The 57548-nt window shown below is 36.5% G+C and overlaps 5 protein-coding genes across 6 annotated transcripts; 3 read left to right on the top strand and 2 right to left on the bottom strand.

Moving 5' to 3' along the window:
- Positions 1-4441: 4441 nt before the first annotated feature.
- LOC119991520 (transcription factor MYB119-like) lies at positions 4442-6607 on the top strand. Its single transcript, XM_038837865.1, has 3 exons — positions 4442-4872; positions 4991-5117; positions 5732-6607. The coding sequence occupies exons 1-3, from the start codon at positions 4442-4444 to the stop codon at positions 6605-6607; spliced, it is 1434 nt and encodes a 477-aa protein (XP_038693793.1).
- A 10424-nt stretch (positions 6608-17031) lies between these two features.
- Positions 17032-18462, bottom strand: LOC119991519. Its single transcript, XM_038837863.1, has 4 exons — positions 18336-18462; positions 17917-18008; positions 17699-17814; positions 17032-17608 (listed from the first exon to the last, which is right to left on the bottom strand). The coding sequence occupies exons 1-4, from the start codon at positions 18460-18462 to the stop codon at positions 17032-17034; spliced, it is 912 nt and encodes a 303-aa protein (XP_038693791.1).
- A 2736-nt stretch (positions 18463-21198) lies between these two features.
- Positions 21199-28229, top strand: LOC119990614 (sodium-dependent phosphate transport protein 1, chloroplastic). 2 transcript variants are annotated; one of them, XM_038836613.1, is made up of 11 exons: positions 21199-21673; positions 23219-23326; positions 23898-24053; positions 24258-24473; positions 24748-24957; positions 25237-25374; positions 25498-25599; positions 25704-25769; positions 26310-26394; positions 26955-27147; positions 27889-28229. In XM_038836613.1, exons 1-10 carry the CDS (start codon positions 21272-21274, stop codon positions 27050-27052), a joined length of 1581 nt encoding a protein of 526 aa, XP_038692541.1. In that variant the 5' UTR covers positions 21199-21271; the 3' UTR covers positions 27053-27147; positions 27889-28229. The 2 variants fall into 2 exon arrangements, with proteins under 2 accessions (XP_038692541.1, XP_038692542.1); XM_038836614.1 differs by having other exon boundaries at positions 21537-21673; positions 23205-23326.
- A 19646-nt stretch (positions 28230-47875) lies between these two features.
- LOC119990492 (protein DAMAGED DNA-BINDING 2) lies at positions 47876-52706 on the top strand. Its single transcript, XM_038836435.1, has 11 exons — positions 47876-48211; positions 48315-48405; positions 48842-48969; positions 49672-49794; positions 49906-49994; positions 50101-50221; positions 50347-50438; positions 50758-50887; positions 51128-51376; positions 51461-51657; positions 52189-52706. The coding sequence occupies exons 1-11, from the start codon at positions 47972-47974 to the stop codon at positions 52415-52417; spliced, it is 1689 nt and encodes a 562-aa protein (XP_038692363.1). The 5' UTR covers positions 47876-47971; the 3' UTR covers positions 52418-52706.
- A 411-nt stretch (positions 52707-53117) lies between these two features.
- LOC119992251 (peptidyl-prolyl cis-trans isomerase CYP19-4-like) lies at positions 53118-56271 on the bottom strand. The gene is made up of 7 exons (XM_038838942.1): positions 56112-56271; positions 54945-55017; positions 54677-54724; positions 54554-54577; positions 53983-54165; positions 53701-53776; positions 53118-53467 (listed from the first exon to the last, which is right to left on the bottom strand). Exons 1-7 carry the CDS (start codon positions 56175-56177, stop codon positions 53329-53331), a joined length of 609 nt encoding a protein of 202 aa, XP_038694870.1. The 5' UTR covers positions 56178-56271; the 3' UTR covers positions 53118-53328.
- Positions 56272-57548: the final 1277 nt, after the last annotated feature.

Genomic DNA, 57548 nt, shown 5'->3' with positions numbered 1-57548 from the left:
AGAGTCCTTTCAATCTCCAATCAATAGCACAAATTCCGGATTAATAGAACGTCTTCCCAAGCTCATACAAGAAGAAAACAAAAATTCTGCAGAAAAATAAAAACCAATTAACACAATTGAAAACCTAATTTGACACAAAAAACAATTGCCTCAATCCCCGGCAACGGCGCCAAAAACTTGATATGGATTTAATTGCAAGCACACAAATCGCACAAGTAATATAAAGATGAGTAAATTATCGTTTCCACTAGGGATGTGTTGGCAAAAGAAATCAATGTCAAACAAGCTACAATTATGTAAATTGGAGAAAATGATTAGCGATTGGTTTTTGATTTTTACTAAACTAATTAAAAAGAACAAAAACAAATCAAACACAAATATGAAATCAAGGATGGAAAGCACTAGGGTACTTAACTTCACCTCACCTATCCAATTCAATTCCCTTGATTCCTTAATCCCTAATTCATCTCTCAATAATGACAATCGATTTCCCAACCTATTCAATGTTCTATTCCTAGATACATCAAACGTATTTTCAATATAAATCCCTGTTATTCCTAACAATTGGATTAATATATCAAAAACCCATTACGAACTATGGAAATCATTTAGCGATTGCATAAGTCACAAACTTATATTCCTATGGTTCATGCACCCTATGTCATCTATGGCTTGAGGCAAACCCTAGATATCTCCTTCCGGTCTCAATCTAGGCAGCAAATCAATTGAATGATGGCCAAACACTCAAAAGCATTAATCACACCCATAGACAATCAAGAGAGAAAGAGAAATCAAGAAATAAGGAAATCAAGTTTATTGAATCTTCAAGGTTTGATTACATTAAGACCCTAGTAGGAAATCTAGCCGCTCATGGAAGCAAAATACATCATTAAACAAAGGAAATCAACCATAGAAACTAGAATAGAAAAGGAGAGAGGAAACCCCCTTGTAGATCCTCTTCTTCTCCAAGCTCCAAGGTAGCCTCCAAGCTCTCCAATGGAGGTAGCACGAAATCCAGCTCCCCAGCCTCCAAGCTCTCCTCCAAAACCCTATCTTATGTCCTTTTATACTTCTCCAAACTCTTATGTCGTTTCCAAAACAAGTTGGGGTCGTTTTGGCTTAGAAACACGTGAATTCGGGTCTTTTTCATGAAACTGCGCAGTGCTGTGAATAGTACTCCGATCGATCGGGAATAGTCCGATCGATCGGAAATACAATCTGTCTCGATGATATTTTTAGGTGTTTTGGCAGGTCAGATCGATCGGGAATATGGCCGATCGATCGGAAATCAGTACTAGGCTCCAAATCTTCATTTTGCACTCTTTTCCTCCCTTTCTTGCCTTGACTCCTATAATATGCAAATATAGCTTTCTTAGGCAATATTAACTCTTAATCAACTCAAAATGCAATGAACTTATGTGTAAAGGATGCACAAATGTATGTATATATTTGACACATCAGCATGTTAGTTTCTTGCAACACCACGAACGATGTACCTGTTGATTGGTTGCTTGTTGTTGACTTTGAGTCGATTAAGCATACTTTTAATCTCCTCCAATACCTTCCGAAAATCATTCACCCCTTGTCTAATGATTATTATACGGTTTCTTCCTCTTTCATTGTTAGCCATCTTGAGAGGTGAACTCTTGCTCTGACACCAATTAAAGCGGTGCGAAAGTATGGATTGATTTGCTAGTTCATGACTAAGCCAACATAACTTAGAATCCACCAAGAAAGCTTCAAATCCACCAAGAAAATTGAGAGAAATCTCAAAATATAATTAATTCATCAATCATCTTCTCTGCCAAAATAGCCACAACCCTATAAATACTAAAACTATAAAACTCTAATAGATATGAAATTATTAAAAAGAACTAATAATAAAATTAGAAATCCTAATTTGATTAAAATTTCTATTAACAACTAAAAATAAAACTCTTATTAACACAATAATAAAAATTCTTAATAATTAAGTAAATAATAAGAAACGTGTCCTACATAATTCTATGCTCGCCGTGAGTCTTGTCGGTGTAGTGATAAGTAGAATAACAATATAACTAGTCATTCTATGAGTATTTAAATGTCCAATAAATTTTTTGGTGGAGTCTAGATGACCGAAAATCACTTTTTGAGTATCGGCTTAGAATTTTCCCATCTTGAAATGGAAGAAAAATTCCGTGCAACACTATTATTACAAAGCCTAAATAAATGGTTTGTGACAGAAAATAAAGTGGTTTTCAATTCTAATTAGTCTTTACTTAGGCACACAATACTGTCTACTTTGATTTATTTTGTTTTATGCTTCTAAAAAAATATTTCAAATTTCTAATCGAGGCAAGAGCACATTTGGTGTTAAAAATGATAATTGGGCGTTTAGCCAAACGTTCAAATGGAGGAGGCCAACGATTTTCTCCACATTAAATTCATGTGGGCCTTGGAACCCAAAGCCTACCATATCATAATGGGGGAGGCGTATGACCAGACCTCAAAAATCACTCCCATAAAAACCATTTATCCTTGGATGAACTCATCATACTTGACCATATGAAACAACTAACAAATCGGATTCATTCATTTAGTAGATTTATGGCTTTATGCACAAAATTGGGTTGTCAATTTTTTAGTTATTTATTTGTTAAATCAAATCTAGATTGATATGACCATATCTATCAATTAATCTAAGTATTCATACCATATATATTTGGGGTCAGTTACAAGAATTTATAGTCAAAATCAGTTGAAATTCACCATAGTTTATTTGACCCTCTCATGGATGCACTAAATCCATGTAGCTTGACTGAATTTATCGGTCTAAGTTGAAATTTGTTTCCTTAACTACATTTTAATATACACAAAGACTTCATGTGCAACCATTAAAACAAAAAATAGAGGTTATGCATGTTTTAGAGTTGCTTCATAATGTGACTAGTGTTTTACGTGAAACTATCAGTCACCATATATATCTATGTAACATTGTAACTTGATAATATCGAAAATACCCTCCACTAGAATTTTGATATGTGACGATATACTGAGCTAACACGTCAATCGAGAAGCCTACTTGGCCACCGATCAAGATAGGGTCGAGGATTTCAACCGAGAAGAAGGCATCCGAACGGTCCATATAAGGCATGATGATCAAAGAGAGCATTTCAGCAAGACCAAGATGCCTAATCGATAATGATCAAGCATTATGCTTGAAGACCCTTGAAAATCCAGTCATTAAGAATATCAATTCTATTTAGGAAGTGAATCATGATAAGATTCACTTTCCTAAAAATTTGTCTGAGATCAAGAAGAATAGATCAATTCTTACTAAAGTTAGGACTCTCTCAACTCGTATAAAAGGGGATCTTTCGCTATAGGTAAATGATCCTAAACCATGCACTTCAATTGCTACTAGAGAGAACTCCAAGCACCGAAAACTCTCAGTTTATAGTTTACTGACTTGAGCGTCGGAGATATCCCAGAGCACATCATTGGGACTCCTTTTACTTCACGAGTTCTACTGTACTATAGGCCATCCTATGCAATATCGAGAACGCCATCTACGCCAATCCTACCATCTTATACATTACCCAGATCGAAGATTGTTTTGCACCTCATCCTAGCCATAAAAGGATGTTTCGTGTTCCTCCCTTTTGAAGTAACGAGCTTGCAACAAAGGCCAATCTTTGACCAGTCAACTGAGGTAAATAACTTAAATTTAGCATATAAATAAAGACAATGCTAGAGACCCCCAAAATTTGACCCCAAAAGTCCCCAAAATCTATGTTGCATTAAAATAGTCATTGATTAAAAACACATATGTAGGGCCCACTTCATATCCAACACTCTATATTAAATGGGGGTCTCAAGCATTATCCTAGAAATAACTAAGAAATAGGGAGAGCAATTGAACATCAAGCCACCAAAGAAATTAAATTTAGGGCTAGAAAATCTCCTCAATTTCATCACCATAATAATTGGTATTAATACTTCATAACTCAAATCTCCACCCACGTTTTCTATGAATTTAACCATCCCTTCTTAATTTTAAAAATGTACCAAGTCATCAAAATACCCTCCATCCAATAAAATATGAAATTAAAAACCCCACTTTTTTTATTTATTTTGATTTTTGGCATTTATGAGGAAATGATTAATTAAATGTAGATATAATAACGAACGCACCTATCTCTCCACCTCTCTTTCTACTTTTGTCCAAGAGAGGAAGCTCGGGAGTTACACCAAGTTTACATCCTGAGCCGTTGGATGAATCAACGGTTTTTAAGCCATGTGGCTCATTTACAAGGCAAATATAAGCTTTCTCTTCAGCTCTTGTTATGGAGTTTCCTTACAAGTACAAGAGAACTAAAGAAAACCCCCACAAACAAAAAAACCCCACAAATCAAACTTATTATTTCTTCCCTTTTAATTAGCCCCTCTGAAGCTCTCTTTCATGGAAGGAGGAGGAGGAGTTAATGGTGGTGGTGATGGTATTGGGTATCAAAATTACCAAACAAACCCTCCTATATGTCGACCCTCATGCCCACCTTTCTCAGCCATAGACAGGTTCTTGCGGGGTCAAAGCAGTCATTTCTCAACTCAGAAGAACTACAAAGAATCTGCTGTTTTTCTTAATGGGTTCTCTTCTTCTTTTTCTAGTACTGGTGGTGGTGGTGGGATTCTTTGGGATTGTTTTCAAGAAACAAATTTTCTTAATGGGTTTTATGGGGATAGAGAGAGTCTTGACTGGCCGCAAGAGAGAAACCCTAAAGAAGAAGTGAGAGTTGGATTGAAGAGTGGTTCAAATAAATGGGTAGGAAAGAGAGGTAAGAAAGGTTGTAATGAACCTCTGATCAAAGGACAATGGACAGATGAAGAAGACAGGTATATATGTGTATATATAAGTATATATGTGTGAAGTTTTTTGTTTCTTCAATTTTTTTAGTGAAGTTTCACAATATTGAAGTGTTTTTTTTGGGTATTTTTTTTGTGGTTTGTGAAGGAAACTAATTAGGTTGGTGAAGCAATATGGAGTGAGAAAATGGGCACAGATTGCTGAAATATTTGTTGGTAGAGCTGGCAAACAGTGTCGAGAGAGATGGCACAATCATTTGCGCCCAGATATCAAGGTTTTTGTTTTTAATTTTTGCTAATGTGATTTTTTTTTTTAATTTTTTGTATCATTTCATAGTTCGTTAGATAAAGGAATTTTCCATTTACTTTTGGAGCATTATATGGATTATATCTTAATTTCCATATATGTATATGTATGAAAGTATGGATATGAAGATCAACAAATATCTTAGGGCTAGATTCTCAGTTCTTAATCTTTTTTGTTGGTTAATTATTTAAGGAATGTGAGACCCTAAGTTTCAGTACTATCTAAGTTGACTTGCAATGCTTTATCTAATTTCTAGATATGATGGATTTACCTGGATTCAGATTCCATGCCTCTTCTATATCAACAATGTCAATAAAATATGAAAATTAAGATCTTGTGCAAGGATCATATATATCCATATATATCAAGGAAATCTTCTTGTTTGCTATCTTAGATCTTTCAATAATTACTTAGCCAAAAACCTGGACTTCATGATATGCATATTTTTCAGTATCAGGAAAGCAAGTCTGGTTCTAGACATTTTTTCTTGAACATTTACGTGCTAAGCTATGGCTTTCATTACATATCTTTTGCCTTATTGTGATGTTGTTTTCTCCATTGATGTGGATTGTATGTGTTCAGAAAGATAGCTGGAGTGAAGAGGAAGAGAGAGTACTAGTTGAAGCTCATGCCCAAGTTGGCAACAGATGGGCTGAGATTGCAAAGAGAATTCCAGGAAGAACTGAAAATGCAATCAAGAATCACTGGAATGCCACTAAGAGAAGACAGAATTCCAGAAGAAAGAACAAGCAATCGTCACAACCTGATAACCAAAACAGCAACAACAAGCCTCAATCATCAATTCTCCAAGACTACATCAGAAGCAAGAACCTCAGCAATAATGCTTCCACCACCACCACCACCACCACCACCACTACCACCACCGCCTCCACCACTCCGGCCAGCTCTTCCGCTATATCCGAGGACCCGTCAAGCCAATTCAACTACCTCCTCCCTGAACTATCCGAACCAACCACTGATGACTCTCCTCCACCATTGATTTCCCAAACATGTGATGATGAACTCTACTTCATGCAAAACTTCTTTGCTAATAACAACCGGCTGCAGCCACCCACTCATCATGATGATCATGATGCTCTTGATTTCTATCAAATCAACGGTGGTGATTACAATCTCAGCGATACTATACCTACTATTCCAAACCCAAATGTGAGTGCCAATGTGGTTCAACAAGAAGACGAGACTCCAAGAACCCATTTGTACTCGGACCTCTATCTCTCTTACTTATTGAATGGTGAAACTTCTTCATTGACTGCTTCACTTGATTGTGGTGGCTACATTAATAATGCTGCTGATCATGACATGAACATTGATTTGGTGATGGATGAAACAGCTGCTGCTGCTTCAACTGGAACGATAGAGATGGACTTGATAGAGATGGTGTCTTATTCTTCCCGGTTCTCTCAGGGAAGTAGTACTAACTCCAGTATCTTCTGATGCTGCCTAGCTAGCAAGGTTAAGTTACATTGGTAAAGTAGTAATGGGGTATCAAATCATTGGCCTAGTACTTTGATTTTATCGAAGTGGGTTTTTTAGAGACAAGTGGCATTTGTGTTTCTGTTTTCTTTTAGTTGGACTTTAATCATTTTCATTCCGGTGCCGTTTTCGTTTCTGTTTCTGTCTTTTGTCCCTTTGCTTGCCTCAGCAACTTCTGATTGGCAGTGGGTGAGAATTTGTATGTATGTCTGTGTGTGTTGTGTGCACATATATATATATAGATATTTGAACATTTACAACAATTGACTGTCCTATGTTTTTCATGATTGGGAATCTATTGCCTCCAAACATAGTTCCATGCATAAAACCATATCATGAAGGAATTTCATTGTTATTTATTTTCACGATCCATGTATATTTTATGTTGATTTTGCTTTATGATATGTCAGATCTTGGGGTTGACCATTTTGATAAGTGTTTACTAGTTAAACTACTTGTGAACTGGAACATATTTTTTCAAACCAAAAAAAAAAAGTAAATAGATTGTTTAGATTATTTCTAAGTTGCAAAGCAAAAATTTTATTGCGCTCAACTAGAAGAATTCGTTTGCAAATGAATAATTGTAAATGATATCGTATTAGAATTTAGAAGTTAAAACTACCTGTCCCACAGTGCGATTGTCATGGTGTGGGGACTCGCATTATAAGAGAGCCTCTACATCTAATTTGAATTTTGAAATGATCATCTTAGTCATATCATTTTTTTAAAAATATTTTGGCCGTTACGGAAAAATGGAATTCAATGGGGTTATAAAAGATATTTAAAGTAATTCATAAAAGGAGAAGATTCTTAATTAATTTAGGCAAATCTACCCTTCCCAGCTATCCCGCACAAACTAATAGAATTATTAATACATTACTCGATAATTATCTCCACCATTTGATGAAAAAGGTATCCTGAAAGATTACCTATATCCTATTTGTCTTAATTTGCAAAAAAATTGTTATTCATGTTCTGTGGCAATGTCCCACGACTGGGATGTCATTTGCTATAGTGCACCTGTATTGCTGTATTGCTGAAATTGACAATCTTATATTCATGTTTCCCAACATTCTGACAACCATGATCCAACTATTATCGGGTACAGATTTTGTTATTCTTGCTTGCACTTTATGGGGGTTGTGGCATAGGAGAAACTCTTTCATTCACAAAGGAGAGTTTACCCATCCAATGCAATTATTTGTCATGGCCAAGCAATCGGCATTGGCTGACATTCACACTAAAGTTATACCTTCTAATCAAGGGCATCTTTATCAATCGCTAATTGAAAGTGTTTCTAGTTCCAGTAGGTGGACACTCCCAAAAAATGGGCTATATCAAAGTAAATTGGGATGCAGGAATCAATATTCAGAATTCCATTATATGTTTTGATTGCCTAATCAAGGATGACCATGCCAGGTTTCTTGCTGCTTCGGCGAAGTCACAGTCCATTGATCTTCATTCAACTGATGCAGGGGCTGAGGCATTATTAGAGGTATATAGAGGTTGAGTTTGAAGGAGAGTTTGCTGTTATAGTGTGAGCTGTTTTGGGAGGATTAGGGTTCTTACAAAGTTGATGGAATGTAATACAAAAGGTCATTCAACTATTGATTATCATGCCTCTACAATGGATATTAAAAAATCGCAAAGAAACAGGTAAGCATGCTCTCTAGCAATATGATCACACCAACCTAGGTGAAGGGCTTGTGAAGCATAATACCCTTTCATACTCTTGGCACGGTAAAGAAGATGGGTCAGGTTCAGGGATTCCCCTAACCCCTTTTTTAGGCTCATTGTTCTGTTTAGTTTAAGAAGCACATGAGAGAACTAGGGCTAAAGGGCCATATAAAATGGACTTCCATTACTGGTATGGTGATAGAATGGACTTCATGGCTCGTGAGGTTTAGTGGGCCAACATTGTGTGAGCTCCTTTTTTTTTTATGTAAAATCAATCAGGTTTGGTGGGCCTAATGAACGAAGAGGATGAAGGTCATTCACGCTCAAACAGTCATAGGCATAATGCCCGAGTAAACACCTAAGAAAGGAAAACCCGAAATAAGATCTTGATTACTGGAACCCTCAAGGATACTTCCCGAAAGGTTCATGATGGAGGCATCGCTAAGAAGATCGAGGAGATGATGGACCACAAGATTGTGGCATGAAAGGGATAGGCTTTCATGAACGCAGAATGAGATAGTTCTTTAGCATCTCTATCAACCGAGACTATAACGCCCGGACCCAGAATGCGTTACTTTTGATACCATCTTAATCAAACCACTAATTAATTTAATCATTAAACCACCAAAAATTTCGACAGCACTTTCCCGTATTACGGAAGATGCCAACCTAGAGTACACGTGCAGCAATATCACAAATATGTTCACAACCTAGGTAGGGCCTCAGGCCATCTAACAATTCATATCATAAATAAGTTCTCAAGTCTAAGCAGGGCCTCAAGCCACCTAACAAATCATATCATCAATAAATTCTCAAATCTAAGCAGGGCCTCAAGCCACCTAAGAACCACATATAAATTCTCCACAAATAATAACATATATAATCAAGCAACCAACACAAGGAGCAATCCTGCATGCAAAATCAATCGTCAAGACACGAAGTCCACAACCCGATCCAGGAGTCCCAATCACACGAAGCACCCTCCCAACCTTCCAACCAACCATCGAATTGCGGTATCACAAAACACGCCTCAACCAAGAAAACAAGTTCGACAAAATACTAATAACAAAATCAAATTCTAAAACCATCTAGTCCTATTACTCTCCAGGGGCCTATCCATGTCACGCACACTCCTCCTGATCCGCAGCCCTGGTACCGAAACTAAACTCACCTGCGATGAGGGAATAAGGAAAAGAAAGGGTGAGCGAAAGACCCAGTTGGGAATAATAACGAATGAGTAATCAATAATAAAGCTGAAATATTATAGAAAGGCACAAATGTAACAATATGATAACTAACATCATGTACACCCAAAACATAAGTAGATAACAACACCATATGGGATCGGGATCCTAACTTGGCCCACCGACATCCCTATACTCATCGGGACCCTGAACAACCCAACAGCATCACCATATGGTGCCTCAAGTACATGTGAAATCCTGACTTGGCCCACCAGCATTGGACATTCCACATTTCACATCAATCAAACCTAGGAGATGCACGGGTCCATACCCAACATCTACCGTGCAACTACAATGCATGTCCAACATGGTTATGCAATGAAGCATACATACAACCTACATATATATACTACTAAATGATACATGTTCAAAAATAATTCATGCTCAATAAAAGACTAAACATGTAGGGTATGCAATATAACTCAAGTCATCCAACAAAGTAATACAATGGGGTTGTTCTCCCTTAGGGACAATTAAGACAAGAACGAAATCATAATGAGCAATGAGAAAAGTTAAACGTTCTTAATAGGAAGACATATTAAAAGAGAATAGCAAAGGGGTGAAATTTCTCTACCTCGCACTCCAAAATATAGTTATGTAAATCAATACTCAACCTTGAATTCTCCGACCTCAAATCAACCTATTATTCGGTAAACCCATCCTCCAATCAATATACAACAACTTCAATTTCATATATCTAACACAAATGAACCCAATAACTCAAGAAGCCATTACCTTTTCTTACCCAAGACTTTCCAAGTTCTTGAACTTCACCTATTCAAGCTTGCTACTCCAATCAACTATAGAATCTAGAAACACAATCATAAACAAGTCTAAATCAACCTATTAAATCACTAATTTTATCTAATTCAAAGATTATCCCCCAAACCCACAAAACCCTAGAATCCAAAATGCCCCAATCTCTAAATACTAGCTTTTAGATTTAGGAAACTTACCAAGGTTGTAGAAACAAGTAAAAAGAAGGGATTCAAGCTTCCTTTAGGCCTCAAATGATGTAGGAATGTGTGGATTTGAGTTTGGATTCGAACCTTGAAAGATTGGGACAAAGAGAGGAATTTAAGAATATGTAAGCTAGAGAGAGAAGTCATGAATCCAACTTGAAACAACTTGAAAGTAAAGAACCTTACCTTGGTTGATGATCTTGGGTGATGGAAATGAGAGATTTTGAGAGAAAATGGGGTTAGGGTTCGTTTAGGTAGGGTTATTTTTGAGAGAAATCGCGAAATGAGTGTTTTAAAAATTGAACCCACGCGTACTGGGCATGTCCAATCGATCGGACCCTCTCCCAATCGATCAGAATTGGCCACTTTCCATTTTTCCAGTGCCGATTTCTGATCGATTGGAGCCCAATTCCCATCGATCAGAACTAGCCACCTACACCCACTTGCACTACTTTTCACATATACTCAATTTTGAAAACCTTTCGTACACCCTCGATTCCCTCGGTATTAATTTCTAATGACTTTTACCCTTATATTAGACTTCAAACGTGTCTACACGGCTCAAATATATATATATATATATATACACACTCAACACTTATTGGTCCTACATAATTTCTAAAAGAAAAAGAAACTCGGGGTATTATAGAGACCCTCATTGCCAAAATGCCAGACTACTTCAAGGCCCCATCTTTGGAGAAATATGATGCAAAGACTGATCCCTTCGATCACATTATGAGGTTTAAATCAGTTATGGAGTTTTGGGGGGCTAATGATGTGGCACTCTATAGGGCCTTACCTGTATCTCTTCTAGGTATAGCAAGGACTTCATTTTTAAACCTATCTTGGCATGGCATCACCTGCTTCGGGATCCCAAACGTTCGTGATACATTTTGCAAGTGCTTGAAAATCAAGGAAGGCAAACCTTACCCTAATGAACCTCCGACATGGCATACATGAATCTTTGAGGGATTTCATCAGCAGGTTTACGTAGGAGTTAGGAATGTGTTGATGTTCCTAACCTCCAAGTCTTTATAGCAATAACAACTCTAGTTTTGATTGTCCAACTTGAGGTTTTTCAGGTTCACATGAGTGTTCAGATACAAAAGTTCACTTGGAAACTGTCAATAACTTTGTCTAAGAATGCAAAAATTAGCCATTAGGAATTAGCTGCCACTTTAGATTTAGTTATGCATCTTTTGGGCTCATTTTTTATGAATCGTATATCTTTCGTACTCATAATTGCATAAGTTGTGATTGCTTCTTTAAATTCTTCATTCCTATCAAACAACATACAACTCAAAAAGAATGTATACCTTTATTGTTTTTGAAACATTGACATTTACTCTTCTTTATAACAACAACATCTTTAAACTCAAGGTCCTCATTAGTGTTGCCTCCATAACTAACAGGATCAGAAGAATCCAAATACTCACTAAATGGTCCATTTGACTCACCACTAGGTTCATCATCGTCACTAACCTCAACATTCTCACCAACCTCAACACTACCACCAACCCCAGCATCTCCAGCATTCTTATTAGCATCAGCATCCTCTTGGTCACATTATTGCATAAGAGCCCCAGACTTTCTTCCTCTGCCAAAATTCTTAACTTTCTCTCTTGTAGCAATGATTTCTTCATCATCCTCTAAAGATTCATCTAAAGGGAGAAGTTCTTCCTCATTTTTTTTTTCTCCTTTCTCAACACTACTATCAACATTGTCTGAACTTGTTGGTACTTCCTGTAACAAATGCTGACAATAACTAAACAGAACACAATAACTAACAAGAACACAAAATCAATCACAGATCTTCTCACCCCAATTATCCGTTTAGCTATGCTCTTTCATATCACCATCGTGAGTGTATCCGCTTAGCTATGCTTATTTGCAAAAGCATTATCAACCGTGATACACATAATTTTATATATCACCACTCTTTAGTGATATTTTCTAATTGTTTACCAATGCCTTCACCTCTATGGTCCTCAATCATACTAAAACTAATAATCCTCTTATGCAGAATCCAACTTTTGTCAACAAGATACGCCATTATACACATGTAGCTTGTATTGCCGAAAGAAGTCCACATATCAATGGTGAGGCTAAGTCAGCCGATGGAACCTTTTAAAACCTCATTCAACTTCACCTTTTGAACATTGTATATTTTGAAGATGTCTCTAGCAAATGTGATACGCGATTGTACCTTAAATCAAGGCTACATAGATTTACACAACTGTTTGAATTTAAGGCTTTGAACAATCCTGAATGGGAGTTCAACACAAGTAATTCACTCAACCAGACTGTCCCGAATCATATTAGCATCAAATTTATGAAGCCATATTTTATTGATGGGGCTTATATCATCCCCATCATAATATATGGTGTAATTGTCCACTAGACCTTTCTGAGCCTGCAAAACTACGTACTTTTTTATGTGGCTATTCAAATTCTTGGAGTCATGTTTGTTAGGATTTTTCATGTGTTTAGCACCATAGTGGATGCATGCAGCTTGTAGGTCTTCCCCTTTTTTAACCTTTAGTTTCTCAAAATGCACCCTCGTTTTTGAACTATCTTTTCTTTTTGTAGGCTTAGTGGCAATTGAAGATGTGACATTGGTGACTCGAAACCCTAATATCCTCTTTAGAACTTTGTACTTCTTGTACTTTTTGTAGGTGGTGGAGGACCAATATTTATTCTTTTAGTTCTTACCATTTAAATTAAAACAATTTATATATATGCCCTAAAGGATTGAACCATGAATGCAATATATCATTGAATTCAAAGTATCAAATTGGCCTACAAAGTCGGATTGAGGGGGGAACCGGTTCACTAGTGAACAGGTTGATAACATGTTCACTTTATGAACCGTCAGATGTTTCTCTCTAGATCTGATGGTTCCACCTAAGACCACCTGTTTGTACACTCTCTCTCCAAATCAAACACAATACTGATCCTGAGTATTTTCAGGTTTCTCAGTTTCTCTCTTCTGGTTGTACTCTTTCTCTCCAAAATCAAATACAGAGATCACCGAAGCTTTTGATTTTGAGTATTTTAGGTTTCTATCTTCTTGTTCTACTCCCTCTCTCCAAAATCAAACACATAGATCATTGAAGCTTTTGATTTTGAGTATTTTTAGGTTTCTATCTTCTGGTTGTACTCTCTCTCTCCAAAATCAAACACATGGATGTTGAAGAGCTTCAAACATAGAGATGTTGAAGAGCTTTTATCGATTTCTCCTCAGCATCCCTTAACCAAACAAAAAGCAAAAAGAAAGAGGGAATAATAGGTTTTCCTAACAATGAATCACGTCTCAACGAGTTCTTTCTTAATTGAAGAAGACTCCCTTGTATTATTAGCCAAGATCTGTGTAAAATAAGCAAAGAAATATCTAATTCAACAACTGATTATTCTTTCTTCTCTAGATACAAGGTCAAGATCTAGTTGTTAGAGAGAGAATACAACCGAAGAGAGAGAAGTTAGAGATAAGTCATGAAATTAAAGATGCAGAGAGAATATAAACTGAAGAGAGAGAAGTGAGAAATTGAAGATAATTGAGATAAGAATGAATTTTTTATTAAACATAGTTATAACTGTGAGATATAAATCTTTTAATTTGATGGTGGAGAAGCTGAACAGGTTAATAACCAGTGCACTATTGCACCGATTCCCCCCTCAATCCACATAGTCAGCCAAAATTTGGCCTACAAATCCAGTCAAAATCACAACCGTCATGCATAATGTATATCTCTATAAATATCTCTGTTCTAAAAATATTCAAATGAAGCTATCAATGCAGCTTAAACCAATTAATGCAGGAACTGAGCTATACAAATTCAGGCCTTAGCAGTTAGCACTGTATCCCAATTTTCTAGGCATTCATCATATGCAATACTTGCTACGGCCATTACCTTTCTTACTTAAAATCTTCACAATTTTTTGTTTGTTTGCTATGTACAAGGCAAACTATGAAATATAAAAACCAAATACATATGGTGATAATGATTAAAATTAGAAGGACAAGCACATAATGATGATAAATGGGAGTAGATCGATATCGACTTGTTAACAACATTCAAACGAAGCATAGTCGAAGCCAGAAATTGAACAAAAACATGAGAAGAAAACCCACTCATAAACATGTCACACAACTAATTAATATTGGTATGGGCTAGTCCAAAAATAATATCACTTTGGCCCATGTGGAAAAAAAATTTGTAAGGGTCTGTCCCAAATTTTTTTTTTAGGGTTAGTAAGGTTAGTGAAGTTAGACCTTCATCTCTTGCATAGTTTTGAATCCAACATCAAAACTTTTATAAAATCTAACATGACAATTACAAGGTAAAAGGAGGATAAGGTGTCAGGTCTCAAGGTTAAAGTGTTTTGTAAAGTACTTTGAGTTTAAATATTAGTTAGGAAATTGGTATTCACACCTAATTTTTCAGTAGCTACACCTCCCTATCAGTGATCCCATAACTGGATGCTGCGTACTCCCACGAACCCATATACCCAAACGTTTCACTTTTTAATTTTTTTCTCATTTTTCTTCTCTCTTTTAATTTTCTGCCACTATAATCCAATTTCCTGCAGGCTTTTGCTTGTTTTGCTTGTTCTTTTGTTTGTCAGTGGGACCCGTGTCTAAAAATTAATTACTATAATAAAGTAAAATAATTATTTTATTGGGTCACATTAATACATGTTACATCTCTAATCTTCTAACAAAATACTTTCAGGGGGAAACTTAGAACGAGTATGTTGCATGTACGCATCAAGTTGTTCCATATAAGGCGTAGCCCATGCAGCTACACAATCATACCTGAAGTGTTTCCATTGATACATAATGGGAGGCATCGGGTAACCCTTTGTAAACGTAACCTGGACGTAATGATTATTATTTACGTGTCCGATAGCTCTAGCAACATGTTGATACAGTGGTCGAGGAGTTGATTGAAGTGGCAAATACGTCAAGCTCTGTAACTCAATAAGAACATGTAGAATGACATTGTACATCGAAGCAATCAAGAGACCCATGTCTGATATTGTCATCTAATGCTCAACCGCTGCTCCTCTATCTGATGCAAAGAAGTTCAATGAGTTATGAATACGATATGCTCGCTCTTCACTACCAAATATTACAACGTACTGATCGCAGAATGTGCTCAACTCTTCCATCAAGTTATTCCGGACGGTGGCTCATGCATCTTTGTCAAGACGAAGATAGACAGCTATCGCTCGAAAGTCGTAATTCAAATCAAGTATTACATCTTGTACTTGTTTGATGTAATCTTGCAATATAGGTGGAAATTGACGAACATAGCCATCTACGGAGTAGTTTATCCTTTCAGACCTTGAACTCATTTGTGTAGGGAGCGATGAGTATTATAGAGAGAGCAACTATTGTGTCTCGCTGTAGACAAATTTCCCTGAGTCGATGTGTCTGCCTTTTGCTTCGAGATGGGGTGTTCATAGGAATAACTGTGTCTACTTGGTTCTTGATCATGAATAACTACCTTTTGCTTGCTCTTCACTACCCTATTTTTTGTTGATGGGCATCCACGATTATTTGTTTTAACAACTGGTTCTTGAACAGAAGTTGTAGACGGTTTGATTATCTCCTCAACTTACTTAGCAGACTGAATTTACCCGGCCTTGATTGTTTCTTAAATTGTTCTGTGAACATTTGTACCTCGATGGCATGATCGATGTCATCATTGAGTAGAGAAACACATGGCGACAAGTCAAGTTTCCTCCAAAATGTATCAATAGAAGCAAGTGGTATAGGTCGACCATCATTCACATATATTGCAATCTCGTGGGCACATGAAAGACCATAGCATTTTTTATACTTACATTCACAGGCATATGAATCTTGTCCTACAACTTCATACCGCTCAAATTCAATCAAAATCAGATCCAACGCATAGATGGAAACAAATCCCCATACTTCTCAAAAGTGCTCGGTTTTGAATCAATGTTGTACGATATGTCTGCTTTTCTCTAGACTGGCTTTGATCGATGAAATCTGATTTTGGATGAGCTCATGAATGAAGGACACCGCTAACTTCAAGTTCGACTGTGTTGTTTCCAAATAGCGTTTCAACTTAGCATGCTGACTCTCCATTGTATTAGTAGTCTGGTTCTCGATATGCAAATAGCTATTGGTCCAAGCAGATACAAACATCTCCCTATATGGTGTCAATCATACAGTTTTGATGTAATTAACCATAGCTGGATCATTTTGTAAAATTACCTGCATATATGACAAATTGCATAGATACACTAACTCATTTTCTGACTCCAACAACGTCTTCCACATGAAGTAGAAAGAATTCCACAATTGCTTTTCTCCCAACAATGACTTGCAGTTCTTGAAAATGCTATTATAAATATGCCAGGTACATAGTAGTTCATCACATTTGGATACGACGGCACACGAGTTTATAAGCGTCAACTCTCTATCGATGACAATAACTCTTGGAGCAGTGCAGTCGTCCATTGTTGTCTACAAACACCTTAAAGCCCATGTGTAGTTGTCCTCTTTTTCTCCGCTAAAGTACACGAACGCCATGCAATATGTCAGATTTGTAGAAGCCACACCGACAATCTTGAGAAGAGGCATCCTAAATCCGTTTGTCTTATACGTTGCATCCATCAATAACACATGCGGGAATGCACGCAACAATTCTAATGAGCCTGGATGTGCAAAGAATAAATCTTCGAGCTCATTAGTTAAAGCATTGGTACGATGATAGAAAATGTACCCAGACTCATGTAGGAAGCTCATGAGAACCTGCATTTCGGATCTATCAGCTTTCTCGGCTGCCCGAATCTTTTTGCGTGCATTGTATATAGTATCAATTGTGGATGCATTGTCAGGATCACGGTTCTTCAACGAATTCAAGATATTTCGGGGCTTCACATAATTCTTTGACATATCTACTAGTATCTCATTTTCAATAGCAGATAGCTGACCGGCGTATGGGTCTCCCTCCATATATAATGTCGCGGCATGGTTATGCTTTCCACATTGCACCCTTAACATCCAATCATCATCTATTTTTAATTTCACTCCTTTCAATCTGAAAGAACAATCTATTTTTTTGGTGTCAATATATTTTGTCGACGGTTTTTTACTTCTGCATGTGCCATCGCCATCACATTGTAACTACAATGTGGGTCTCTTTCCAAATCCACCAATCTCTGACCTTTTAATGACGATGATAAATCTCAAACTACGTCCACTGTCTTGAACCCAATCAATTAAGGGTTGATGCGATTTGAAGACCTGAGGATATAGTAATTAAGAAAGTTAGGTCAAAAATTAAATGCAAACGTGTGAAATTTAACCCTAAAAAAAATTTCATGATAAATCGCAGCAACATCATACCATGTCGATGAAAAATTCATTTGTAACATCAACGTCAATATTGTCTTCACTTTCTTCCGCAGGTTCGTCTTCTTGTTTTATGAAAATATCATCTTGCCAACAATAGATATTCACCTTACCATATGCAAATAATAATAATATTTTATGAAAAAAATAAAAAATATATATATTTACTTCACTATCACTAGAACCACTTGACAATCGCAGATCTTCGGCCTAACTTCGTAACTGATCCAAATTCATGTTTTCTCTAAACTGGCAAAAATAAGATAGAGAGAATTGGAGAGCATAAAATAGAATTGGAGAGAATTTATTGATTAAAACAAGTAGAGAACATCTCTAATTATAATAAGAAAAAAATAACTGTTAATTTGAACGTTAAAAAATTGAGCCGTTAATTTAGCGGCGTTGCTACTTACCCCCTATATTACTTCTTACACCCCACATCATGTCAAACCACGTCTCTCCTTTCTCATTTGCTGCCACGCTCCCCTTTTGCATTAAATGCATGCAACTCTTTCTCCCAACAGACTTCTGCTTTCTCATTTAATGCACCTCTTCTTCACACACATCCACCACCCATTGCACCAACAGTGCGTGCTCTAAAACATACAAAACCGATCACTTTAAATTTACGGAAGCACTACATGTCTATAATTTTGGTATCCATAAGTGTCCATAATCTATGTGGCATAAGGAGAAGTGTGGGGGACCATTTAATACAAAATGGTCCCCCACACTTCTCCTCATGCCACCTAGATTATGGACACTTATGAACATCAAAATTATGAACATCTATCATTTTGGTTAAATTTATGTCAAAAATTTATTGTGAATCCCTTTTTTAAAACAATTTAACTTTTGATAACACCCAGACACAAATCACAATAGAGCATATTATTGATTTATTATAATTAATTAAGGCACCTAGTCCACTTTCGAGTACTAAAAATGACTTTTTAAATTTAATTTAAATTTTATTTTTATTACTGCAAACATAATTTATTTTTTTATTTTTATGCTTCAAATTTTTTTTATACATATATATGTTTTGATGCACTCGCTGATTTTCATTGGTTTCACTTATAGGCTGACTCTCTTTGTCAAATATTCAACTAAAATACAGACAAACAACATTTCAATACTCAAACAAATTATGTAAAATACACCACCGTGATTTCAGGAGGAATATAGAACGTCTACACTTAATAAATGCTTCTAGTTGTTCTGTGTACGGCGTGATCAATACAGCTACATAATCGTACCTGTATCTAAACCATTGAATCATAATGGGAGGCATTGGGTAACCATTTGTCAAGGCAACTTGGACGAAGTGATTATTGTTAACAAATCCGATAGTGATAACAACATGTTCATGCGGCGGTGGAGGCATTGATCGCCGTGGCAAAAATGTCAAGCACTGCTCAGAACTAAGAAGACGTAATATGACATTGTACATTGAAGCAATCAAGTGATCCATGTATGGCATTGTTATCCAGTTCTGAAGTGGCACTGGTCTATCTAATTCTCAGAAGTTCAATGAGTTGTAAATCGAACATGCCCTATCATAACCACCAAATAAATCAACATACTCTGACCAAAATGTCATCAACTCGTCATTCAAGTTTTGTCGGACGTTTACCCATGCATCCTTTCCAAAACCAAGTAATCTAGTAATAGCCTGGAAGCCACAATTTCCATCAGCTCTTACATCTTTTACAAATATAATGTAAGGATGCAATAAAGGTGGGAACTGACTAAGATATACATGCTCATGGGTAGTTGACCTCGATCTTGAAATCCTTTGCGTAGGAAGTGGTGGAGTAAAAGAAAATTGAGCTTAAAGCTGTGCAATATGCTATAAGGTGTTTGACACACAATAAACTAACACTAGAGAAAAAGCTGTTGAATTAAATTTAATCTAATAAATATAATTTTTATTTAAATTAATTTTTGGTATAAAATATAAATTATTTTTAAGTCAAATTATCAAAAAAAATGTTAAGTAAATAAATGCTAAGACAAATAATAAATAAAATAATAAAAAAGTGTAAGAGAATAATAATATACACGTGGATCCCATCTTTTTTATTAAAAAAAATAATAAATTCATAAAGTTGTAATGATTTGTGGGAGAAAGTCAAATCATGGTCTCCATTGATTTTAAAGAGAAATCATGAAGGCTCGAATCCCGAGAAAATGGGGTGTAAGAAGTAAAAATGGAGGTTTATATATCGTTACCCTTACAATTTATGAACTTTAGAAAAACATGATGTGATGTAGCAATGTGATGGGTTGTTTGATGTGATAGATTATATTTAAAATGTAATAAAATAAAAGAACAAATAATAAAATACAAAAAGTGTTAAAGTTGTTAAGGGTCCTACCGTAGGGTGGTGTACCTACGAGCTTAGACTTGGTGGATTTACATCCTATTAGTTATGATTATCTTATAATATAAATAATTTTTTGTGTATCTACATTTTTTTAAAATGATGGGAGATGCACTGGGCTACAGCCAATGCAGTCACCCCTCTCTCCGCCTCTGATCATACAATAACAAGTCTAATTTAATTAACTAATTTACCTAATTGTATCGCCAAAGATGGAGCAAACAAGAACGTGTTAATCAATGACCAGAGGTGCAAAATCAACAACCCAAATCACACCAGTAATTTCTCAGGTAAATTCATTCCCTCTCTCACTCCAGCGAAGGTGAGAAGTCAACGGCTTCTTCGATTTAAATTGTCGACAGGTTACAATTCTCCATACCAAGTTTCAACCTCTGTATTATCGAGAGAGGAATTACCTTAAGTTAGCTTTGTAAATGAGTGGAAATTGTAAAAGTAAATTAATATTAGTAATATGTAAAATTGTAATTTAATTTATTTTCCTACACCCGATAAATCGAAATCATATAACCCGAGAGTCGGAGACCCGATCCTATTAATGATTAGTGGCCGGGGTAGAACGTTGACCGATAATAATAATTTCAGCAGACCCGATAAGCTCCTGGTTGGGCCGGGGTTAAGCACCCGTTGTACACCCATTCCTCGAGTTTGAAGTTGGTTTTTCGGCCTTTTGGGGTCCAAACAGTCTGATGATAATAGTGGGCTATTTAGGCCTCGGTCTCGAGACTCATTTGGGTATGAAACTGATTTCGTTTTTCCGTTATTTAACCAGACAAAAAGTCCCCTTACCCTATCAGAACTAGGATGATCTATGCATTGCCACGTGTCGTGACTAGCACCAATCCACTAAATATCCATGGATTCCCCGTAATAAAAAATCTTTTTCAGAGGCTCTAGAAACTGTTTCTCTTGGTGATGAGCTGAGAGGTTCGCTTTCTCCCGCCATGAACACCAAATCGCTTCTGGACTCTTTCTATCCCCATCTTTGGTCGAACCTGCCACCCGACATTTCTTCCCGAAACAGAACCTTATCTACCGAGTCATACCTGAAGTACCCGTTTCTGTTCCGGGTCCGGGTTCACTCTCAGGAACGTTGTTTCACTTTTCGGGTTTCGGGTCGGACAAGGAGCGGAAGAGTATGGGCGGATGTGAAATCAGAGCGTTATGAGATATCGGAGACGGTCCCAGAATCGGTGAAGTCAAAGGACTCGTTTGAAAACGAAGGCGTTTCGGTGAGGGATGAAAGTGAGTTGGAGAGTTCGGTTCCGTGGTGGGAAGAGTTTCCGAAGAGATGGGTCATCGTGATTTTGTGTTTTTCAGCTTTCCTTCTCTGCAATATGGATAGAGTAAGCGCTCCTTCGTTCTGTAATAGCTCTAGCTCGCTTACTAATTACTATTTTTGGAGGGTTAAGTAGCAGGGGAGACCAAATAAAGAATCCATACCAGTTGATGTTTTAAGTTCACATTTAGAACAAAAAGTTGCAATTGATGTTTGCATGCATCTTTAATTTGTAGCATAAACACGCAGTAAATAAAGCCTTAATCGTTAATCTTGAGTCAAATATTACTTTCCAGTTCATACTAGAATCATCCATTTTCAGATTTGTTAATGTTGAATTCAGTGTCGCAACCGGGGTCACGACGCAGTCCGACGTTTGAAAGGATGAAAAATGTTTAGAGTCGTCACCAATTGATTTAAGTTGCAATTGGACACCGTAAAAAAAACCTGCGAACCAGAGAAAAGGGTACAGGGATCGATTGAGTGTGGGGAAGGTGTTAGGCACCCCACAACCAGGTTTTTAAACCTAAGAGGGTCAAGCCCATATGATTAAACTGATTGGCTACGGTTACTTCTTTTTGTATGATTAATTGTTTGTTTCCTTTATATGGCAGATATGTTGATTTATTTTGTTGTGGTAAAGTATTTGTCATCTCATACATTTACACTCACTGTAGCCTACCAGCTGGGCTCTACCTTTAGTATTAGAGAGGGTTGACCACTATTCTCGTGAGATTTCGTCTCCGCATGGGTAGTGGAAGATATCCTCACTGGATCGACTTCCCTTAAAAGTTAAGGGAGGAGCTTTTGTCCCAATAGTTGGGATTTTAAAAGCAACATGATCTGGGACCTCGCGGAATAGTTAGAAAAACTTACCCAAGCACTTTATAAAGCCCTAGATCCATGTCCGAAACCTCCAGAAATTTAGGTTACCCCGTGTAATGGCATATTCTATTTTTGTGTGATTTATTCATTTGTCGTTGATGTTTTGTTTTACACATTTTTAATTGTAATTTCCATTATTGGTTTCTTCTCTCATGCATTCACGTAGGCACAGTCATTGTCAATGATAATCAAGACATTGGTCAAGATGGTAGTGGACACAAGCAAATTAGCTCTTCATGAAATGGGCCAACAAATGTTGAACATAGGTTGATATGAATTGGGCTAAGATATGAGTATTTGTGGGCTTAAGAATCCAAGAAAGAGAATATTTATGGGCTTATAGGTACAACAAATGTGTTTTTTTTGCATTTTTGTGTTTTTTCTCATTTTTGTATTTTTTTGTATTTTAGCCGGACGAAAATCGGGTACTACATTCAGTTATTACTGCAATTGCGGATGGCAACTAGATTGTTGTTTCTTTCTATAACACCGTACTCGTTCCTGTCATTGGCATTAATTCTATACACAAAACATACAAATGTTTTTAGTTAACTAGTTGTTTTGTTGGTATTATTTATTTGTGATTTTTTTCATTGCGATTATTGACTAGAAAATGAAAATATAGTTTTTTCTTTTGCAATTTGGTAATCTGGAGTAACAATTGTGCTGGTCTATAATATATTCAAAGTCATTGAGTCAACAACTTTGAACAGGTTTTGTTTTGCAGGTAAACATGAGCATTGCTATACTACCCATGTCTGCAGAGTTTAACTGGAATCCAGCAACTGTTGGTTTGATACAATCTTCTTTCTTCTGGGGATACCTCCTTACCCAGGTAAAAAAGCTTTCTCTTAGTTGTCTTATGCTTTTCTTGCATCTTAATGTACATGTTGGTATTATGTGGCCTAATACTTGTGATCCTGCAATTCACTACTAAGGTTCATTATGTAGGCAACCCCAAGGGGTTGGCCGTTGGCCAAGTTGGTTCCTGACATTCCATGAAACTCATGGGTTCTAGGTTCGAAATCTCTCGCCAACACTTTGGGGCCAAACCCCTGCTAAAATGCTAGTGAGGTATTTTAATCCCATGTAAACTTCTGATAGTGCAGTGCACGGGTTCGAGGGTTTACTCCTCCTGGTGGGTCCATAGGGCCTTCCTTGGAGAGGTTTCAACGATATACAAAAAAAACTTCATTATGTGGGCCTTGAGTAGAGAAGAAGCCTTTTTTAGTTGACCGTGTTCAGAAAATTTAATTTTTTATGTTTTGCATTTTATTTGTTCTCACACAAGGGAAAGAGTTCTTGTCCATCATCATTCTGGTTAAAGATATTCATAGTTCACATGACAACATTATATATAGTGTCTTACCTTTTCTTCTAACTTAACTTTTTCTTTTCAAACACAGATTGCTGGTGGCATATGGGCAGACACAATGGGAGGGAAGCGGGTCTTAGCATTTGGGGTGGTTTGGTGGTCCATTGCTACTATTCTCACTCCTATTGCTGCTAAAATTGGGTTACCTTTCTTACTCGTTGTTCGAGCTTTCATGGGTGTTGGTGAGGTTGGTCTTCTAATTTTTAATCAACTTTTGTCAGTTTCCTGATATGGAATTCTAAAAGAGGAAAGAATGAAAAGGTTTTTGTCTCGCAGAATATAATAATTTGATTGGCTTTATACTCTGCTTATATTTTATGTGATTAGCGTAGAATTTCTGTTTTTTAGGTATTTGTTCCCTAGTTGTTCAGTTGGTCTCATTCTCTTTCAGGGTGTTGCTATGCCTGCCATGAACAATATTCTGTCTAAATGGGTTCCTGTATCAGAGAGGAGTAGATCATTAGCCCTTGTCTATAGTGGGATGTACCTTGGTTCGGTCACTGGCTTGGCCTTCTCCCCATTTCTAATACATCAGTATGGTTGGCCATCTGTCTTTTTCTCCTTTGGTTCTCTGGGAACAGTTTGGCTTGTTTTGTGGCTAAACAAGGTAACTTCTGCACCATTGTCTATCTTTCTTGGCTTTTTAACCAATGTGTTCTTTTTCTAAGGCTTGATGGAATTCACTGAGATGCCGGGGGATTGCAAAACATTCATGCCATATGAAAACTTGCTACTTTATGAGCATGGATTGGAAGCTTAATATTATGCTTTGGCTTTAGTTTTTTTCTGTGGATGAGATTCAACATCTCTGAAGTACATTTTTTCTCTTCCTTAAATACTGTCTTGCTAAACCTTTTCTTTTTCATTCTTTGCTGCTCTAGGCACACAGTTCTCCTCTTGAGGATCCTCAACTGCGGCCTGAAGAGAAGAAGCTGATTCTCGGAAGCAGAGTATCCAAGGAACCTGTGAAGATGATACCATGGGGATTAATATTGTCTAAGGCACCCGTATGGGCCCTAATTGTTTCTCATTTCTGTCATAATTGGGGGACATTTATTCTTCTTACTTGGATGCCAACATACTATAATCAAGTAAGTTTTTTTGCCACTTCTGCTCCAATTCTTTGGGCTGTTGGAACAAACAACCACTTTAATTGTCTTTGCTAGGATTTTGACTTTACATACTACAAACTAATGGTACATTCATTAGGAATCATCCTTGGGTGGTAAAAGCATATAACTGTTCATCCAAGAGAGAGAGAGAGAGAGTCCACATCTTGCTCCACCCATGGACTAGGGCTGTTCCATATTCAATTTGTGTCTTTTTTTTTGTTCTTTTATTCTCTATCAATAGTCGTTGTATCACTGTAGGTGCTAAAGTTCAATCTCACAGAGTCTGGCCTCTTATGTGTATTGCCTTGGCTTACAATGGCAATTTCTGCAAATGTTGGAGGGTGGATTGCAGACACACTTGTGAGCAAAGGTTTTTCAGTCACGACAGTTCGCAAGGTATCGCAGCACTTATCTGGTCAATCTTTGCTAGTTTTGCTTATCCACTATAGCATATAGCTAAGGTTTCTTTCTTCAGTTGGTTGAATAGTTATACAAAATGCTAAATCGTAACAATTGCAGATCATGCAAACAATTGGATTTCTTGGCCCTGCTTTCTTCCTGACTCAGTTGAGCCACGTCCATTCCCCTGCAATGGCTGTTTTGTGCATGGCGTGCAGTCAGGTTTGCCTGTGTTTGTAAATACACGAAAATGACGCAAACAAAACATTTGCATTCATCTTAGAAACATTATACAGCCTGACTAAAATTCAATCTCTCTGAAATAGGGTACTGATGCATTTTCACAGTCTGGTCTATATTCAAATCATCAAGATATTGCCCCTCGCTATTCTGTAAGTATTGATTTTTTGCTATGTTGTTAATGTAATGAATGGTGGGTGAAATACTAGTTGTTGTATTTCAAATAGTGCCCAACTAACTCATTTCTACATTGCTTGTAAATCCAGTAACAGGCCAATCTCTCATGTTAGAACTAATTTTTGTATAATGAAGGAAGTTTGACTGCCAGAACATATGGTTACAATGGCTCTAATATCATATTGAAGGATCATTCTCATCTCTATAATATCATACAAGAACTAAAATTTGACATGCCATAGAAGTATTATTCCAAACCTACATTTGAAGGAGTTCGAGGTTAATTCTAATAACCTAAAATTCAATCAACTTTGGGTTGATTATTCATTACGATTTTTAGATCATAACACATGCATTTCAAAAGTTTTAACTTGATAGAATAAGTGCAACGGTATTCATCTCTAATTCCATTGACGGCCCATTGAAAGTCATTCTAATAAGTTTCAAGTTTCAAGTTTCATGGGGTATACATTTTGTTTAACGGATCTATCTTTTCTTTATGATTATTTTCTTAGGGAGTATTGCTTGGCCTCTCTAACACTGCTGGAGTTCTGGCTGGGGTGTTTGGAACTGCAGCAACTGGTTACATCTTGCAACATGGTAAGAATACGTACCCTGCTTTTGTTGGCTGCTGGTAAGCTAGTACAAAAATAGCCCGAAAACCATCTATGCCTGCATAGTTAAGAATTTGAACCATCTACTATCATTATTGAACCTGTGGTTATGCTTAAGCTACTGCTGTGAAAAAGAAATCAGTACCGAGCCAAATTTGACCAAGGTGGTTCAAGGTTGGCCATTGAGGTACAGGCGAATATTTCTTGCATGTGGTTTGGATTCACTATGCCACATATAGCAGAATTAATTTGTTGCTGATGTGTATCTTATGATGCTAATAATACTATGATGTATTTGTATTTGTCGTGGTCCTGATTGTCAACCTCTGCTTTAAGTAACTGTATCATCCCAGACACTGAAAGTGGCTACTTTAACTAATTAGGAAAGACAATATGCAAACACTCTTGATCGATGATGTTGGAAAGCCTAGAGTTTTCACTTGAGCATAATGAATTGCTTTCAATTCCATGTCTACCCTTATGTCCTGTCTTGATTTCTTTGCAAGTCATATGAGTAAACGGTCGGCTATCCACTTGTATTTTCAGGTTCCTGGGATGATGTATTCAAAGTTTCAGTTGGCCTCTACTTGGTCGGAACAGTCGTGTGGAACCTCTTTTCAACTGGTGAGAAAATAGTGGACTAGGAATCGGATTCGGATCAGTTTATTCCAATTAAGTCAAACTCGCCTGAGCTTCGGATCAAGGGGTTTTATTAATTGAACAAAGAGATACAATTGAGGAGAGAAGCCATAGCCGGCTCCAAGGGGAGGCCAGACAGGCAGTCGCCTAGGGCCTCTCATGGGGGAGGGACCTCACTTTTCATTAAATTGTATATCTTTTTAGGTGTATATAGACAGTACAATGTATTTGTCAATTGATATAAGAAAAAAATGGATTAGGAGGCTCCACAATTAGTTTCAAATTGTAGAGTCTACAATTGGAATCCAATGGCTTGAGAGATGTGCCACATCACACTATATTTTTGTTTTTTCATTTTTAAAATTTGTATGTCTTTTTCTTCACCATTGAATATAAATTGTAGACTCTAAGGAATTGCGGAGCCCCCAAATCAGAAAAAAAAAATCCTAATATATTGTTATTTAAGAAAACAAGCCCATTAACCCAAACACAAAATGACACGCCATCACATATATAAAAATTAAAAAGTGCAATTCATTGACCTATAACTTTGATTGTGGTAACAAATCAAATCCGAACTGTACAAGTGAGGCCCCTCCCCCATGAATTATTTGGTTTAGCGTTATTTGGTTTCATTTGATATAATAAATTTATAAGTTTGAGTCGCTTAATTTATTGGATATTGGTGATAATTTATTTGTATTCAAGAACTAATTATATTGCATTTTGAATTTATTAGATATGCTGGATTTCATATTTATAAAAAAAAAAATTATTTTAGGTAATGAGGGCCTCAGTTTCTTAACTTGTCTAGGGCCTCCAAAATGCTACAGACGGCCTTGAGAGAAGCAAGAATTTTTCTGTTGGCTCTTCTGCATGCTCAGAGCTGGAAGTTTAAATTTGTAAGGACCTCTGCCTCTGGCACATTATACCAAACAATGCATGATCTCACTTATGCAAGAACATATTTGTAAGTTAAGGCGGACTGGAGGACAGAACATGTAAATGTTGTATATTCAATAAGTATAGCTTAATTTTTTTTGTATTGCGTTTGAATCTCTTATTTCAAACTACAGAACATGTAAAATGTTGTACATCCTATTAAAATTTCTTTTTTATGGTATACCTACTTGAACAGTACAGTAGGGTTATTCTCCTAATCCAATTGTGTTTGGAAATCAAGGCTTTCTCGTCCTTTCAGTGTGTTTGGATTGAGAGATTTAGGGAGGGGAGAGGAGGGGAAGGGAAAGGAGACTATTTTTTATTTTTCTCATGTTTAGATAGATAAAAAAAGGGGGGTTTTTTTACACATAAGGACAAAATGGGTGAGTTGTATTCCAATAAGGACAAATCAAAAAAAAGTTTTGAAATAAGGACAAATGTTATAAACTTACAAAAATACTCTTGTATTGTAAAAAGAAAATGACAAAGAGCCCAAACTTTTTGTGGCTCAAAGATCTCAAATCTATGTGGCTCTTAGTGGTATTGTCATGTCACATGATATGTCATGATCCAAGGTGAAAAGTTTTTAAAATTTGAAAGCCTCTCACAAATACCTATTTTCTTTCCTCTCACCCTCACACTCACGTCCACGTTCTCTCTCTTCCTCTCTCTTTTTTCTCTCTTTCTCCCCAATTGCAGGAAACGAAGGTCCACCATCTGACAACCGATGAGGGTCGCCAAACTACCGATATGAAGCGTAGGAGCACCATGACTCTTCCCTAGTCGTCATTTGCTGCCAATAGCCGCCTATTTCATCGGAATCTTGCCTTAAAGTCATGGCCAATGAAACTTTTAGTGCCCGATCCTGCCACTATAGGCAACCTCTCCACTAACCACCATCACCGTTGAACTTGTCTTGTCGAACTCTTTATGTTTCAACCCATGGACGGCTTGAATAGTCGCCGGAAAGTGAAACCCATTTATGACCTGGTTGTAACCCATTTTTGGAGCCATTGACCTGTATATTTTTGTTCTGCCTTCATGTTATCATTGTGGAGTGGATTTTATTTTGGAATTTATTAATTTTAATGTCATTCAGCTGTTTTTAATCTCATACAGATTGTTATTCCATTTTTTTATGATTATTCCACTATTTTTAATTATCAAGCAGATTGTTATTCTACTGTTTTTAAAATCAAACAGATCGTTATTCCATTGGTTTTGATGTCATTACACTGATTTTTATCCTTGAATGCAAACCCCATCTCAACAGCTATTGCATGCTCTTGTGTTTTGTTATTTGTTCCATGATTTCTTAACTTGGGAATCGCTAATTCCATTGATTAAATCAATGGAACTTAGTTATTCCATCCATTAAATTAATGGAACTTAGTTGTTTCATTGATTAAATCAGTAGAATTTAACTAATTCAATTGTTGGTGTACTTTGTGAGGATATATTGTAATCCTTTACCTCTGATTATCAAACTTAGCCTCAAATAGCCTTGTTTATTTTCCATCATGGCAAGAACAAAGTGGATAATAGCTGTTAGTTTGTGAGAAGAATAAAAATTCAAATCCAATTATGTTATTTTTCTACCAATTCGTCTACATGTTTAATAGTGGAATTGTCAAATTCATTGTTAAAAATCAATGGAATGATTAAATCCGTTGTTTTGAATTAATAGAATATTTAATTTCAATGTTTAAATTAGTGAAATAGCTAAATATGAATTCAACAATCAAGGCTTGAAATGTCTAGTCAATGTGAAAACACAATAAAACAAATGGGAGAACTCCATTACGATGACAGTACAAATATTATTCAATGCATTTATCTATGTCAAACTAACAAAAAATGACAATGAGCCCAAAAATAACGAAAACATTTTTTTTCTTATGATATAATCTTCATCTTTAGAGGTGTAAATGACAGCGAGGTCATTGTTCTCAGCTTTGCCTTTTTTCACTCTTCTCCCATGCTTTAATTCGTGACATCCTCTTCTTGACCGGTTCAGGAGCCTCTGTCATAGAATAGCTGAATTCATTGTTAAAATTAATAGAATAGATAAATTCATTATTTTAAATCAGTGGAATAACTAAAACCATTGTTTTAAATTAGTAGAATACCTAAACCCATTATTTTAAATTAGTGGAATAGCTAAATTCTTTGTTTTAAATCAGTGGAATGACTAAAGACATTGTTTTAAATCAGTGAAATAACTAAAACCATTGTTTTAAATCAGTGGAATAGCTAAAGCCATTGTTTTAAATCAATGGAATAGCTAAAGTCATTGTTTTAAATCAGTGGAAAAGCTAAATCCCTTATTTTAAGTAAGTGGAATAGCTAAGGTATTGTTTTAAATCAGTGGAATAGCTAAAGTCATTGTTTTAAATCAGTGGAATAACTAAAGCCATTGTAAATCAATGGAATAACTAAAACCATTGTTTTAAATCAGTGGAATAGCTAAAGACATTGTTTTAAATAAATGGAATAGCTAAAGTCATTATTTTAAATCAGTGGAATAGTCAAATCCTTGTTTTAAATCAGTGGAATAACTGAATACATTGTTTTAAATCAGTGGAATAACTGAAGTCATTGTTTTAAATCAGTGGAATAGGCGAATCCCTTGTTTTAAATTATTGGAATAGCTAAAGACATTGTTTTAAATCAATGGAATAACTAAAGCCATTATTTTAAATAAGTGGAATAGTTAAATCCCTTGTTTTAAATAAGTGGAATAGCTAAAGACATTATTTTAAATCAGTGTAATAGCTAAAGCCAATATTTTAAATCAATGGAATAACTAAAGTCAATGTTTTAAATAAGTGAATTAGCTAAAGCCATTGTTTTAAATCAGTGGAATAGCTAAAGCTACTATTTTAAATCAATGGAATAGCTAAAGCCAGTGTTTTAAATCAGTGGAATATCTAATTCCATTGTTTAAATCAATGAATTAGCCAAGGCCATTGTTTTAAATCAGTGAAATAATTAAAGCTGAAACTCTATATAACCCATTAAAAAACAATAAACATCCACCAAAATATTCCATCGAAATTATCAAAATACCACACGATCAAAGAAAACAAATCAATTAACATCAACCAAAAAAATAAATTCCAAAAATAAAAGCTTTGAACTCACAAATGGGTTTTCACTTTTCGGTGACTATTTCGGCCGTCCAAGAACTGACATTTGTAGAGCTTGTCAAGGCAAGTTCAACGGTGGTTGTGGTTAGCGGAGGGATGGCCTATGACGGTCAATCGGGTTACAAAAGTTTTGTTGGCCATGACTTCAAAGCAAGATTTGGGTGAAATAAGCGGTTATTGGAAGCAAACAAAGGTTGGGGATGCGTCATGGTGCTCCGGCGCTTCAGATTAATGGTTGGTGGCCCTTGATCGGTGGCCGGGCAGAGGTTCGTGAGCTTTGATAGTGAGGAGAAGAGAGAGGCCAAAGAGAAAGAAAGAGAGATAACGTGAGAGTGAGGGGATGAGAGAGTGTGTGAGTATTTGTTTTAAATTTACAAATTTTAAAATTTGTCTCACTTGTACACTTAGCAATCTAGTCAGCTTGCCACCTAGATTTGGGCTCTTTTGGGCTATTAAATTTTGGACTACCTAACACTATTGGTTATAAATAACACAGGTTACTTTTTTCTTCCTCCTCTTATTTTCTCTCCCTTATTTTCTCTTATTCTTCCTTCACGTCGGACATTGGAAGTTTGCCGTCCAACCATTGTTTTCAACAAACAAACCATCAAAATGAAGCTCTAGGTTAGCTCGACCAAAGCCCAGTCATCACCGACCGTCGATTATCACTTGAGTCGTCGAAAAAGTTTCGTGAAATCACAACCACCATTTGAAAAAAGAGTGATATCCGGCCAATACGGCTAACACCGACAACCATCAACACCCTCAATCAACTCCACAAAGCAAGGCGCATCACCTTTGAGGTTTTATTGCTTTTTCGAACTCTTTTTTTTATTATGAAATCTATAGATATTACATCTATTTTGGATATGTTATGATATGTTATTTGTTTTGGAACTTCAAACAGATAACATTTTATTAAAGACAGATAACATCTTAACAAGACAAATAATATTTAGTAAGACAGATAACATTATGACAGATATCAAATTACTTGAAACAGATAACATATCACCTGCAATATGCAGATCCCAAATCAGAACCAAAAAACCACGAAAATCACCACATAAATTATCGAAAATAATGATGTGATGACAGTTCGAAAGAAAATAACAAGATTTACAAGCCTCCAGGTGAGTATGAGTAGATCTAGTTCAAATACAATAAAAATCAAGATGAAAATTTGTTAAAAAATGTCATAGAACTCTCGAATAAGCCATGAGGGGTGGAGACGAAACTTCCGGTGGTGGAGATGAAGCTTCCGACGACTGGTTGAGATGAATCATGTTCAGTAGGAGCTCTTTCATGTTTGAGGATGAAGATGAGGGTATTTTAGACAATAAAATCATATATTTTAAATTTTTGTCCTTTATGGAATATTGTTTTAAACTTAATGGACCTTATGGAACAAAATTTATTGGAGTGTCCTTATTGGAACAAAACTTTTAATGGAGGGACTTACCTCTAATTTTTCCTAAAAAAAGAAAGGAGTGGATTTCTTATTTCCCTTGTTTGGATAACAATTATAAAGGAAAGCAAAGGAAATTAGTGTAGTTTATTAATTTACCCATGCTTTTTATATTACATCATTGTTATTATGCTCTCTTTTTCAATCTCCTCTACTTGTGAAAATTGATGTTATATGTTCTCATCCTATCTCAGTAGCCATATACAACATTCAAACGTATAGTAAATATAAAAAATTATACATTGTTCAACTTCACTTCAAAGTTCAAACCAAATCAATATTTGTCAAGAGCTAAAATAACTCAAAGCTGAAACACAAAATTATAATAGTTGCATTTGGCAGCAATCTTTTTAACTACAGTCTTTACATAGCACCAAAGACTTTCTCCATTAGCATTGATTTACTAGTATAGACATCATGAGCTCCGTACTCCCCTTAACATAAAAACAAACTAAATAAACTAGTCATATCCATTTCAAATCTAATAATACCACCAGTTTTTTATTTCAATGGATCAAGATATGTAAACGATCATCATGTAACAGTTACTAAATTGTTTGGTTTCCTTGCTAGGAAACAATATATCTAAATTAAGTAGCATAGACAAATGCTTATATGGCTTCAGCCTTTCTCAATAACAAATTCATAAAAGCCACACGTTCTTCGCTTTTGCAAAAAAGAAACCCAACATTTTTGTAAGATTTTCCAAAAAATAATTCAAAGCAATCAAATGCATTTCTCCATTAGTCTCTAATGAGACCTAGTCCTCATAAGTATCATCACTTGTATACTCACAATTTTTATTTGCCTTTGCCCATTCAAATTTAGCTTTCATGATTTCATTCCCCGCACGAATTGCCCCCACGAAATTTGCAACCATGTCGTGTATTATAGTTGAGTCTTCAATAGATGATGAATAGATGATGATGTCTTCTGCCTTTTGGAAGCTCTAGACTTGGATGCTTGGGAAGTTGCTTCACTTTGAAAGTCTTGCAAGATAGCACAATCATCCATCACCAAAATGTCAATTTCATCTATGGTGACATGCACATTCCTACCAGCTAACTCATTTTCTTTTTCTTTTTGTGAAGACCATTGACAAGATTTCTCTTTGGTTGTATTAAAACCCAAACCATCAGCTCTAGTTTTCCCAAAAAGAACCAAAAGTTTCTCATAATCCTATACGGGTGTGGTAATCCATTTCTCAGCCAAAGGCTTTGCCTACGTAACATAGTTAATCTATAAAACTATTTAATGTATCAAAAAAAATTAGATCAAATTAGAAAAAATAAACCTCAATCAATGCACTTTATACTTCAAATTCACCACTCCACATATTTGTCAATACATTCCGTGAAAAACCGTTCATCATTCCTTTGAAAACATCATAACAATGATTGAAATTATTCTTGATTGTTTTCAAACAATTCTTCACATTTTCGGTAGGACGTTCCTTCCTCCAACGAAATCTTGGTGCGTCTGTGCTAGAAACCATAACCCGGACTTACGTTCCATCAATTGCACCTACACAATCCTAGTATAGACAGGAGGAATGCAGAAAACTAGAAAGACCGAAAAGAAAGGATTTTACTTTTAATACGATAGTTTATTATTATCTTAAAGTATGGGTAAAATCTATTGTTATTGAGTATCTTCGAGGGACCTCCGATCCATTAGGTTATCTTAAAAATATATCCTCCATTGATAGTATGGCTCGTAAGACACAATGAATGTGACGAGATATAATATAAATTGAAAAACAAAAGAAAAATGGCACGGTTCTATTTTTGATATTGTTTGACAAAGTGTGCAAAAATATGGCAACTTGTTCCTCAATTGACGCTTTTCGGATGTCAGTGAGTCGATCGAATTCTCTAATAACATTACATAATGTCTAAAATGAATTAGGCTCTATGCGAATTATATTTTTTGAATCTTCGTTATTTTGAAGATCATGTAGCAGTTGTAAACGCACCATCTCCTTATCTTTATAATAATCATTTTGGATATTTAAGCGATGTACAATATTTTGATGCCTATGAATATACCACCAAAACATTATACGTACAACAAAGCCCATAATCATTCTCCTCCTATTCATCCATTACTCAATAACTTCATCCCACTCTTCATCAATATCCATCTAACATTAAAAGAGAATTATAAATTGTTGTGCTTGTGTGCACGAGAAAGGTACAAGGGAAAAACTTAAATTACCAAGTACTTTCGACATTCCTCATTCCTGGAAGCTGATTCTCTCTCTAATTCTTCCTTTGTGTGGAAAAGCATTTGTTCCGCTCGCTGGATCCTAAGGGATGGTCTCCAGTGGAGAATTGCTAAAGGCCACAATATTCGAATATGGGGGGATAGGTGGGCTGCGATGTCTTTAAGTTTTTCTGAAGATGCTAGTGAGAAGGGTTTCTCTAGGGATTCAAATGTAGCTTCTCTTATTGATCCTACTTCTAAATGGTGGAACCATTCTCTGATTAGAAGTATATTCACGGTAGAGGAAGCTAATGCTATTCTTGTTCTCCCAATTAGCCTTGGCATGGGTGTGGATAAGATGTTCTGGAATGGTACGGCGAATGGCCACTATTCTGTTAGGAGTGGGTATCATCGAGCTTTAGATCTCAGAGACAGGTTGGGTCCTAGTTCTTCTTCTGATAGCTCGGGGAGTGGCTTTTGGCCTGGTATTTGGGCCCTCCAGGTTCCTCCTTCAACCAAGTTATTTTTATGGCGTGCGGTCCATAATATTCTTCCTTCTTATGATAACTTGGCTAAACGGAAATTGCTTTTAGATGCCTCTTGTATGCTTTGTAAAAGTTCCCCTGAATCTCTAATGCATGCATTATTCTTGTGTCCTTATGCTTCGGAGGTTATTTGTCACAGTACTAACCAAATCCAGAAATTACCTTTGTTGGTTTCATCTTTTAAAGAGGCATGGACTCTCTTCTCTTGCCGTCTTGACAGTTCTAGCTTGGCCGCTTTTGCAGTGATGTTAAGAAAGATTTGGCACCGACGAAATACTCGAGTGTATGGGGGCACTCTGCCCTCTTCCAATGAAGTTTTTACTCTGGCCTCTGAGTCACTTCAGTCTATGTTACATGGCCTACAAGAGAAGAGGGGAGGGGTCATGTTTCCGGATGTTCCTTCTCTATTATCTTGGTGTCCTCCCCAAGCGGGTGTGGTGAAAATCAACTTTGATGCAGCTGTGTGTTCTGATCTTAATCGGTCCGGATTTGGCTGTATTATTCGGGATGATCAGGGTTTTCCTTTGGCAGCTTGCTCTGATGTGAGACCAATAGCTCTTAGTCCGTTAATGGCCGAGGCGCTTTCAGCCCTTCTTGCTTTACAATTTGCTAAGGATCTTGGGTTTCAGGCAATTCAATTAGAAGGAGATGCTTTAACAATTATAGATGCTCTTCATCCCCATACTCCGTTTGACAATTTATCGAATTGGGGTGTGATTGTTTTGGATATAATTAGGTTGCTGGGTTTCTTTTTTCAGTGGAAGGTTTCTCATGTTAAAAGAGACCTTAATGAGGCGGCTCATATTCTTGCACAAAAAGGCATTGTGGCCAACTCTTTTCTTTCTTGGATTGAGGAAGTCCCTTCCGAGGTGGAGGTAATTGTGGCAAGGGAAGGTTCTTCTGACGACAGAAGTGGTGTTTAGGGGCTGTAGTTCCAGGTTTGGGGACTCCTTGGACTGTTATTAGTAGTTTAGTCTTCTTTTTTTGGTAGCTGGGTCGCGTCCAAGGCTCTAGTTTTTGCCTTGCTTTAATTCTTCCTGCTCTGATTGTATTCTTTCTTTTTTAGTGTTTCGTCTGCCTATGGGTAGAGAAAGTGACCACTGGTAGTGGTTTGTATTGGTTTCTATCTAATACATCTGGGTCCATGATCCTCTTTCAAAAAAAAAGCAAACTTCTAGTTAACTATTAGTCAAAAGGATAATAAAACTCATGGAAAATATTATTCTTTTAAACACACATAATGTGATACCAACTAAAGTAACAGTCTATCATATATTTACAGGATTACATGGATTTCCCATACAATTGACTATTGACATAATGAATTCAAGTTGTAGTAGAGCAAATGACTAAAAAGAACAAATTAATGTTGACATTATATTAGTATTTTAACTACTTTAGTCTAGAGAACTATGATTAGTTGGTGGAAACCAAAAGGCTCAAGCAATTTTCAGAGTGAACTTATATCAATTAGAACACGTTTTTATTCCAAAACTCTCAAAATATTCACAAATGAAATTTCTATTCTGAATAGTTCATGCAGTCAACTAAAGCATAAACCAACGTTTACAGAGGATGCCTATAATATCATATACCACAGTACCATACAAATTGTTAGCACTTCCAAATAAATATAATCATAAATTCATAGAGAAGTTATTCCTAACAAAGATAATCGTAATTCATTAATTGGTAGTGCAATAAATAATCTAAATAAAGCACATAGAATGTGATGACAACATGGATGCAGTGAGGTGCTAGCATTTCCTTTACCATCATAATTTATAAGTTTCAACATATTCATTCGTTTTTCATAATTTAGAAGTTTCAATATATTCTTTCATTTTTCATAAGAAAACTTCACCAAAAAAGGAAATGCTAATAAAAATTCACAACCCCAGATCATTGTATCAGAACAACTAATGAAAATGCTACCATGACACCAAAACTTCACTAGCAATGCAAATCTCGATAACAGAAAGAAAAATCAAGCAAAGAAACAAACCAAACTCCAACGAAGATCACAAATCCTCATTCGTACGAAAGAGCAACTGGAAAATTAAACATAACATAAATCGAAACACAAAATCATACGAAGGAACAGTTGAAAAATCAATTTAACGTTTGAGTAGAAACTGAAATTAGAATCGAAAGTCGAAACTCACAAGAGTCTTATCACTATTACTCTGATTCCTTCAATTCGCAAAGAGAACACTACAATCAAGTGAAGAGAGAATCACCATGTCTCCAGAATCATGAAGAGAGAGATCTATGTTGAGCAAAGTGTTAAGAGTTAGTTTTGAATTGGTCTTTGCTTGTCCTAGTCTTTAGGTGGTTGTTGCTTTATTTTAGAAGTATGTTACTTGTGCTATTCTGTAGGAGGACGTGATATTTGTTGTGAGTAATTTGTTGAGTCAGTTTAATGTATTTTCCTATTTAAGTTGATAAATGAATATGTAATCTGCATTGGAGTTCAACAGTTTCACTGTCTGTCTGTTGCTCCATCTTGATAAAAATCCAGATAAAAATCTATCATTTGGTATCAGGGCCCCTTGGTCTCTGGGTAGGTGAAGTAGATAATGTTATATAGCTGAAGCTATTTATCTACTCCCTATTATTATTTAGGCAATAGTAGTCATTTCCTCTCAATAGCATTAGAGATTTTTGTGCAACCTTCTATTCCTAAGTTTGATGTGATAGGAATAGTATGCTAAAGGCCATTATTTTATGTAATATTCAAACTCGATTTATTTATTTGAATAAAATATATTTAGCATTTGAAATGAGAAAAGACATATTGGCATCGGTGTCTTTTATTCTGTATGGTATATGAATTGGTGTGTAGAGTCTAAGCTTGCACACGGAAGATCAATTCATAAGTTCCTATCGAATATAAGTAAGCGATCACAGCTAAGACGGAATTGGACAAACCGTCGGCTTGGCTGTGGTATAGTATTTCAGTATACCTATCTTGGTTACGGAAAGCGGCAAAGCTTGAACTTACTATACCAGTACACTTGGAGTGTATTGATCAGGACTACGTGTGAGTCAATTTTCCCAGTCTGACTATATGGAAAATTGTACACTCACACAGATGTTATAGAATTGTTCATATTCTTAATTTATTAAAGATTATTGGTACATGTGCATTGAATGTACGAGACCTTGATTTACTAAAGGGTGAGGTCTTTTTGTACAGGCCAACAAACACCAAGTGAGTTGGGCCACCGCATTAATTGTACGATGGAAAATAATCTGTTAATAAAATTCACGTCCAATTATGAATTGAAGATACCCTCTTGAGAATGCTTATAGGATTTGAGATTGTGTCAAAACCCTACAGGTGGATTTTAATTAATCCGACACATTCAAATAAGTTAAGCGGTGAGATTAAGGAAATATTTAAAGATGTCAATTAAATATTATATGTCAGTGGCATATTTAATTGACGGGTATCTGTAACTTAACGTGAGGAATTTATGAACAAGCATAACGAAAGGCTCAGATTTAATTTGAGATAAAACGGGGAGTGCAATTATAATATTTTAGTGGAATATATTATAATTTATGAATTATAATTATGTCCATGGGTTTGGGCTGATAATTAAATTCATAGGAAGCCCATGTTTTATTTTTCCTAGTTGGTCCCCACTGTAACCCTGAAGCCCAATACTAGAAGATACAGGAAAACCAAAACGGACCGGAATTAGGAGAGGGAGATGCTTAGGGGCCGGCCCACCTAGGGAGAAAACCCTAGGTGTGGCCAAACCCTATAAATACACACATAGTGTGTGTTTTGTTAAAAACAAGTTTTGAGACACCAGTTGGCCTCTCTACTCTCTAATCGTTTCCACTAGTTTTTGGTTTGTGTTCTTCAGGTTCTTGGAGAAAAGAGACCACCCTCTCAATCCAAGTTTGGGAATTTGTGCATACGGTGGAAGATCCGTAGGTTTGAGCTTAGTATCAAACTCGCTGACTCCATCCTTCGTTCCTGATTATTAGAGATCAAATCAGAGAGATCTCAAGCTATCGTTTATGTCTATGAGGTCTTTATACGCTTCCACTACGTTGCACGTTTCCAACAATTGGTATCGGAGCCGGTCATAGATACGTAATCGATGCTAAACAAAATCAAAAATTTGTCAAATTTAATTTGTTAGCATAATCTATGTTTTTTGGTGTTATTGCTTACTTGTTTTTGCAGGCTGAAACTCTGGCTATCATGGTCTAAGTTTTTTTTAATTCTGATTTTAGAATTGTTCACTCCGAATAAAGGAGTAGGAATTGTTGTAAATCGAATTTTAGATTGTGAACTCCGGTTTGAAGGAGGCTAGGATTTTTTTTTGTAAAAATAGATGAAGAAACGAAGAGACGAAGGGTACCGGCAGCCTTGCTGCAGCTGCCGGCTACTGCTGCCATCACAGGCAGCTGCTGCCAGCAGCAGCAAACTGCTGCCAGCGCAGGCAGCAGCTTTGGTTGCAGCCAGCAGCTGCTGTAGCGCGTCCAGCAGCCGGCGGTCACCACCAGAAGCTGCCGGACAGATGTGGGCAGCAGGGGGCAGATCGGGCAGCGGGTGCGGGGCAGTCCGGGCAGTAGTATTTCAAGCAGTTTCCAAACAGGGATTCCTGATCAAGTTGAGATTCGGCTTGATTGAAGACCATGATAGCTAGGACTCTTGATTGATTTGGTTTCCTATTTTAACTATGTCTCTTATTTTAATAGCATGTGTGATTGTAATTAAATGTCATGCTAGATTAGGATTCCTATTTATTTATGGATGTTATCTAAACATGGAAAATAAAATATTAATCACCAAAAAAATATAAAATATTAAGTGGGAGAAGGGTTACACATCACCCTACGGTCTCCATCATTGGTTCAAAGAAAAATATGTAATAATAAAATTCGGAAAGTTGAGATATTAAATGTGACTACGGTATTATTTTGGGAAAATCCGTTTTTAACTTAAGATTCTTTTCGGTACCAAAGTGTGTAATTCCGACCCATGCATTTAAGTATTCTAATTTAAGATTAACAATGCAATGTCTAGAAAGTTCTGTCAAGGATTGAGGTTACTTAATTGCGCGCCGTTTTTCGGAAAGCCCCCTCTTACCTGGGAACGACCTGGTTGCTAGATTTGTTAATCGTTAAATTGAAAACCTATGGTGCAGCAATAACGGTTTCACTTCATGGAGAAAATCCGTAACGAATCTCGGTTTTGGGCGGTGATACCAAAATTCATAAATTCCGGTCAATGCATTTTTTAAGATATCTCAATTCCAGGAGTTTTGGATTTACGAAAATATTTTTTAAGTTTGGATTATTGGTAAGAAAATATAATAGAGATGTAATTGAAAATATGTGTTGGCTTAGCCCTTCCTCCCTATTGGAAATTTTCGATTACAGATATCTCAGATTATTAGTTTTCTTGATAGTCATAATGAGTAGTCATTTATTATAAAATTATTTCCCCATCGGAATAAATTTTATAAAGATTGTGAGATTATGATCAAGTGATGGTTATACACTTAACTATAAATTATGGAAATATTTCCCATCGAAATCAATACCATTATTTATAGGACCAAAGCAAGTTAACTAATTAAATTTACATTTAACACGGCGTGTTGTCTAGACAATGAAATTTAATGTGAACTAAATTGCATGGAATTTATTCTCCCATCGAGATAGGAAATTTCATGCTAAAGTGTTTTGATTGTTAACGAATTATATGATTGATTATGGGTGCAATCTTAGATAATTCGAATCATGTATGCCATAAATTAATTTCTGAATATGTCATTTTTCAGTTTTTCAAAATGCCTTCATTCAACCCATTATCTGTTATACTGAAAGACCATAAATTGGATGGAACAAACTATGTCAACTGGAAAAGAAATTTGGATATTGTGCTCACCTTTAAAGAGTACAAATTTGTGTTGACTGAAGCATGCCCTGAATTGCCTGAGGAGGGTGCCATTGATGAGCAAATCAGTGCTCACAAGAAGTGGAAGAAGGCTGATGAAATAGCTAGATGCTACATGTTAGCATCAATGTTAGACGTGTTGCAAACACAATACCAGAATATGACAAGTGCCTATGACATCATTTATAGCCTAAAGGAGATGTTTGGTGATCAAGGCAGAGCCGCAAGGCAGACTGCCATGAAAACACTCCTAAACACTCAGATGAAGGAAGGAGCCAATGTAAGTGAGCACACTCTTAAGATGATGAGTCTTTTGAATGAGCTCGAAATACTTGGTGTTGATATTGATGGTGAAATTAGCCAGATTGATATCGTACTTCAATCTCTTCCTGATAGCTATGAGAATTTTTGGCTGAACTATAACATGAACAAAAGGCTTTATACCTTGCCGGAACTTCTCAATGAGCTTAAAGGAGCAGAAAAACTTCAACCTAAGCAAGCTAAGGTCAATCTGAATGAGAAAGGATCTTCTACTATACCGAAAGGTAAGAAGAAGAAAAAGACTCAAAAGAAGAATAAGTAAGTCAACTCTAAGGGTATTCAAGGTGGAGTGAAAAAGCCGAAAGGCAAGTGTTTTCACTGTGGCCAGAAGGGACATTGGAAAAAGCAATGTCAAACATGGCTAAGCAAGAATACTCAAGGTAACTTTCTTTTATTTGTTGTCGAAACACAATTAGCGGTTGTGTCTACTGGATCTTGGTGTGTAGACACTGGAGCCACTAATCATGTTTGCAATTCGTTGCAGGGGTTCCAAGAAACCAGGCGACCAAATAAGGAAGAGAGTTACGTGCTTTTGCAAGATGCGACAAAACTAAGAGTAGAAGCAGTAGGCTTTTTCATTTGAGTTTTAGTAGTGATAGGACTTTAATTTTGAACGATTGTCTTTATGTACCAGCTATGAGACGAAATTTATTTTCAGTTCCATCTTTAGCTTTGAATGGATATTGTTTTGAGTTTGATAACTCTATTGTTATCAGGTACAATAAACATTTTATCTGTTCTGGTACTTTGGTAGATAATCTTTACATTATAAGTCCAAATTCTGCTATATGTAATGAATTGAATAACTCAACAATTTTGCCATCTAAGAGAAATGAACCTTCGAAACCAAATCGAACTTATCTTTGGCATCTACGCTTAGGTAATATAAATCTAAACAGGATTACTAGACTGGTACGAGATGGACCTTTGAGTTCATTAGAAGTTGAGAAACTTCCAGTCTGTGAATCATGTTTGGAAGGTAAGATGACTAAGAGGCCATTTTCGGCCAAGGGGCATAGAGCCAAAGAATGTTTGGAGTTGGTACATTCTGATGTGTGTGGTCCAATGACTATCCAAGCGAGAGGAGGTTATGAGTACTTCGTCACTTTCATAGACGATTACTCAAGGTATGGATACATTTTTCTAATGCACCGTAAGTCTGAAACTTTTGAGATGTTCAAAAGCTATAAGGCAGTTACGGAGAAGCGTTTAGGAAAGAGTATCAAAACACTACGATCTGATTGCGGTGGCGAATACCTCTCGGGAGAGTTTATGAAATACTTAAACGCAGAGGGGATTTCATCCCAGTTGAATGCGCCAGGCACACCACAACAAAATGGTGTGGCAGAAAGGAGGAATAGGACTCTTATGGAAATGGTAAGATCGATGATGAGTTTTTCTGAGTTGCCTAATTTCTTCTGGGGCTATGCCCTGGAAACAGCTGCCTACATTCTGAACTTAGTTCCTTCTAAGTCAGTACCAACTACTCCTACTAAATTATGGACAGGGCGAAAGCCCAGCTTGGCCTATATACGGATATGGGGTAGTCCGGCCCATGTGCTGGTAGGGAACACTGGAAAGTTGGAATCAAGAACAGAAGTATGTTTTTTCGTTGGATGCCCTCGAGGTACCAAAGGTGGTTTGTTTTATAGTCCTAAGGATCAGAAGGTCATTATCAGCACCAATGCCCGATTCTTAGAAGAATACTATATGATGAATCACAAACCCAAAAGTAAGATTGTTCTCGAAGAATTAAGAAGGGAAACACAAGGAAACCAAACAACTCAAGAAACACCAGTTGAGGATAACGATCCAGTACCACATAACAGTGGAAGGATTGGGGAATCAACCAGATAAGCGTGAAGATCCTGATACAAATAGAACAGAATCATCACACCAAAATACTCCAAACGAACAAATAGAGCATCGTCGTAGTGGGAGGGTAACTAGATTACCTAGTCGGTATGCTCTATTGGGTGAAGTGTATGAAATGATCCCAACTGGACAAGATACTGATCCCAGTAACTACAAAGAAGCACTCCAAGATAAAGAGGCAATATCTTGGAAGGAAGCTATGAAATCTGAGATGGAGTCCATGTTCTCAAATCAAGTCTGGGAACTTGTAGAACCACCAAATGGTGTAAAACCCATTGGTTGCAAGTGGATCTACAAGAGAAAGAAGGGGGTGGATGGAAAGGTTGAAACCTTCAAATCTAGGCTTGTTGCGAAAGGGTACACTCAGAAAGAAGAGATCGATTATGAGGAAACCTCTTCGCCGGTAGCAATGCTTAAATCTATCCGGATACTTTTATCCATTGCAGCATATTGTGATATGGAAAATGGATGTCAAGACAGCTTTCCTAAATGGAAGTCTTGATGAAAGCATCTATATGGTACAACCAGATGGATTTGTAGAGAGAAACCAAGAGTACCTGTTGTGCAAGCTTAAGAGATCCATTTATGGACTCAAGCAGGCATCTAGGTCTTGGAATATAAGATTCGACCAGGCCATAAAATCCTATGGATTTGAGCAATGTCCTGATGAACCTTGTGTCTATCGGAGGAGCAATGGAAGTGTGGTGGTATTCTTAGTACTTTATGTAGATGATATATTACTCATCGGAAACGATGTAACTATATTATCTACTGTTAAAGTCTGGTTAAGTAGTCAATTCGAAATGAAAGATTTAGGAGAAGCCGACCACATTCTTGGGATCAAATTACTAAGAAATCGGAAACAAAGAATGTTGGGCTTATCTCAGGGAGTCTACATTGACACCATTCTGGCAAGATTCGGCATGAAAGATTCCAAGAAAGGATTTCTTCCTTACAGATATGGAGTCACTTTATCTCGAGATCAGTGTCCTAAGGATGCTGATGAGATAAAGAAAATGAGTCAAGTACCATATGCTTCGGCAGTGGGAAGCCTCATGTGTGCCATGATGTGTACTAGACCGGACATATGTTATATGGTTGGTCTAGTTAGCAGATATCAGTCTAATCCAGGTATGGAACATTGGATTGCTGTAAAGCACATACTCAAGTACCTAAGGAGATCGAGAGATTATGTGCTAGTTTACAAGTCTGATGAGCTTATACCCACTGGGTATACAGATTCAAATTTTCAGTCAGACAAAGATTCCAGGAAATCAACTTCAGGGTATGTTTTCACATTGGGAGGTGGAGCCATTAGTTGGAGAAGTGTCAAGCAATCTTGTATTGCTGACTCCACTATGAAGCTGAATATGTAGCAGCCTCTGAGGCAGCTAAAGAATCAGTGTGGCTCCGGAACTTTCCTATAGACTTGAATGTGGTGCCTACAGCTCTGTCGCCTATTACACTTTACTGTGATAATAGCGGAGCAGTTGTAAATTCAAAAGAACCAAGGGATCATTCAAAAGGAAAACATATTGAACGCAAGTATCACTTGATACGAGAGATCGTACGGATAGGTGACGTCGTCATGGCCTTGAGCAGAAGTGGGAGATTGATAGGAATAGTATGCTAAAGGCCATTATTTTATGTAATATTCAAACTCGATTTATTTATTTGAATAAAATATATTTAGCATTTGAAATGAGAAAAGACATATTGGCATCGGTGTCTTTTATTCTGTATGGTATATGAATTGGTGTGTAGAGTCTAAGCTTGCACACGGAAGATCAATTCATAAGTTCCTATTGAATATAAGTAAGCGATCACAGTTAAGACGGAATTGGACAAACCGTCGGCTTGGCTGTGGTATAGTATTTCAGTATACCTATCTTGGTTACGGAGAGCGGCAAAGCTTGAACTTACTATATCAGTACACTTGGAGTGTATTGATCAGGACTACGTGTGAGTCAATTTTCCCAGTCTGACTATATGGAAAATTGTACACTCACACAGATGTTATAGAATTGTTCATATTCTTAATTTATTAAAGATTATTGGTACATGTGCATTTAATGTACGGGACTTTGATTTACTAAAGGATGAGGTCTTTTTGTACAGGCCAACAAACACCAAGTGAGTTGGGCCACTGCATTAATTGTACGATGGAAAATAATATGTTAATAAAATTCACGTCCAATTATGGATTGATGATACCCTCTTGAGAATGCTTATAGGATTTGAGATTGTGTCAAAACCCTGTAGGTGGATTTTAATTAATCCGACACATTCAAATAAGTTAAGCGGTGAGATCAAGGAAATATTTAAAGATGTCAATTAAATATTATATGTCAGTGACATATTTAATTGACGGGTATCTGTAACTTAACGTGAGGAATTTATGAACAAGTATAACGAAAGGCTCAGATTTAATTTGAGATAAAACGGGGAGTGCAATTATAATATTTTAGTGGAATATATTATAATTTATGAATTATAATTATGTCCATGGGTTTGGGCTGATAATTAAATTCATAGGAAGCCCATGTTTTATTTTTCCTAGTTGGTCCCCACTGTAGCCCAGAAGCCCAATACTAGAAGATACAGGAAAACCAAAACGGACCGGAATTAGGAAAGGGAGAGGCTTAGGGGCCAGCCCACCTAGGGAGAAAACCCTAGGTGTGGCCAAACCCTATAAATACACACATAGTGTGTGTTTTATTAAAAACAAGTTTTTAGATACCAATTGGCCTCTCTACTCTCTAATCGTTTCCACTAGTTTTTGGTTTGTGTTCTTAAGGTTCTTGGAGAAAAGAGACCACCCTCTCAATCCAAGTTTGGGAATTGGTGCATACGGTGGAAGATCCGTAGGTTTGAGCTTAGTATCAAACTCGCTGACTCCATCCTTCGTTCCTGATTATTAGAGATCAAATCAGAGAGATCTCAAGCTATCGTTTATGTCTATGAGGTCCTTATACGCTTCCGCTGCGTTGCACGTTTCCAACATGATGGTCACTATGATCATTGGAGCTTGCTGATGGAGAATTTCTAGAGATCCAAAGAGTATTGGCATCTAATTGTAGCTGGTGTTCCTCAAATAGAATCAAGCACCATGACAGATGCGTAAAAATTGAAGTAAGAGGAGTTGCAACTAAAGGACTTGAAAGTGAATAACTACCTATTTTAGACAAATTGATAGAAGAATTCTGGAGACTATTCTCACCAAAGATACCTCAAAACAGATTTGGGATGCTTTGAAACATAAGTACAAAGGCACTGCTAAGGTGAAGAGAGCACAACTTCAAGCACTTCGTGTCCAATTGGAGACTCTACAGATGCAACCAACATAATCAATTGAAGAATATTTCTCCAGAACCATGTAAATTGTAGCGAAGATGAGATCGTGTGGAGAAAAGATGGTAGATATCACCATAATTGAGAAGGTTCTTCGATCTCTGATCTCTAAGTTTTGTGCCATTGAAGAATAAAAGGATCCCGATGACTTTTCTATTAAAGAACTGATGAGTTCGATGTAAGTCTATGAGCCACAAATTAACAAGCAGGTAGTTGTGGAACAAACATTGCATTAATAAGGGGACGGTAGATGAAGATGAGCGTATTTGGGGGAGCACAATAAAAAGCTAAGGGTAGATTGGGGAAAAATAATAAAATGATCCCTTTCATGACCATTTTGTTTTAAACATAATATGGTTCAAAAATTGTCTCAATATTGGAGCCAAGAAATGTCTCTTTGGTTGGCTCCTAGCATATATTGTTGCCAAAATTGCTTGTCAAACAGGCTTTAAGGCTCCGTCTGGTATATGTTGGTAGAAAATGATAACAAATATGGTGTCTGAAATTTTAGTAGTATTTGATTGTATTTTTATTGATAACATATATATTGTTAGAATTGTTGTGAAAAATTACGTCCTAGAGTATTATGCATTTAAATTGTAACAAATTAAAATAAGTAATAAACAAACAATTCATAAAATTATTAAAAATTAAAATAAATGTATTATCGGCATAATTAAAGTGGGCTGCAAATAATTTTAAATAATATTTATTAAAAGAATAATTAAGTAATTAAATTATTAACTAAACCAAGGAGGACGGGCGATTCAGGGGAAAAATAAATTAAAAAATGGCGCCGTTTCAGAGACAATGTTTCGCCTGTTGAAACGAAGACACGCGTGAGATGTCCATCGGTCAACAATATGCCACGTCTTCTCCCGCCATAAGTAGCCTCGAAATGCCCTAAATGCCCTTAAGTTAATTTCGTAACGCCGAAACCAAGAGGCAACTAAATTAGTGGTCGAGGACCGTATAGTAATTCGATTCCGTACAGGTCAAATCGGTTTGTTGTTCCTCTTTTGCCCTAATAAATTTTCAGTTCCTATAAGTCTCTGTGACTGTTCCCCTCCTGTACTCTTTGCCTTCCGTTCTCTGCTCCGATCGGTTTACGTATCTTGTTCGGTGTAGTGAGACGATAGGAAATGGCGCCACAGACGAGGAGACTGGCGTTTCCTAAAGTGTTAATTGAGATGAACTCGGACTCTGAGCAGAGCTCATCGGAAGAAGAGGAGGAGGAGGAGGAGGAGGAGGAGGAGGTAGAGGCGAAGGAAGAGGAAACTGTTGTGCTGAGTGAAAATGGAGAGGAAAAGGAAGAGGAAGATGTGGACGTGAAGAAGAAAGGGAAAGCACTTATCACTATTAGCCTCAAGAAAGTTTGTAAAGTAAGCACTCGTATAAGGTGTTTCTCATTTGAATTTCTGTATTAAAGTTATTAGTTCTTTTCATTCAGCTGCCTTATTCTTATTTTGTTTTGTTTTGTTTTAGGTTTGTAAGAAGGCAGGACATGAAGCGGGGTTCAAGGGTGCTACATATATAGATTGCCCTATGAAACCCTGCTTTCTTTGCAAAATGCCTGGTAATTGATACCATTCAAATAGTCTTCTGATGCTTGTTATTAGTGATCGTTCGTGTGTGTTATGTAGTTGAAATTTTCCTTGTAAATAGTTTGTTCCACGGTCGTAGATGTGGATACTTGATATTATGATCTTGATAAATGGCCAGCCTCATTTCTGTTGTAAACTAGTAATACTTAAGTTTTGATTTTACTTATTATATTTCTGTGGAGTGACCTATGATTGTGTGATAGGCATTTGAGCGTTCATGTGATCATGTGGTAATGATTTAAATTATGATATTTAGACTCACTTGGCCTGGTTGAAGCTAGGAATTCAATTTGCACACATTTATGTTGATTTTGATATTTGCATAAACTCTTATCATTTTTGAGTAGTGACTTTTTATGTATGATATAGTTATTTATCTGTTTTGGTGGTGGGCTTTGTGAATTTAAGGTCATACTACAATGAGTTGTCCACATAGAGTGGCCACAGAACATGGGGTTATCCCAGCACCCCATCGAAATACCTTTAGTTCCTTGGAATATGTTTTTGAGCGCCAGCTGAGACCAAGAATCACGCCAGTAAGTTTTTTATTAACCATTTTTTCATTTTTTTCCCCCTTCTTGCTGCTGGTTGACAAGTGTGTGCATTTGTGCATATATGGGTATTTCACGTTTCCTCTATGTTTTTCTGGTTATCAATCTATCATTCAATTGAGATTTTATGTAAATGTTTGTTATTCTATGGATCACTTCTCTGAATATTATTGAAACCAATGCAATTTTAGTTTTAATCGCCATATGGCTGTCTCGAGGTGAACTATCTAGGTTTAATTTGATCGATTATATTGCTCACATGTTCAATTCAACTATAGATGTAGGTAATGTTTTTAGTTCTTGAGAACGTGGAACCTATCCAAGGTTGCAAAGGAGGCTTTTTATAGTTTCTGGTTTTGTATCTGAGTTCTCCCTTTCTGAAATATCTATGTTTTGAATAGTACCTGGCCATTTGCTGGTTTTGTTACTGATTGTGCAATCTTTGATAGACAATGCTGCTGCTATTCATATAATCATATGTTGAACAATATCGACTTCTAAGAGTTTGTGTCCTTCATTGGTTTGATGAAGCCCTGAATGCAAGCTCATTATGTATCTTTGGATGTTTTTCCCTTTTCTCTCCTGTCCTTTATTTTTTTTAATCTTGAGATATTAGTAGAAGTCCACATTTTAGGCTATTTGATTTTGTTTGGCTTGATGTTATTTGCTCTGTTTTATGTACATTAGGTCAAGCCAGCATATATAATCCCAGACCAAGTGAATTGTGCGGTTATCAGATACCATAGTAGGCGGGTGACATGTCTGGAGTTCCATCCAACAAAAAACAACATTCTTTTATCTGGGGATAAGGTCAGTTTTATCAATGCAACATGCTATGTGGCTTCAAGTTTAGCTGAGGGCATCCTTATCTTAAGATAATTGACGCCATCGCTTTTTCTTTTTACTTCGTCACTGTAAAAGAAAGGACAATTTGGTGTGTGGGATTTTGATAAAGTGTCTGAGAAGATAGTTTATGGGAACATACACTCGTGTATACTTAACAATATGCGGTAAGTTATCTAGCTCTGTAAAAGTTATAAGTTATGTTTACTGTTTATATGTATCCTGTGTGTCGGTTTTCCTATGTCATTAAGCACATGATGTTTCAACTCACAGATTTAACCCCACAAACGATGGTATGGTGTATGGTGCATCTTCTGATGGAACTGTCAGTTGCACAGATTTGGAGACTGGAATTGCATTATCTCTTATGAACCTTAACCCTGATGGATGGCAGGTAGATAAGATGTGTAATTGTCTTCTGGAGGTCATATTTATTGTTTGCATCATGTCCTTTATCCTACATATGCCTGGAGCTTCTCCGCTCCATCTTTTGTTCAGACTCTTGTAATCTAAATGTAGGGCCCAAACAGTTGGAGAATGCTTTATGGAATGGATATCAACTCAGAGAGAGGTGTTGTACTTGTTGCTGATAATTTTGGTTTTCTCCATGTGTAAGTAATTCTCCCTGTTTGTAGTGAGTGTTTGGACTTTGGAGTAATTTACTCAAAACTTAACAAGAAAAGAGGTGCCAAAATGCAAAGGGATGCTTTAAAGTGTATCAGTTTGTAGGGCACTTTAATTATGCGTCTAGTGCTTTGTTCTACAAATTAATGTAATCCTTTCGTACTGCACTTCAAGAAATTGTCCCTTACCATAGCCAACCTTATGCAGTAGTTTGTTGGAAGACTTGAAGCATGTTGCTATATGTTACATTTTTGTTGAAATATCGAGTTGAAGAATTAGGATTTAATATGGTGTATATTATATTAGGGTGGATGCTCGCTCCAACAGCAAAACGAGGGAGGCAATTTTGATCCATAAGAAAGGTAGTAAGGTTGTAGGACTCCATTGCAATCCTGTTCAGCCTGAGCTTCTTATGAGTTGTGGAAATGATCATTTTGTAAGTTTCGTAGTTTCTTTGTTTTCTTCATTTGCTTAATTCTATTATTGCATGTTTAAATTGAGTTGTTTATTTGAAGTTTTTTTGATGATGAAAATTTTTCAAAGTTGTCTAGGAGATGTAAATGCAGTGGTTTTTGTTTCTGCTTGTGTTTGGTACTATGGCTCACACTTCTCTTTCTTTTCGTCTTCTGACTTTTATGCTAGTTCTCATTCCAGAAGATGCTTTCTTCTTTCTTAGGCTCGTCTATGGGATATGCGTCGATTAGAATCTGGATGTGCCCTCTACAGCCTTGCACATACACGTGTTGTCAACTCTGCCTTTTTTTCTCCTTTATCTGGCAGCAAAATTCTTACCACTGCTCAGGACAATCGACTGCGTGTATGGGATTCAATATTCGGTAACTTGGAATCCCCAAGCCGAGAAATTGTGCATAGTCATGATTTTAACCGACATTTAACTCCTTTTCGAGCTGAATGGGATCCAAAGGTGATTCCTTTTCACCATTAAAAAATGCATGTGTTCCATGAAACAATACTTTCTTTATAAATGCGAAGATGTTTTCTGGTGTAGGACCCCTCAGAGTCCCTTGCAGTCATTGGCCGCTACATAAGTGAAAATTATAATGGAACCGCCTTGCATCCGATTGATTTTATTGATCTTAGCACTGGGCAATTAGTTGCTGAGGTCATGGATCCAAACATCACCACTATTAGTCCTGTCAACAAATTGCATCCAAGAGATGATGTTTTGGCTTCCGGTAGTTCAAGGTTGGATACTTTTGTTTTAATCACCAATTATACTTTCTTGCTAGTATGTTCTGCTATCAATGACTTGAAGGAAATGAAATTTCCAGATACATAATCAACCCATTATTTTTTAACAGCTAGTTTGTTTTGTTTCAGCATATTTATGATAATGATAGATATTGTAATGTAAGCTCCATGATATTCTTTTAGAGCTTTGTAGGCTGCTCATGATGATGTATTTTTGTACCATGCAATGTGGGCTTCTTAAAACTTATGTGAGACCTTATATCCATTTTGTATTATTAGCTATTTGTTAGGAGGATAGATAAAATATTTGGTTGGTAATCTGCTATGGTCTGAGATTTTTCAGAAGTTAGCTTTTTGTCTGATCTGATTTGCAATATCTACTGACTACTGTTGCTGAAACATCAATTTGTTATATAAGTTATTGAAAGTAAATATTGGAGATATTGGAGAAGTATTATATGCGTCTGTTAGTGTATGAAATGGAATCTTTTACCATTTTAATTGCCTTCGCATTTACAATTGCAGGTCACTTTTCATATGGAAGCCAAAGGAGAAATCTGAAATTGTGGAACAGAAAGATGAAAGAAAGATTGTGTACTGTGGTAAAACAGAGAAGAAGCGCAACCGGAAGTTTGGGGGTGACAGTGATGACAATTCTGATGATGATATTTGCAGCACAAAGGGCAAAAAGTCAAGGTTCAAAATGTCTGATATGAAATCAGGTCGCCTTACCTCTAAAGCTAAGCCAAGATAGATAATAAATAGTAACCTAAAAAGCGGGAACTCTCTACCCGCTACATTGCAGGAAAATTTTTGTGCAAACCTTTACAGATTGCTGATTTTGGCTCCTTTCCTCCGGGGAGAACTTTTCTTTGTTTGCAGAATGTTTAGCTATTTAGATCAACACATCACTGCCTTTTGTTTCCTTAATTGTCTGTATGCGAGAAAGGAAGTATTTTGCTCTCGGGGTTTGGTTGTGAACATACAAGTAGGGTTGTATATAATATTTAGTTGAATTTATTTTGCCCAACGTTAATAACTCACTCTTTCTGCAAACCCTCAACATTATTCAGTGGTACGTAATTGTTACATCTTACCAGTTGTCTTTATTTTGTACCTAAAACTCCGTACTCTGAATAAGTATATGTTTGATGGTCTGTTAAATTTACTTTTCCTGAAAGTAAATGAAATTCAGATTGGCAAATGGGTTGATTTGCATGCCATTTCAAGATTGTTCCTCGTATGGATAGTCAGCTACAACCTTGTTCATCTTGTCTCTCCATTACAGTTGGATACTCTTCAAGTTTTACCCTTTGTATATTCACTTTTGAGATACGTGGTTACTGAATTCAATTAGATGGTCTCTGAAGACCATTGTTTGAAACCTCTTTCAAGTTGGCTTCGTAGGATTATGAAGTTTTATAGGCATGAAGGTTTAATTAATAGTTAATAGATACACAATTAAGAAACTCATTGAAATTGATTTCTTGAGAGGGACTAATCCCACATTGGAAGCAAACAGAAACGAGGTATGAAAAGTTAGCACTGTTCGAACTACTTGCATGGTAAAGGAGCGAAAAAAAAGAAGCATTATGACATGTCTCAATGGTAACACAGAGAGAGAGAGAGATTAACTGATAAACTTTGTAGTGATAGGTAAGGGAATTATAGGGGAAGTTCGCCACTATCAGCAATCACGACTTTACTCTTGGGTTGGCCATTCTGTTTTCCTTCAGCTTCAATCTTGTAAACCACGTCCATTCCAGATAATACCTTTCCGAACACAACATGTTTGCCATCCAACCTGTAAAACATACAAGATTTGGCCACCAAATTAAGGTCTGATATTGCTTTCTGCACCCACAGAGGATTTCAATATAAACTCACTCAACAGGTTCAGCAGGGTGGATAAAATGCCGACTAGCCTACACCAGTATGTCCTTAAAAAATCATCTTCGAAAATCCAGGATATGATGATGTACGTCAGAGGGAGCTAATACTATTAAAAATGAGGTACAAAAGAACCTTTTCACTTACCAACTAGTGGTCACAGTTGTGATGAAGAATTGTGAACCATTGGTATCACGACCAGCGTTTGCCATTGACAGAAGCCCTATTAAACAAAGAACAAGGAGGTCGTTTATTCATTGTAGTTTGACACTCTTGAATAATTTCTTCTCTTGAAAGTAAATAAGCTAAGCATTGAGGGGGAAAAGAATTGAACATAAGCCATCAAGCCACTTAATTCGGATGGAAATTGCTGAATTAATTCCAGGGCAATAAGTTAGCTAGTAAGCTAGTTAATTGCAAAAATCATACCTGGTCCAGTATGCTTCAGGTTGAAATTCTCATCAGCAAACTTCTCACCATATATTGATTCTCCACCTCTTCCATCGCCAAGAGTGAAATCACCTCCTTGGATCATAAAGCTGGGAATAATTCTATGGAATGCACTCCCCTTGAAATGAAGAGGCTTTCCACTCGTCCCAGTACCTTTCTCTCCTGAAATGATAAGGGATAATATAAAACAACAACATTTACTGTCTTTTTTTAAGAGCAAAAGAATACAAAATTTACAAGATAATTTCATACAATCAAATTGCAACTCCACCCTAAACCAAACAAATTAGTTATATAGTATTTTCTATTTCATCCCATTCTTGAAGGCAAAGGATTTGCACAGACATTTTGATAGTTGTCTTCTTCTTTCAATCAGTTACATGTATAGACAAAGATGCTGAACCAAAAAAAGATGTGATACCATAAATTCTACTTGCATCTAAAAGGGGAAAAGGTGTTGCTAGTTGATGTGGAGCATCAACATGCAGATGGAAAGAATGAAATCAAAAGAGAAATAAACTTGCAAAAGATATTAAAATGGTAAGTTTACCTGTGCACAATGCCCTGAAATTTTCTGCAAACAGGAAGATCAAGATATTAATAACATCATAAATTAACCTTGCATTATTAAATGTGATAACTAAGTATATTGAATGTGGTATGGCTACTGTACCTGCAGTTTTAGGAACAGCCTTTCCGAAAAGACCAATGACAACGCGCCCTGAGAACCAACAAATGATGATTGTTTAGGCGTTAAGCATGAGGGAATAAATATAAAAGTAAGAAACATAGGTGGATGTCCCTATTTCTTCCGTGCGTATTGTATTGTTTACCAGCTACCTATATCTCGATTTCATAAGCTCAAAATGTCTAGGACTAAACTTCCCAATAAACAAAAGGAAAATTTTGACATTTATTTTGAGTTAAAGTGTAAAACATACCTGCAGGTTTCCCAGCAATCTCAACATCAAAGTAAACTTTATGCGTAATCTCTTTCAAATCATCCTTCTTTGCCTGTGATGTAACTCTTTGCAAATCAACATCAGAAATCAACGGAATTACTTGTACAAATATTGATCAGCAGGACGTACCTAACCAAATTAGATTTAGATTCCGATTCCGATTATTAATTAACTAACGACTTTTTCGACATCATTTTCTCCCAAGTCCAAACTAAAATCAGTAATACCGTCACCCCTCCCAGAATTCGCACAAAATTGATTAAAGTTGAAGAGAACACACAATTTACCAAAAGGAAGAAACAGATTAAGCTCTTCAGTAAGAATTACATAATGTGTTTTTTGCTATTCCAAACTAAAATCAGTATCAAATTTGCCCCCTTCCCATCTACATTTCAATCTGAATTTATTGAAGTGTCTCTCCAGTCCATATAAAAATCAGTATAAAATGTCAACCCCCAATGCCCACTGTGAACCTCATACAAAATGGGGCTATCAGAAGTTTAAAATCACACACATGCAATTCGCTTAAAAAATGAAAAAAAAATCAGTATCAAACTCCAGTAGCCCCCCACCAGAAACTCATACAAATATTAAGTTCCTAAAGTAAAAGAGTGGCAAGAATCCCTTACTATTTCTCTTTTTCAATCTGAATCAACTTGCGTCTCTCTAATCCAACTAAAATCAGTATCAACATCAAAAACTGCAGAAAACTCATCCAATGATAACAAAAAGGAAACGTACGTTAAACACGCACGCATCACCAAGCAACAAAGTACCTAACTATTTCTCTTTCAATCACGATTAAATTATGCGTAGAACACACAAATAAACACACGTTGGCGATGAATGGAAAAAAAAAAAAAAAACACTTAAGTATTTTCCGTTTCGATCGGAATTAACCTTTGCGTTTCCCTAAGTCAATCTAAAATCAGAATCAACTTTGACTGCACCTTGCAAACTCAAACATGGTCAATCACTCGAAGATTCAAACTAGAAACAGTATGGGTGTCCAATTGAGAATAAACGCTACGACTGTCATTTCTGCTACAGATCCACAGAAAAGCTCTCTATTCGGAACGAATTAAGAACTTGGATCCAATGATGGAGCAAGTCTAGATGACCGATAGAACTAACCGTAGACAGTACCTGAATGAGACTGACGGTTCCAAACAGGACCAGAGTCCATAGTGCAGCCGCGAACGATCTAGCCATATCTTTCTCGTGTAAGTCTCTCAGTCTCGGCTTCGGCCAGAGTGTTCTATCTTCGATGAAAATGGATCCGACTTTTTGCACCCAGACTCAGTCTGGCATTAAAATAACATTATTAAAAATAGGAAAAATTACTACTTTGTAAAACGTATGGATTGAGTTCTCTTATTTTTTTTGATCATTTAAGCCCCTCTACTTTGAAGAATGGATTAAACAAATCCCTCATGCTTACTTCCGTTCATTATAACAGTGCTGAGTTGGCCGTTAAATATGTGACATGCAATTTTTTTTTTTATTATTACTGATGTGGACGACACATGACATTGACCATTAAAATTATGACACGTGGCATGAATCACTAAAATTATCTTGAAAACTAGATTGAAAAAAAAAATCCCCAAATTGAAGAATACCAAGAAGATGAAATTTCTCATTCAAAGTTAGGATTTTTTGAGATCTAAACGCAGATCTATATAGTACTGCACTCCTACCTAAAGTTCTAAACTCATATCTTGATCTAAACCTAGATATGGAGTTCCTATGGTTGAATGGTATTGGACTCAACGAGAAAATGTCGTCGTGAACGTCGACTCTTGATATTGCTACTTCAACTCATACTTCAAATCAACGAGTGAACTCCGCCCCTTGATATGGCAAGCTGTAACGTCACCAGTGAGATTCTGAACAATGAACTTTTATTGGAGAGATCCTGCAGAGCTTCTCTGCGTTATAAAATTAAGTTAATCATGTGTTTAGGAACCACCTCCTAACTGCCTCTAAACCCCGACCATTTGCGTCAAGAAGAAATTCCCCATTCTGAAAAGTCGTTTGGCTTGAATTTAAAGAAGAAGATGAAGCAGAAGAGATTAGAATGTTAGGGTTTGGTATTTTGATATATTTTTTTACACTAATGACACGTCATATATTTTTTACATATTACAAATCATTTATATTTCTTAAAATAAAAGCCATGTCTTCTTTTTTTTTGCCAAATCAGCGTCTTTTTAACGTAAGTCTGATAAAGGGCTAACAGAACCCATTCTTTAAAATACAAGGGCTTGAATGACCCGAAAAAATATAAGAGGACTCAATCGACCCGTTTTATAAAGTTGAGGGGCTTCTACAATACTTTTCCCTTAAAAATACATATATATGACCCACTTTACATCCAACCCTCCACATTAAATGGGATCTTTTGGGGTCATATTTTGAGAGTCTCAAACATTGTCCTTAACTAACTGCACCCCAACAACTCAAAAAAATTATATCTAATAACATCTTACTTGACCATATCACATTTTGTTTCCCTCCTTCTCTCCTTACAAAGACAGATAGGGTTCGGCATCAGACCGGGCCGACCCAACCCGGCTCAAG

This window comes from Tripterygium wilfordii, chromosome 22 (assembly GCF_013401445.1).
Source record: "Tripterygium wilfordii isolate XIE 37 chromosome 22, ASM1340144v1, whole genome shotgun sequence".
Classification (NCBI taxonomy): Eukaryota; Viridiplantae; Streptophyta; class Magnoliopsida; order Celastrales; family Celastraceae; genus Tripterygium; species Tripterygium wilfordii.
Note: the sequence above shows the minus strand (reverse complement) of the source record. Positions and strands in the feature narration are given on the sequence as shown.

Coding starts and splice junctions, on each gene's coding strand:
- LOC119992251 (XM_038838942.1), bottom strand. CDS start 56,177: ATGGCTAGATCGTTCGCGGCTGCACTATGGACTCTGGTCCTGTTTGGA. Junction 54,725..54,944: donor GATTGCTGGGAAACCTGCAG/GTATGTTTTACA, acceptor GTTGGTTCTCAG/GGCGCGTTGTCATTGGTCTT. Junction 54,166..54,553: donor TTTCAGGGCATTGTGCACAG/GTAAACTTACCA, acceptor TTATCATTTCAG/GAGAGAAAGGTACTGGGACG.
- LOC119990614 (XM_038836613.1), top strand. CDS start 21,272: ATGAACACCAAATCGCTTCTGGACTCTTTCTATCCCCATCTTTGGTCG. Junction 21,674..23,218: donor TTCTCTGCAATATGGATAGA/GTAAGCGCTCCT, acceptor TTTGTTTTGCAG/GTAAACATGAGCATTGCTAT. Junction 24,474..24,747: donor TTGTTTTGTGGCTAAACAAG/GTAACTTCTGCA, acceptor TTGCTGCTCTAG/GCACACAGTTCTCCTCTTGA.
- LOC119991520 (XM_038837865.1), top strand. CDS start 4,442: ATGGAAGGAGGAGGAGGAGTTAATGGTGGTGGTGATGGTATTGGGTAT. Junction 4,873..4,990: donor TGGACAGATGAAGAAGACAG/GTATATATGTGT, acceptor TGGTTTGTGAAG/GAAACTAATTAGGTTGGTGA. Junction 5,118..5,731: donor ATTTGCGCCCAGATATCAAG/GTTTTTGTTTTT, acceptor GTATGTGTTCAG/AAAGATAGCTGGAGTGAAGA.
- LOC119990492 (XM_038836435.1), top strand. CDS start 47,972: ATGGCGCCACAGACGAGGAGACTGGCGTTTCCTAAAGTGTTAATTGAG. Junction 50,222..50,346: donor TTAACCCTGATGGATGGCAG/GTAGATAAGATG, acceptor ATCTAAATGTAG/GGCCCAAACAGTTGGAGAAT. Junction 50,439..50,757: donor AATTTTGGTTTTCTCCATGT/GTAAGTAATTCT, acceptor ATATTATATTAG/GGTGGATGCTCGCTCCAACA.
- LOC119991519 (XM_038837863.1), bottom strand. CDS start 18,462: ATGAGAAAGCAGAAGTCTGTTGGGAGAAAGAGTTGCATGCATTTAATG. Junction 18,009..18,335: donor TGTAAGAAGTAATATAGGGG/GTAAGTAGCAAC, acceptor ATTGTTGGCAAG/ATGATATTTTCATAAAACAA. Junction 17,609..17,698: donor TTTGGAAAGAGACCCACATT/GTAGTTACAATG, acceptor TTGTTCTTTCAG/ATTGAAAGGAGTGAAATTAA.